Consider the following 72,089-nt stretch of genomic DNA (forward strand, 5'->3'; position numbering starts at 1 on the left):
AGCAAGATTTAAACAGCTAAAATCATTTAGTCTTTCAGTGGTCAGTTTTAAAGAAAATTGGGGTCTTTTATTGAAATCCAGTCACAATACTAGTATCCAGGATCACTGACAAGAACAGCACATTTTCTTTTCGAGGCCTGTTCAATAATTTGTTCAAATTTCAGTACTTCCACTTGCTGACAGTTCTAAGAAAATAGCTTATAAAAACATTGTGATATGTTAGATATCTTATAGATTGGTACCAGAGAGCCCAAAAAGGTTGGTGTTCCTCCTAAGCTTTTGTCATATAGAGTAATAGTTATGAGGTAAGACTGTGGAAAGTACAAAACAGTATATTGGAATGTAATGTATGAAAATACACTTGAATGAATAATACCTACATGTATTTAACACAAAAAATGTAAACAAACTAGTAGATTGAAAAATAAACATCAATCAAATTAATACGTGTATTTTTACATTGTCTTAGCTTTCATGAATGCTTGTAGAAGAAATATTGTAAAGGTTTAGTGCGCTACCTTTACTGCTCCACCAGTACAAGACTCAGTGCAAGAGTTTATACATATGTTTGTCTGCTTCGGTAATAAAGGGTTACAATAGAAAGCATGTAACATGTAATGAGCAGGCGCAGAACAGCTCTGCCCTTTTATGTGAACGTTCGTGCTTACATAGCGGGGAGCCTGCCTCTTGTTCCATTTGGTTGGACTCGGCTGGCTTGGCTCGACTCGGCTCAGCTCAGCCCTAGGCTCAGCTCTCAGTTGATCATATTCCACAACAATATTCCATAGTTTGAATGTAAATGTACTTATAGTGATGTATGAAAAGTGAGCAAGCATATTGCATATTACAGCCTGTTGTGTTGAAATGAAAATAATGAACAGGTGAGACAAGAACGAGCACAGATGAGGAAATGGTTTTTAGCTTGAATTATAATTATTGTTGACATTGTACATATGACACAACAAGAGTATTTAAATATGTAACAATGTCTAAAGTAAGTTATATAAGTCTAAAACATCAAGAGGTCATACTGAAAAATCTCAAGTTTCTAAAGTGCTAAAGACTTGTAGACTACTGAATAACTAACTGAACTAGTAATATCAGGTTTTTTAATAAAATATCCACATGGTAAAAGGAGATTATCTAGGATATACAAACAGAAACTAAGTTTAAAAACAAGTAATAAACACATAAAATGAAGTAAATCTAATAAAAGTTTTACTTATCAGTGTGTTTACTATTTTAGGCACCAAACAACATAAACTGTAACGAACAACCACAATACAGATATGATATAACTCCAGGGAATGTATCACCATGGCAGCAGGAATTAACTGGTTCTTTCTACTTGGATGGAGACGTATCATATGACTTCGGTGTTAGAGCAAGGAACAATGCTGGCAACTCAAATTGGGTTTTCATTCAAGGCAGATCTGATGCACTGAGTAAGTTTTTACTGAAATGGTCACTTGAATTGTAACCACAATAACTATCCACACCAATTATCTTAGTCTATGTTTAGTCATACTCTAGTAATGTTTATAAATGTTAAATTATTTACATTAGCTATTCACGCTGCACGGTTGAGTTAGCATTTAAAACTTTCTGCCAAACTTTCTGCATTTAAAGATCTCAATTAGTTCAAAGAAGGCAGACATTAGGTTTTTAGAGTTGAAAACGAGAGGTTATGATAATGTAAAATGAATCGCTCACCGGCAATAATGAATTTTATATTATAATATTTAAAATGGGTGTGTCAGAAACTAACAAAAGGTAGAAAGTAACAGAAAGTATTTTTTGATTGAATTCAAAAGTTAACCCTCATTTAATTTGCTTGGCTGCTCTTGTTGATTCACAATCAATTCTTTTATAAATTCTGACTATGTAGCAATTCGATCAACTCTCTGTAAATTTTAGGTCTCCCAATCAATTTTCCACAAACTCACTTAATACACAAATATGATGAGTGCTTACACACACTCAAAAATAATGTCCTTTTAACACTATTCCATATTTAAAAATACTGGTTGTTAATGGTTAGGTATGTATGGGGGTAAAACTTGCAATGAACATGTTAAGCTTAGCTGCTTTTAACAGTATAATCATTGCAATTGGACCAACTACTAAATGCCTGCCTGCTATAATACATAATGCAGTTGCATTTTTAGCTTATTTTAAAGGAGCGTAAATAGTTAGTTTTTGCTATAAAAAAACTAGACTTTGATGTATTCTAGTAGTTAACCATGTGCTATGAAACATAGGACCTAATTCATTACTAGGCTTATGACGATATATTTTTAGAAAATCAATACTTTTTATGTAAACAATGAGTGTTACCAGTGACTAGTTAGTCTGTAGGAGTCATAAGGAGTCTTTCTGCAGTGGCCTGCCAAAATAAAGCATAGTAGAAGGCCTAAAATATTCATAATTACCTGTTGTGTGGTTTTTAAAAAACCTAAGCGGTTGGTCATAGTTTTTTAGATTATTTAGCGTTTTTCAGACTATAATTTCTATTTTTAAACCTCTAGAATTCTTTAATTCTTAAAAATATGGTGAATTTGTAAACTGTTATTTTTTTACATGTGGATAGTTATTGTACATATGGTAAAACTTAATTTATATAGCTTTTTGAAATTTATATTAACGGCTTTGATAAAATATTCCTTGTCTCGAAGATCGATCATCGCATTGCTTAGTCACGGTAACATTTGCTAAGTATGTCTCTCTCTCTCTCTAATTTGTTTAAATTTCCAGGTCCACAGTTTGTCTCTGGTGATATATTTGTCATGGCAACCAACTCTAGCTGTGTAACAGTATCTTGGTCTAGCCCGACATACCCCGGAGGTAACATATCATCATATGAAGTGAGTAAGCGCATTTGGTTTATATTATATTTCTTTGACAGGTCTCTGCATTTTTGTTTTAACCTTACTTAGCATGTTAATGTGACCAGTTTATGTTAAGCTATTCTTTATATTTTATACATTTTGTTATCAACATGTTTATGTCATCAATTAAAGCTTGACAGTAATAAAAGTATAAATACACCACAAAATAATTTCCATCTACCTCTTCATCATTTTTCTTTTAAAATTTTCTGGAAATTTAAGCTGTATCCTAAAACAAAGTTTATGTTTGCAATTTCAACTGGTAGATATGGTAAATTTGTCAGCAACTTAAAAGCATTTGAATTTTTGAATTCTCAAAAATAAAACAGCAATAACAAATTTTTATTTACTTAACCTTACTGTCCAAAATATTTCTGACCAGTAGTTCTGTCCAACTGTTGTAAATTTAGTAAAGTTACCTTCATTTTGAAGCGTCATATTTTTATTGAGAAATTACACCGTAGCAACAACAATATTTTGTTGATAATAATTTAAATACACTTTTGCACTAATTTCAGTACAAATGTGGAACTAATGGGTTTGTTATGGCTGCTAATGAACAAATGAGCTATCCATTCTGTGGTTATCAACCATACACTGATGTTACCTGTACAGTACGTGCTACTAACAGTGCTGGAAATGGTGAAACGTCTGCATCAAACAAGACCCTTTGCGCTGGTAAATATAATTTATCTACATGTAACAGTTTATGAAGTAGAGATTTGTACACTACAAGAAATGCTTGTATACTTCACATGCATGTACCAATTAGAGAGTTTTATGCTCAACAGACTTTTTGTTAGGTGATGTAATTACCTAAATAAATAGAGGTCATTTGATGCAGTTATAGAATGAAGTTGAAAACTATTCATTATCTGTTGCGCAATGGCTGTTTACTGAATAAAAAACATTGCATAAGCCCTTTCAATAGTTTTGACATATGATTTTAACTAATGTAAGCATATGTAAGATTGTATGTACTGTAAAAACATCAATGAGTTCTTTTATCTGTAACACTAATGATCTTGCCTTCAGGTAAATGTGCAAAGTTACGTAAAACAGCCAATCAAGTTATCAAAGTGTTAAAAGCTGTAAATTTGACAAAAGTGGTTAATGTAAGAACATTTGATAACAGTTTGCACAAGTAAATAAAGGGAACATGTTAAAATTTCACATTGTATCAATTTGTTTAATTTTATTTTGCTGTATCATAACCAGGTGTTTCTGAATAGTTTTGAGGCAATAGGCAGGGTAAAAAGCACCCCAGTATGAAAATTGCAGCATTTCAGCATTTGGAATGCTTAAAAATTTGTTTGGGTGCGAAGAAATTTATTGACATTACTAAAAAGATAAAGCAATACATTCAATGCATTACAACTTAAGTATTCTTGAGTCTGTATGTAAAATTATTTCAATTTACAATCTTGTTTAAATTACGTTCAATCAAGATTGGTATACACTTTTCTATGCCGATTTTTAAATTGGTAATATTACTGATCAGCTATATCATGCTCGGTTTCTAAACAGATTGTTGATAGATAACCATATGTAGTTAGTGTTACACCTATGTATAGCAAGGCTTTGCTTGTATTCAGCATAGATTTGCACTATTTTTCTTACACACAACCTTTATATTTAGTTAAGATTTTTACATTGTCATCCTTATTATAGCCTGATAAAGAAATAATAAGATAATTGTTAAAGCCATGGTCATGTTCTTTTCACGGGTATAAAGTTTACCCTTGAAGAATATACAGCGGTTCACTGCAGACTTGTCCATACAATAATTTGTAACCCATACATTTTTGTAACAAAGAGAACGAGTCACTGTTGTGCACTTTTAGATAGTAAACTTTTCTAATGGGTACATTCACAAGGTTATCTAAGATAAAAACACAATCATATTTGTTTAAACTGAAACTTCCAATAAACTTTTTTGTTACTTAAAATTCCTTAAAGCAATAAAATAAATTTGGTGATCACAGAGAAAAATTGTTTGAGAGCACTTTTAAAAATTTGTAAGCACCTTTATTTTATGTTCTAACATTTGCTGATAGGAATTGATTAAAGCAATCTTAAAATTTTAGCGAGTTCACTCTTATATAATATTATCACAAGGTTTTTATTCCATAATATTTTTACAAGCATATATCCTTCACAATATTTGGACACCTACGTCTTTGCTTGTCTGATCATTTAGCACACCAACTCCAACCATTTATTTTGCTTTAGCAATCCCCGCATCAATTATTCCATAATTATTTCAGGTCCAGAAATTCCAAGGTTTAACGTTATTCCATTTCGAAACTCATCAGCTTCTCTCAACATTTCTTTTGAGGTAACAAATTACTGTTTCAAGTTTTCTGTTACGCATGAAATATTTTGAGTTGGTAAAAGTTTTTAGAAAATGATTTAAAGTTAAATAGATAGTTTTTAATGTTTTTCACCAAGAAACATGTTATTTTGCTGTTTACACACACCAATAGGTTTTCTGCAGTAAAACCTGTCACATTGCAACAAATTTGGTTTATTTCTTATTAAAGAAAGTTTGTTTGCAGAAGCTGATTGTTTTTTACTACAATATAATTTATTTTTGTGATTTGGACTTAAATTTTAGGAGTCAAATCCCTATTGTGATAGCATCACCTACTATGTCATCACTGTTAGCCGTGATGGATCACTAGCTTACAATGATACTACTGAGACTTATGGAATTATCGTCATTCATGATTTGCAAGGATTTACTAACTATTCGGTGGTAATAACAGCTGTCAACAATGCCAACCTAAAGAAAGAAAGCATCCAATATATTCTCACAAGTGAAACAGGTCAGCTTCTCTTCTCATGCATGCACTTATACAACTTCATTCATTTTGCAACTGAATAGGCAAGTTTTCAGAAACCATATTTAGCAAACAAGTAGAACAATATGTACATATTTAAAAAATGTTCCTAAACAATCTTGGAGGAGCTCTACACACTGTCAATTAAGCTAGATGTTTATTGTATGTAATAAAATAAAATGTTACTACTTTAGTTTATAAAGTAAGAACTGCTAACATTTGATTGGCTGATAAACAGTGTCAGTATTATTGGCTTGCAATAGTTCCACAGCTATGCTATTTTACACTCAATGTTTAAATATTTAGCATATATGCTTCTGCTGAGGGCAAAACATTGTTGTAAAGCATCATAGATAATTTTATTTATTAAACTACTTGAGATATGTGTTCATAGTTGAAAAGTATTTAATTTTTGAACTTAGCTTTTATTATAGATACATGTGCAATTATTTGAAAGTCTACGATATTTTGCAATACTTTAAACAATAGAATAGAGTTTATAATATGTTAGAGTTTTAAATCTAGTTCATATGGATTTTTGCACAGTTACTTATACATAGCCTTTTATTTGTATTTAGATCGGCCTGGAAAGCCAAATATCATTGCTATACATTCAACTTCAGATAGCGTCTCTATCAATGTTACGCAACCAGAAGTTCCAAATGGTATCATCAAAGGTTATGCTGTAAGTTTACCTATCGATTAATTAGTATTCTAGCTGCCTCAAAATTTTGACTGTATATACATCTAAAGCATGTCCATGGCTCAAAGCATCTTAATAGCGTCAATATAGTGTATATAACACAATAACATAAAAACCTGAAAATCTAATTATTACAGTCATACCTTTTCAGGCAATCAGGAACTATAATTTTTCTCAAACATTACAAATTTATTGTACGATTAACCTACATGTCTGTGTAATTTAATTTTGTTTCCCGTTTTCATGCTGAGAGTATTTGTCATCTGCCCTTACTCATGCCTATTTGTTCTTATAGTTGAGCTGCTACACCAGTCCAAAAAAATGGATTATGCTGTCAGATGGCAACGCATTTGGCAATTTTTCTGGGTTGCCATCTGCAACAAAAATTAATTGTTCAGTCAAGGCTGAAAACTCAGTTGGCCCAGGGAATGCTGCAACTGCCCACAGCTACACCCAGTTAAAATGTAAGTTCAATGGAACATTTTAAAATTTTATAATTCAGATAGAGTTTACAAATAGTGTGAAGAACCATTTAACTTGTTTAGATGGACTTTGGTTTGTTTTTGTCTGTATTGTTTCGATGAAAAGTATCATTTTACTAATTGAAGATTAAGTACAAATTTTCGATTTCACTCCTTAGTAGTTTTATTGTCCTAAGGATATGCCATTGCTGTCAAAACTAATTCAACTTCTGTTGTTCATTTTTGATGCTGCGTGCAATATGTTTTTATTCTCTGTAGGTTGATAGTTGTTCATTGAAACCTAGCTATTGGCTGCTGATAAACTTACTTTCAATTTATGTATTCTAATTCATTGCAGTGAAAAATACAAGAAACATGCAACCGACCTCCAAAAAAAGCTAAACTCCCGACTGTAACAATAACCATCGGACCCGTATTGCTGGAAAATGTTGATGTTAGGTAAGAAACATTTTCTTAACACGCTTTAATTGGTATCATTCCAGTACAGCTAAAAAAATTTGTAAAACAAATTATGTTTCCAAATTAGGTCAAAATTATTTTGATTTTAGCTAGCATTAAATAAACATTAATTTAGAAAACACCTTCATGTTTCGGAAAACACTTTCAGTTCAAGTGGTGTATTTCTTGGGTAGAATTCTGATGCTGAGCACCTCTTTACTGCAGAATTAAAAGTCATACACCTTTACTGATTCCCTAAGTATTGCACATGTAAAACCGATAACTTGAATGTTATAAAATTGAAGCGCATATTGTTTGCAGTGAATACTTAGTTATGCTGTCAGAACAATCTCGAGAAAAAAGATCTTCTACTGAAGCTACCTGTCCTCAAGTCTCAGCCAAAAATTGTTATGTTGCTAAAACAATTCCTGCAACTGAAATTGGAAGTGAATACAAGTTTATAGCAGGTGACGGATCCGAAGGAAATCCTTCCCTTAATTTTGGGGCAACTTATGACGTGTATTTGGCAGTACGAGTTTTGGTGGAGGTAAGTGCTTCAAGTTGAAATTTTTCTAGAAATAATTTAATCTATTTTATTCAGTATTCAGCATATAACTAAAAAACCTCAGCAAAATTATACTATATATAATCATATCATTTATCAAAAAAGCACTTACTTTGAAATTGTTTAAGTTTTAGGACATCATGCAAATTAATATTGCAGGAAGGATATGAACCACTCATTATGGTCTTTGAACCACAAACAGTTACTGGTATGTTGAATTACATCTGCTAAAACTCGTTTCAGCTTATCAACCAATTTGTGCTTTACTTAGGTTTGAGAAACAATTGACTCACAATTACTAATCAACAAACATTTTACTGGATACAGTTTTAGTAAAAATAAAAATTTCAACTGGTTTTTTTCATCAGCCATAGTATAAAAATATTTATTTGCAACTAACTTCTGAATTAATTGGCATGGAAAACTAATAGTGCAAAAATTGTTTAGCTTTTTGTTTGTCTAGCACAATAATACTCAAAAAACATGTTTAATGACAATATAAAATATTTATTTTTAGCGCCATCTGAACTAAATTCAACTGGAGCCATTGCTGGGGGCGTAGTCGGGACTCTAGCTCTCCTTGCTATTGGTGGAACCATCTTTTTAATATGGAGGTAAGAACACATTGTAATTAAAAAGGTCACTCCAAAAAAAAACTTTACTAAAAAGAAACTCAACAGCTTTAACTTGAATTGAAAACAAATGCAATGTTGCTTAGCAAACACATATAAACCTACCCAAAAGGGACAATTACGTAAAATGAAAACTATCAGAATTTGGTCTCGCTATAGCCTCTTCGTCAAATTAGTTCAGTCTATAACACTAAAAGCGCTTTATAAAATCTTTACTCATCCAAGTTTAAATCGTAAAATAATTGTTTTAGTAATTTTATATATTTAACCCTTTGAACCCTGATGACCGATATTCCGACATTACATAGGGTGTGTCAGAAACCCTAATATCCGTATTGCCGGCATTCATATGGCTCTGTTTGCTAAAGCTGTTTCTAAGTAACAGCATAAAACCAATCAAATTAATTATTGCGCGGGATGTTAGACCAAAAATTTCACTTCCATTTGTAACACTTCAAATATCTTGACTTACTTACTTCGTTATAATAACAGATTTTATTAAAACGACATCACGAAAAAAACGATACGACTCATTCGTTGGTAGGTCATAAATGATTGTAATGCATATGAAGAGCTTTATGATACTAACTATAATTTTCCAGTGTATTTTGAGTCAAGAAAGGATGATGAACATGTGCTAGATGAATATGGTACTACTGTAAATGTTTTTACAAGCCTTTTAACATCATACAAACTTTTAGCCAAAATAATAGTGAAATCATGTTTTTTATGAGATTCGCTGTGTGGTGTTTGACTATTTCATTAGGTTTTACCAAATATAATTGTATTATGAGGACATTTAAATATATTTAATAAAAGTTTAAAAACTTTGTATCATTGGACAAATTGCCCAGGGTTATCTACATGCATTGACAAGAACGGCCAGGGTTCAAAGGGTTAATGAACTCTTAGCTGCTAGCTCATTTCACCTTTGTTGCTATTTGTTGGCAAACCCAGAAAATTTAGCCATTATAAATTTTTCTCCTTATTGAGCATAAATGCAATGATGAGGAATTATTTCGGAGAAAGTATCTACAACAAGCTTATGACGTACAATCATGAATGTATATGAAATGTCAAAATATCAAGAATGTTCAGCAATCAACAAATATTATAAATTGTGTGTCGAAACACCTTATTATAGGCATAGAAGACATTCTGCAAACAATGGTAAGAAGGATGTGAAAGTTTCTACAGAACTTTATTGCCTGGATGAAGGGGAAGGTTCACCATCTGAAGACGTTTCTGCGCCTAGTGGAGTACCTAATCAACCAATAGCATCTGCATCAAATTCCTTACCGTGTGCAGCACTTATCCTTGAACCAAGACATGAACCAGGCAAACAAACAATTCTAGCTATTGCTTTTATGCTATTACTTTTTATTTTGCACTTGACTGATAACATAGTTTTACAGCTGACGGTGACCAAGCAAATGATGAGATGTTGTATGAAAACCCCACAAGAAGTGAAGATAGGACTAAGGCTATTGCTATTGATGAGCTGGAGTTTCACATCAAAACTAATATTGAACTTATTGAAGAACAGTATACAGTGGTTAGTTCACAAACTAAGACTATATTCGGGCATATTTCTTGCACATGAACTTATAGGGATTGTCCAAAGATATCTCGACAATAAGAAGTTTGAGAGTTGAGAAATGAAAAACAGGTACCAGTTTTAGCATCAGGTATTTGATTCCAGTTTTTATAAATTTTAACAAAGCTAGAATGTAGTGCTCAGTTTTTATTCTGATGATGCTCAGCAGCTCGGGCAAGGAATATTTGAATATGCAGCTCAGAATATTTTAGGAGCTGCATCAAGTGCCTGCTCCTACAATGAATGCGGCTTTAACCGCTGAGAACAAAGGAAAGTGTAGATACAAGGGACTGTATCCATGTAAGTATGATGATTTAGGATGTCACTGTAAGTGTGAGAATAGCGCACCTCCAATTTGTTACTATGCAACTTATTCCCAGTCGATAAAACATTTGCAAGTCAAAAAATCGAATAAAACTATTAATAGTTTCAAGTTATGTAATTTTTATTGTTTCAGCTGATAAATACAGAGTTTGCTTGGAGAGAACTGATCCAAACGAGTCGGACTTCATAAACGCATCTATTATGAAGGTTAGCTAAATATGAATGTTTATTAGAAATATGTTATGACGCTGTGCCCTGCGATCATCTTTCAAATTTTCTCCTATTGCAAATACTTTGTGTTCAGTGATTCAAGGTCTTTGCATGCCTATAAAAACAGATTTTATTTCACTCTTGGCTAGCACATGGAAAATAGCAAAAAGAAGTGTAATATCATCCACAAAACTGCAATAAAATATAATATTAAAACAATTTTTGGAAGTCACAAGATTTAATTTTTTCTATCATAGCAACAAGAAAAGTTTCTGCTTGTTGGAGACTTAGCAAGTTTAGCTTGCTTCATGCTACACTTATTGCAATGATATGTAAGAATAAGTGTACATATGCAAATGCTTATTTGTAATATTGAAAATATGACAAATCAATTGTTTGGTTTGTTTATTCAAGCTATTGATAATTATTGAAATGTTGTAGGGCTATAGCAGAGAGGCACAGTACATTGCTGCTCAAGGTATTTACCACCTTGGCTATATTTTATATTATACTAGCGGAATGTCTAGGTTGCACGGGTATTTAAAACAGCTTATAAACAGTGTCAGGTAATGCAATTGCCTGCCACTTGCCATTAGCCTGTCACACTGCCATTGGCTAATTTGAAAAAGCTAGTATTATCTGTATCGCTAAACTTAATAAGAGCCGTCAAAGCAAGCTTCAGTGGCGTTGCACTGTAACGTAACTAACGCAGAGTCACTATACATATTTTAACATAGGTAACTACTCATATTGCCCAAAGAATCCAATGCATCTCGCATAGCTTGATTAGTTAGCTTATTGCCTGGTGATAAAAAAGATCCAAGATCAAATCTTCTGTGCTATGAATTCTTCACTCCAAGATTTTATTAGCTATAGCTAGACAGACCAAATCACAGACAGGCACTGAGATTTATATATAAGGTTGATAATTAACTGCTATGATAATACATTCAACCACATCATAACGTTTCTCTTACAATAAAAATGCTTAACCACTAATTCAACATCAATTTACAAGTAGACAAGCGTAAGATAGTCCATGTTGGTACATGTGCTATTCCAACATTTTGGGTTTACAATTACCAACAAGCGTACTCTTGCAAGTAGATTTCCGGCAGCATTTTGAGTAGAGATGTTGAAATTTTCGCCAAAATAACCTTTTTGATACAATAAAAAGTCAGTAAACTTATGTAGAAATTTATTTTTCTCTATGTAAAAGTATTTATGAATTGGAGCTAGACTGCATATCTTGTCAGTATTTTTGAAAGAAATGCATGATAGTCTATATACAGTTTTATAATTACTTTATAATGTACTGTTGTTTACAGAAAGACTTAATAACATATTCTAGTACTCAATAAGTCGTTTACAGCAACAACTACCATCGTTCTACACGTAGCTTTGAACGGTGTGTTTACTAAAGCTAGCATAACACCTAAATTTAGGTATCAGTGTTATCTATTTCAAGCTTTTGTAAGAATAGACAGACTTGTTTCTTGAAGTGCAGCTACATATATCTGAGCATCTGCATTACTACATTATCTGCATTACCATATATATATATATATATATATATATATATATATATATATATATATATATATATATATATATATTGCTTGTCCAAGCAATCTGCCACAGAGCTTAGTAACTACATCTGGCAGCTAAAAGGCCTGAACACACCGTATACAATTAAATGGAAAATCGTTCAACACGCAAGGCCATACGACCCAGCCACCAAGCGTTGTAACCTGTGCATATCAGAAAAGTACATCATCCTCACAAAACCAGAAATGAGCTCACTCAACAAGCGTAACGAGCTAGCTTCCGCATGCCGACATTCTACTAAATACACACTACGAAATGCAATTACATAGCTATCAGTCGTTATAGTAATTACACCTCTCTTACATATATAACTCAGTTGGACCAAAACAATTTTATCTGATGATTGTCTGTGTAACAGACATGAAACTAATAGTAATGAAGTTGTTTTTTATCTAAGGTTTTACATGAATAAATTTTATATTTAAGCTCTGACCACTCATTGAGCACTATCTGGCAGCTTATATATATATATATATATATATATATATATATATATATATATATATATATATATATATATATATATATATATATTAGAGCTGCACAATGATCGCATTAATTAAACGATTAACTTGACCAATACAAATAAACGATTAACTGAGTTGGGCCAATTAATCTTCAATTAAAATGCAACCGAGGTGATGATCTTGATGTGGTTCCTTTCCTTTGTACTGTTTAGTACCATACGCTATTAATACTAACGTAGCAGGTTACTACCATGTAATTTACTAACAAATAAATATTATGACAAGCAAAACTTTCTTACCAATAAATTAAACCACAATTATTTTGCACTCAACTATGAAAACACATTGAGTGGTTGATGGCTAACATTGAGTGGCTAACATTAAACTTGTTTATACAATACAGGCCAAGACAATGCACAAGCGCCGTGCCGATCTAGCTGTAAGCAGCCATGTTGTTAGTTGTTTGGACATGTTTTTAGGTAATATAGCAACAAAAGTGATTTCAGGATTATTTAAAACGTATCTTACAGTTTATTTTTGTTTATTTTTAAAAACTTTCTCAAGTAAATTATACATCTATTTTCATTTTTCAAAAAAATCACAATCATATTTCAGCTTCAGAATATTAGTAATATAAGATTGACACTTTATTGGAATATGAAAGCAGGAAAATGTCTTCCATCCTAGGTAGCACATTTGTGTAAGTTGTTGAAAGCGTAAACAAGAAAGCGAAGTGCAGTATATGCCAGAAAGAATTTGCTTACCACCACAGCACATCATCATTAAGATATATTTTAACTAATTCTCATCCTACCGCGCAGAAATCATCACCAGCTAGACAACAACTAGTACTACTGACTACTGGCACTACTGTCCCCTGTGAGCAGCTGTTCTCTATAGCTGGCAATATTGTATGTAGGAAGAGGCCATCTCTTTATTCAGATAATGTGAATAAGCTGTGCTGCCTCAACTCTTGGCTGACTTAATTATAGACTTTCATAAACAGTTTTCATACTCATAATAATTATTACATGGTAACTTATCTACATTGTACATAACATGTACTACTGCTAACAATTGCCGAAAATATAATTAATCTATATGTAGCTGTATGATTTGTTTTTGAATATGCAGGTTCTTGCTAGATTAATTCTAAGATTAATCGAAGATTAACTGATTCAGACCAGTTATTAATCGCGATAAATTTTTATAATCGTTGTGCAGCTCTAATATATATATATATATATATAAATTGTTTCCTCACCCCAGTTAACCCGTATGGCTGGTAGTTTCTGCTCTAACTCGAGTCTCCTACCAGAGACCTGGGAGTTTGAGCACTCGCATCAAGATCTTAGCTGTTCCCAATAGCGCACTTTTCTGCAACTCACCTGAGTTGATGGCTGTTGGTATTTGGGCAAGCCACATTTTATGCGCTGGTGTTAGTGCGCCCAGTGTCCCAATGACCACTGGGGTTACAGTTGTTCTTACATCCCAGCATTTTTCAATCTCTTTTACAACAAGGAGATATTTCTCTACCTTTTCTTTTTTTTTGCTGGCTATATTGTAGTCATTGGGTACTGCTATATCTATTATAGTGGCTCTCTTGTTCTTCTTGTCCACCACCACTATATCTGGTTGGTTTGCCAGAACATGCTTGTCAGTCTGGATGTAGAAGTCCCAGAGGATCTTAGCCTGGTCATTTTCATTGACCTTACCAGGAGTTTCCCACTAGTGTTGCGGCTTATTAAGGCCATACTCGTCACATAGACTTCTATACACAACACCTGCGAAATTATTATGCCGCTCAGTGTATTCGTTTCCTGCTAGCTGCTTGCATCCACTGATGATGTGTTGGATGGTCTCAGGTGCAGCTTTGCACAGTCTGCATATAAGTTTTTCTGTGTGCCTGTGTGTATGTATCTGTATCTGTTTATGTCCAGCTATAGCTATTAATATCTTGGAATAAAGAATCTGTATTGCAGAGAGTTTGATATCCGACCCTCTCGTTGGCCAGTTCAAAGCCTTACAAAATAAGCCACATAGGCTTAATGATTTTTTAGGCGACATATGCCGTTATATGGGTGCAAATACACTATCGCTCTTCGTTACAACGCAACGAAATGACGCAATGTCATGGAGGGCGGTAGCGTAATTTTATGCATGCTCAATCGTGAGAGCAAGTTGTTAGCTCTTACCAGTAAGTTTACTCAAATTATCCATTAGTGATATACCAGGCTAACAGTAAGTTGCAGGCAACTACAGTACCCCTCATTGTTTATAGACTGATTTGTAACACTCAGGCAACGCCAGGCATCCAACTGGTTCATCTATATAATCAAACTTTTTACTATTGGTAGCCTTTTTATAACTACATAGAAAAGTGTATGTTTTATTGTAGTATGTTCTTATTAGTTTTGAAAAGCCTCCATTCTATTATAAACATTGTTTCTATTTAAAATAATTATAAACTCTTAGCAGGGTTAGTTTTCAAGGCTCAAAGAACTTTCAAAGCTATTATTAATCTGACACTAAATAGGATGAGGACATTACTAACAAAAGATTAACAATGGCTGAAGGTTTATTTTAGCATTAAATAGAAACCAAAGTTGAAAAGGTAGTGAAACTACTGTATACTAAATGTAAATTGTTATCTTTATCATTTTTCTCCCATTTTTAGGACCGTTTACCGATACTGTCGTTAATGATTTCTGGCTAATGATATGGCAGCAGCAACCAAGTGCTATTGTCATGGTTACTCGAGCAATAGAACAAACAAAGGTACAAAAATTTGTACTTTATTTTAAATTGCTGAATGTATGATGCAGGTATATGAAATAAAAAAGGGACTACTTTGAATGGGTGTTGCAGAGAGTAAAGCCGTTGTTTTTTCATGTTTAACCAGAATGAAAAAGTCGGTCAATACTTCAGAAGCTGATATAATGAAACTTTTGTTAAATGTTGGAAGGCCAAATTAGGTTGCTCCAAAGAAACTTCATATACCAACAGCAACTAAATTTCATTTGTCAGCTTGATTGAACTAAATTCAAATTTGTTCTTGAACAATTATGTGAAATGCTTTCGTTGCTAATAAAAACATAAAGAGAGTAGCCACTAGTTTATGGACTCACACATTTGGTGCAGTACACACAGAAAAACCACTTACACTAGACTGCTAGAATTAACAAAAAATGTTATTTCTAGTCGCAAGAGCCTTTCTATGCGGTGCTCATTTGTATGCTTTCAAGTCATACATCCACTATAAAGTGTTAATAATTGTAGATGAAATGCAAGCAGTATTGGCCACTGTGTAAAGGTCATGTCAAAGTCTTTGGAGAGTTTCAAGTGGAACTAAAAGCGAGTGAGACCTACTCAGACTTCTCTATGAACCAACTAAAAGTTACCTTGGTTAGTAGGTTTTATTCAGTAGCTCTTAAGATTTTAGTTATGTTGGTGTAAAATAATTATTTTTCCTTTGAGTAATATCATTAGCAAAAACTAGAATAAAAAATGAAACACATTTGTGAATTTAAAGGGAATATCACACTGTATGACATACTTTTTATTAATATAACTTCAATATTTATAAAAAAGATTACCATAGTTATTGCCACAGCTCAAACAATATTTATTCTTACTTCTTCAGAATGGCAAATCAAGAATCATCCCGCATTTCAACTACCTAGCTTGGCCAGACCATGGAGTTCCTGATATTGAAGTTTTTGTGTCCTTCCACCGGCTAGTGACAACTACTATCAATCATACAAGTAACAGGCCTCTCCTTGTTCACTGCAGGTCTGACACAAACATTGCTCTGATATCCCCTATCAACTCTTGCGCATGCATGTGTTAGGTTCTCTGGCTGAGTTATGAATGAGAATTTACAATCATTGTCATTATAACTAAAAATATGATGAAGCCTTCTTTGTCACATCTATATACATATACAGTATATATTTCTCAAAGTTGGTCGTAGGTGTGTCATTCTAGCTATAGCTATTAAAATCTTTTAATTAAATTCCGTCTTGTGATGAACTTGAACTCACAACAGATGCATCTGCATGCAAGATTTATAGCAAGTGCTCCACCACTGAGCTACATAAGGCATCTTGATCATTTTCTGTGTACCATACGCACACGCTAAATATTTTAGCAATACGCCGACACATTACGATGCCCCTGTTAAGAAATATTTTTCGTAAGGTTCAATTAATATATCTGGGGTCAAGCCAATTCTTCTCACGCTGACAATCATGTTATTTATGTAGGAAGAGCCTCGACATTCTCTCTCCGTTCGGTCAGACAAAGACCGTGCAATATCTCATTTTTACATTTGTACTAGTATTGAAAGGTACCAGCATATCGTCGTATTCAGTTTTGATGGATAGCTTCTGGTGGGACAGTAACCTTTTTTATACACACACACTTCTATGCAAAAGCTTTTATTATTTATTCAACAGATTTAAAATTGTATTTTGTTTTCTCAATTTGTATTATTTGTATCATTACCAGATCATCTTTTTACAGTAATCGTAGCAAAACATACTTAATTTAGCTATTACTTGCTAATTATTTTGCATTTACATTTAAAACTTTTATAGTTGTTCAATTTATTTGACTTGCACAAAACATTTTCCTCATGATGTGAAATTGGAAAGTTACAGTTGTTTGAAAAAGTTTGAAAATGCTAACAGTTGATTTAATTTTTCTCTTAATTTAGTTAAACTGCAGAACTCTCTTTTTTCATGATATGAACTTGAAAGTTAGTATGGTAACTGTTTTTAAATGTTAAATAGAAAAATATTTTTTTGTGCAAAGACTGTTATTACCCGGGCAACCCGGGCCACGCCAAACTATTATATTGTCGATAATAGTAAGTTTATTATTTATAATAATAATGAATATTTTTTATAAATAACAATCTTTATTTATAAATGAACAAGCATTATTTATTAATAAATAAACAATTAAATTTGTTTATGAATAGTTAATTAATAATGGTTTGTAAATAAATATTTTTTGTAGATTTGCAAACAAAAATAGTGATTCTTAAGTAAGTTCTCATGAAAAGTTTTTTATCATAGGGTAGACTAAATCAAAGTGATAATACTATATGTCAAAAATTTTTTGATTCTAAAGTGTTAAATAATTTTTGCAAATAATTTATTTGATTAGTTTTTATTTAATTTTTTGTTTTAAGATCTACAGTGGCAGCGTGGGGTGTAAAATATGTGGTTTTAATTTTAAGGGAGTACAAAATAAGTTTCAAGCAAGTGTTATTCGTTATTAACAAGTTATCATACCTGAAAAATAAAAAAATTGGTTTCTCCTGAGTATACAAACGAAGAAACAAATTTTGTTTTAAGCTACACAAGTATACATTAATTAATTTTTGGTTCTTTTTCTGCATGAAAACATCATGACAAGTACGTTTGATAAATTCTAAAATACATTTTTTATGTAACTTTAATTTGACTGCGCTCCTGATTTGGTTGGTAGTTTTAAGCTGCAGACTAGTAATTGCTAAACTGCAACTTGCAAGCTAGATATGTCCCAAAAATCATTTCATCCAACCCAGTAACAATCGTTAAGTTTTTTAATAAAATTCGCTTTCCTGATCACTTTTAGCAAATAAACACAGTTCTTCATTTGTTGCGCACGGCTGACCTATGAGTAAGGGAAAAGGTAAACATAGTTTTTTTTTTCATATTTTCTGACTTCTTGCAAGTATTAACAATAAAATAATGTGAACATCACTAGTCATTCAATTAGTTGACATAAATGCAGTAAAGAAGTTGTGTTATTTGCTTTAGGACAAGGGTAATTCAAATATGAAAAAACTTATTCCAAAACATTCCATCTACTTTATTTCAATGATATTGCAACTATTTGACCAAATGCCAGACTTGAGCAGCAGACTTTCTCACCTAAAATTTAAACTTGTGATATTAACATTACAGCGCAGGAGTAGGAAGATCTGGTACTTACATTGCCCTGGACTATCTGGTTGATCAAGCTAAAGCCGAAGGGGTTGTTAACATGTTTGAGTGTGTAAAAATGATGAGAGAAAGAAGACCATGCATGATACAGACTGTGGTAAGCGGACAACACTAAGTTATAGCTGTTTACCTCTAGACAATATAAATTTTTCGAAATGTCGAATGGGATCGCTAATTTTCCCAAAAATAGGGTGCATTTGACATGTGAACAACATGTTACACTTATATTTTCTGTAAAAAAAATTGGTATCTTCAATCTTTGATACAATGTGTTTCAAATTAGAAGTTTTGAGTTTTAGGCTACAAAGTTTTAAAAGCAAACTGTGGTTTTTAGTACCGACAAAATTTATCTTTCTTTTAACTCTTCTGTTTTTACGGATAAAATTAAGTTGTCAAAGTAGTTTTTTGAAGTTAACACGTGGGAGTAGAGTTTTTTTGAGATTCAAAGCTTACTTCTAACACAGTCGAGTGTCTCTGGTAGATCTCAAAGCATGCATGTTTGAGGGTTACTAACTAACAGCAGGAAACCGAAAACTTGTCTCCACAAAAGATTATTAATCCTTTTGTTCTTCTAACTAAGCAGAGATAAAAACCAAACTTTATTGAAAAGTTTGAAATACTTGTTCCAGGAACAGTATGTTCTGTTACACCAAGCTCTTTATGAGTCACTGGCAACTGAGACATTCATTTGTCAGCCTTATGAACTGGAAGCAAAGGTTCAGGCACACCTGCAGCAGAAAGATGATAGCAAAGACATTATATCTTTAGAGTTTGAGGTATGTTAACTTCTAGTTTTGAAGCAATAATTCGCACAAACCAGCCTTGCACTTTTACAGTGATCATGCATGTATATTGCTCTTGCACTTTTAGCATGCAATGAAAAGAACAGCTTCCCTTTGCTTGAGCTATAAAACTGCAAAGCTTCCAATAAATCAAGATAAAAGCAGATTCTCTGAGATACTTCCACGTAAGTTTTCTATTCTACAATAGTACCAACCACATCATCATCAACATTCCAAAAGGTAAATATTGAAGTAATCTTGTAGTGATAACAGATCAATAAACTTTCTTTCTAGTTTTGTAACTCTTTGGCATCTCATTTTGACCTAGTACCTTTCTTTTGCCTATGGATCACATTAGACTTGATAAAACCTAAGCTAGCAGAGAGTGTAGATTAAACATTTTTGGTATGTTGAAAACGTAAAAGTGAGGCGTATAACTTTACATTAAATTTATTTATGCTATTAATTAAACTTATGTTTCAAGAACCCTCTTACTTCAGTTTATACCTATCATTGCACTCTGCTTCATTTCTGTAATAGTTGAGAAAGTAGGTAGCTTAGTTTGAAATTTTGTTGTAAATTGCCAATCAAATAAATAATGATACTTCCAGCAAATGTTTAGAATTGATGTGGTAAAATTACACAGATCTGAAAACTTTTCTTGATTTATTTTTTTATGCTATGAGTCCAAACTAAGTATAGTAACACTCAGCTAAACAAAAGGAATGCTAGTTACTCCTGATATTTTTTTGTTTCAAGGCAATAGTGCAGACTAGAATGTAGATTGTATATTTTATAGCTGACTCATCCATGCCATATCTGAAGAACTACTCCAAAGGAAATTTTGTAAACGCAGTTCTTGTTGATGTAAGTAGAAGTATTGCTAACTTATTAACTACTGGTGCCACTTTAGTTGATAGTTACTGAGTTATATAATTCTAATGGTTGGGTAGTGCATTGACATCTTGATTTTCACTGTACGCGTTTCCTATACAGGAATATTGCTAGGCCGCCCACACTTGTCTAAAAATACTTAAACACACAAGTTTTTTCAGGGGTTGTCAAGCTATACATACATGTGTATCATTAGTGATTTTTTGTATAAAACGAGGTTGTCTATCATTAAACGTCATATTTATTAACAATTTTTCTCAAACTTATTTTGCATGAAGCTTTAGTTTAATCCTAGCAGTTGCTAAATCTCAGATGAATCTTTAGCGTGACGCATACCAAACAGTAAACACAGTCTACATAACATGCTAGCTAGATTACCTGTATGTCTAGCTAGCATATTATACATGCCTATTATGCATCTAACTCATGCGCATATTTACACTTATATACCTATACCATATGCTTGTATAGCTATGTTACGTTCGAGCTTTATTTAACTGTCTGGCTTACAGAGCTATAATAGTCAGATTACCGGAAACTTAAAAAACAGTTGAAAATATCACACGATGAAGTTTCTAGTGATTAACAATTATATACTCTTTAGTTTAGCATAAATCCAATCATACCAACTGACCATCTATAATCATCTTTGCTAAACAACAAATAATTGGACAGACACTAGTCATCATCTAACCTATCCTTATTTATATTGGTTTTGCTAAAAATTGATTAACCCTTTCCCTTCCGATGGCGCATTTATGCAAAATCTATAGCTGACCGCCGTATGCGCAATTGTTTTTTAAATACTCAGCAATTGAGTGGTAACTTAGTTTCATTATTTGATGACAACATAAGCAACGATCTTTAGTACTTTTATTGTATTGACAGTATTTTCCAAAGATTTTTCTATAAAATTAGCCTCAATTCATGAAGCAATTTCAAATCTTATTTTGGGAATTTTTAACTCAAAAACGCTTTTTTTCTGACGTTTAAACTATGTTGTGTTATTAGGGCTTTCCCAAGTACCTCTTGAGTTAGAGAATTAATAATTACTTATGTTGGTAAAATTATAGCCAATTGAGCTTCAGATTTTAGTACTTATGCAAATAATGAAAGTGACAGTGCTGATCTTAATGGTGGTGAAAGCAATAGGTTTGTAACAGAAAGAACATTGCAGAGGATCGTTTAGGCTTTGTAGCGATCGTAGCTTCACATAGCTTTAGCAATGCATAACACTGTTTGTTAACAGCACAGCACTTTTTGTATAACATTGTTTGTTAAAATGTTAGAAAAATAAAATAAATAGCAAAATATTCTAGATAGAGTTTGAAGTAAAAAAACTTTTGTACATTTCATGAATCAAAATCGGTATTTTTCAGTAAATTGGCTGGCAGTAGGCTGATGCTAAATTTGTACATAGATGGCCATGAAAAAGTAAAACAATACCCTTTGTGACATGCAAATATAAAACTCACATTACTATAGCGCTACATATGCAAATAGCAGAATGAACTGCAAGTTTGGTTATTCAGGCTTTAGAAAAGTTTCTCAAAATTTTAACCCTATTTTAATTGCATCTACGTATCTAATTTATTTTTTTTATATCTGAAGACACTTTTAATTTTTTAGGGTTTCAAAGAGAAGAAACAATGGATAGCCACTCAGCTGCCACTATCTAACACCACTCCTGATTTTTGGCAGCTAATACTAGAGCTGGAGGTCTCGGTTATTGTTCAGCTAGAGACAAGCCCGGTAAGAGATTACTAACCTGAATGAAATTCTGCTAAAATTAATTTATCATTGACTTATAGCAATGAGTATATTAAAGAAAATAATGCAAAAAATATTTTATATAAAATTTAATCTAAAAATTGAAGTCATAACTTAGCCCATTTTTATTTCATTTTCTATTTTAAGTTTATGGGTAAGAATAATAAAAATACAATAGTAATATAGCAAAAATATATGATAGTCAAGTTAGTCAATTTTTTTTCAGTATTCATTTCATGAGAATAGATAATGACAATGGTTTTCAAAAAAAGTTTTACGTTCTCATTTCTTTGGTTGAAATGGTATTTTTCTTGGTTTATTTTTAAAACCATCATTGTCATAGAAAGTCTTTCTATACTCATAGATAAATTATCTCTATAATCTCACCAGACCATAATAAATGATATGATGCGACAAGAAAAGGATGCATTTTTAGTAAGCCTAAAATAATTGTGGTTTTGTGGCTTAACAGCTATTTAATAAATTAACAAGCTAGTATGTATCAAAGTGTATAACTTATTTTATTACTATCTTTTTGTGTAACAAAAGTTTCTGTAGAATTAGCAGTTGTTCCTCAAGCAATTCCTATTGAAATATGGGCCTGTTGAAACTCAACAAAGCTTCTCTCTGGTAAACAATAATGAACATAAAATGGTAACTATGCTTATACTAGCATCAATGAGTAAAAGCAACAGTAAAAACTAATTATTAGTTGCTGATGATGCTGAAAAGGTAAAAAGTCAAGTATTTTGCCTAGTTACCAATGATATTGCATTTTCAAATAGTTTATTATGGTATTAGTGGTGAGCCTAACTTTACTACTTAGGGGAAATAAAATAATGACAAACCAGAAAATTCGAAGAATTTAAATTGTGGTAAAAAGTTTCATCTAACAATTAATTTGAAAAATGTTAAAATTTATAGCGTTAGAAAGTTTTCTATTTACTTTTAATAAAATCATGATTTAAAGAGTCTGGTATGAAGAAAGTAAAAACAATTAATGTACTTACAAATGTAAAAATCAAATATGAGTCCAAATAGCTAGAAATTATTCTGTTTATTTTTACTTTTACTTTTTAGAGGTTGCACTAAATACCCAAACAGTTTTGTGTTTAATCAAGATCCCATTCGTAATGTCACTCTGGTCACATTGTCTGCTTGCAAAATTTTAATGTTGTGCACTTGAAATGCTGACAAAGTTAGTGTTTGTGTGTAACCAGTGGAATATAAAACATCATAATTAGCCATTTTTATTGATTAGTAGATGTCAGCCCCAAAGTTTCGCTTATCCATTGAAATAAAAAGCACATCAATCTGAAAAATCTATTTCATTGGTAATCTAAAACACAATCATCTAATTGTCTCACTTACACATAAAAGTTTAGGCAATTATTATAGGTGAGTATTGGTTTACATCTTTAACTTGTTCTAACTGCTATAATTTTTTTGCTTTTTTGTAGCATGCATATGGGATTAACATAACGAATAACACGGAATGACAGACATAATGAAACAAAAGTTTTGTTTTGTGGGATATTATGGATAATATAAGAATGAGGCAAGATATGAGTAATATGGGGTTTTGATTAGACGGATTTATTTACACGTACTAGCTGCATTACCCGTTTATGGGAACAGATTCACATACTGCAAGAGGAGTATTGAGAATTGTCTTTCATACTGTGAAACAACTCCAAATACGCTGCCTACTGAAATTGTTGCCTTGATCACACTATGCATACACATATGCTGTCATACATGTCAAAAATTTTGGGGAGAACAATGGAAATCTGCAATGTGTTTTACAGCTAGATGTGTGTAAAAGCTAGTACATATTTTAGATTCATGCGTCTAGATTCATGCGTTTAGATTCATGCATCGTTCATGCCTGTCTATATTTGCAGTTGACAATCGCCCCCTTTTGCTGCCTAGTCCCCGACTCGGCCGACCAGTCTTTACCCGTCAAGCAGTTTACAATCGCCCGCTTGCACATGTCTTACATTCAATTGCCTTGCACTCGCCTTGCACTCGCCTCACAATTAATCTTCTTGCACTCGCCTTGCAATCAATTCCCTCACAATCAATCGCCTCACACTCAATCGCCTCGCACTCGCCTTGCGCTGGCCTCACAATCAATCGCTTCGCACTTGTTTTGCACTCACCTCACAATCAATCGCCTCGCACTCGCTTTGCAATCAATCAGCTTGCAATCAATTGCCTCGCACTTGCATCGTAATCAATTGCCTCGCAATCAATCGCCTCGCACTCGCCTCGCAATCAATCGCCTCAGAATCAATCGCCTCACACTCAATCGCCTCGTACTTGCCTTGTGCTGGCAATCAATCACTTCGCACTCGCTTTGCACTTACCTCACAATCAATCGCCCCGCACTCGCCTCGCACTCGCCTCGCAATCAATACCCTCACAATCAATCGCCTAGCACTCGCCTACTTGTTCATTCAGAGCCCCGCGCCTGAAGACTTTCACCGCACTTGGGACAAAAAAGGTCTCACACGCAAACCCAAACAGCTAGCTGCATTACCTGTCTACAGGAACAGATTCATGTACAGAGAGAGATTTATTGAGAGCTTTCTTTCATATACTGTAAACAACTCCAAATACGCAGTCTACTGAAATTGTTGGCCTGATCAGACTATGCATACACATATGCAGTCATACATGATAATAATGTTGGGGAGAACAATCAAAATCTGCAATGTGTTTTACAGCTAGTCTACAATTCATCAGTCTCAAATTGGAGTTGTCATTTTTTGTTCAGAGAACTGATAATGAAATTGACATTGCTAGGCAAACTGAAGTTCTTCAAACTGGCAGTATTGAAAAATGTCGCATCTTTTAAAAGATTCAAATTCAGATTCAAAAGATTCAGATTAAATGTCTTGCTATCACTAGCATTTATTGAATGGAGACTTCTACATGCTTAAAACACTAATCATGGCTTACCAGTTCTTCGTCTATAGCCTGTGTTTTGACATGGTATATACAAACAGTAATGTGGTTGCGTTGATAAAGTTTATATGTATAACAGCACAGACAGTATGATGTCAAGGCAGATATAGCATTAGCATCTTACAACAATAAAACATAACGCCACCATGATAGCCTTTTCATGAGATACAGCAAGGTAAATGACTGCAAGAAAATATATATAGGCCTACTGAAAAATATGTTAGAAAATGCTGCATATGGATAATAATTAGGTATAGCAGAACATGAAGAACATAGCATGACCTAACAATAACTTAATGCTAATTTAGTGCAAGCATGACATAACAATAACACAATGTGAATTCAATGCAACGCTTGGGGATAGACAACATTTTTTGTTTTTCTGTCGGGTGTATGAACAAACAGTTTTTGGCTTGTGCCTACTTTTTAGTAGGCAGCGTACAGCTGGTCATGACTAAAGCAGGGTGACAGTAAGTTGATACCAGCTGCTCTCTTTCTTCTCATCGTTGCCTATCCCAGCACTCAAAGTAACTGTGCAAATTTTGTAGTAGTAAGTTACAGTACCTGTATCTGGAAAATCTGTATCTGCGGAAGGAAATGAACATTTTTACTATCACCAACAGTGACAAATGCAACGTCTTGAGGTAGTGAAATTGTGGCGATTCATAGACAATACAACTTGAATTATAAGTACTTACCTTTTTAAAGATTAAATCTAGTTGGCAAAACACATTAGCAATACTTGTGCAAGTTCTGTAGTAGCTGTAGTATTCAAGGCTGGAAAAAAACAAAAGTAACTCAGCCGCGGAAGGAAATGAGCATGTTTACGATCACCAACCGTGGCAAATGCAACATTTGGAAGTAGTGGAAATGTGGCGATGCATAGACAATGCAACATTAAATAATAAGAACTTACCTTTTTAAGTAGAAATTTAGTAGACGATTTTCGAAGCGAAAATAATTGTCTTGGTGGCCGAAAAAGACAAACATTCATGTGGCCTTCCGTTGGCTTCGTACGACCGAATCGAAAAAAGGAAAGACCACTCTATAAGTTGGACTAACACAAACACGCATGCACACGCACGCACACACAAATATACAGACATATTTTTGCCGTTTATATAGTAGGTGTGTTTCAACAGTACCAGCATTCACTAAACACAAGAGAAACTTTGCGTAAACCTGAATGTACATTAAAAGTTAATGAATCTGCTGAGGGGACGAAAATGAAATAAAGTACTTCAGCTTGCAATTTTGGTGAGAAACTTTTAAAACTCTTTTGTTCAGATTTTCATTTTTTTATTAAAGGAATGTTTGAACTCCACCCATTATACTCACATTAAATATTAAGCCATGCCTGCCTATTGTTATTTCAGAATGCATTTTACCCAATGAAAGATGCGACAGCAATACAGGTCGAGCCATTCCTGATTAAAAGGTTGACTTCTGCTGACAGAGAAGGAGTCAAGCTAATCGATGTCTCTTTTGAAAAAGAGAAGCTTGAAGTATGTACTCATCAAGCATAACCAACACTTTTTACATTTCATGTTTTTGCTCTAAGACATACTACTGTACTTATATATTTTTGTAAAGGTTCAAACATTATGATCTGCAGGAACTTGCGTATTTTTTGGTAGAATACTGTAAGAGTATGACTTGTAAGCTTGTTTTTATTTTTTATAAAAATCGAGTGTGTTTTTTAGCTTTCCATGCTTATAGGACAATCATTTTGCACTTAGCCTTTTTTGGGGTAGCACTTACAGCATTAAAAGATTTACAGTAACATTTGCTTTTATTAAGGTGTATAAGTATTTATTACAACCAAGAAGTTTAAGATTAGTTAACAGTTGATAAATGCAGACATATCCATGTGTCAATATAAGAAGTTGCCACAACTGTTAATAAATGATTTATAGGCTGCAGTAACTCCCTTCTTGTCATATAGCAAAACTATATTGTCAAAGAGATTGCCGTGTAGAATGAAACTTCAATAAAAAGACAAAAAATTTAGTTTCAAAAGAACATAACATTTTAGTACTTTACCAATTTGTAGAAAATAGATCAGAAGACCTCACTGCATCGATAAATTCTAAAACTAAAGAAATAAATATTAGTAGTAGACATTAATTTGAAACTTATATCAATCTTGTAGTTTTATTTTCACTTTTTTATTGTGTACAATGTGAAATATATTGTAAATAACAAAACTAGTGCAAGCCTTTTTCATTAGAAACTAAAGTGTGTTTTAACAATCACATCTGTGGTCTATTAAATACTTTTGATGATGAGAAATTATGACATACAGTAAGATAATATGTTTTTGGTCAAAATTATTTGTAAGTAACTTCGTACTCAAAACTATAAAAAGTACATACTTCTAAAAGTACTCGTTTTTATATTAGTTCAACTTTTGCCATATTTAAGAAATATTTAATCATTTTATGGTTGAGCACACACAGTTCTAAAAGTCCTGCACAGACAGCGCTACTTTGCAGCACCAAATGTATGCGTGTATTAAACAGTGATGCGAAGTGGTCCATGTATTTTTTTCACTTTCAATTTGTAGATCACAAAAATGAATAATGACACAAATTAAATAAAATGGTACACTTGAATGTTGAAAAATGCTCCTTCAAGCTGATATATTTTGCTTGCAGTTTACATTTTAAGATCTCATAATCTGAGCTGCATGTAGTTTGAGCTATAGAAAATCTTATTTGTTTTGCTAAAGTTGAAGTTGTTTTTGGATTTGTTCTGTTTAAAAAAATGTTTGATAGAGTTTCTGCCAAAAAAATGGCTTTTTATATACTATAGAAAATGAGTTATGAGCTTCTATTCTTCTGGTGCCAAATAAAGACAGTGTCCTGAAACTATCAAATAGTATGTAACTGTTTTGGCACAATTCCTTAAATTAGTATTACTGATAACTTATAAAATTCTAGAAATAAGCAAAAAACAACAGACATATACAAGCAGTGTTTATAACATTTACAGAAAACAAAATAAAAACATTTGAATAAGATTATTTACTATCATTAGCTAATCTAATTATTTAAGTAATCTAATTAGGTAATCTAGTGTTATAACAAAGTCTAATTTTTTTTAAAACAAGTTCTAAATTTTACTTAGAATTTATGTTGACGATTGTGAATAGTTGTTACAGAAATGAAGGCAAGCTGTTATAAAAGAGCTTTACTGAAAAGGACATAGTTTTATAATAGTAGTAAAGACAATATCCTGACTAAATAAACTGAGAATCTGTTGTTATGAGAGGTAAAGTGATTTTACCAAAATATTTTTTAAAAACAGTACCGTCAGGACTTGTTTTGGGTGTGTGAATGAACACAGTGATATTACAAGAATGCATATTGAAAGGGTTAACAATGCAAAGCTCGACATATTAAACTACAGCCATTTAAAATGAATGTGAAACAACTGTTGAATTGTTTATTATCAGTTTCAATTCCAAGAATTCATCTATCGACTATTATTGCAAAATATATTTAGTTTAGTTATCATGATTTAAATTGTTTCTTTATTCTCATAGTTCTGACACTTTTGGTATTTTTTCAATCAATACGAAGTTGCTTTATAAGCAAAAGTAACCGAATTTAAATCTTTTCTGGAAAACTAATTTAAATAACCTAATAGCATTGAATTTTAGAAAAATAATAGTTTTTCAAACAACATACATATTGTCATGCGGTAACACGATTAATACTTTCAAACTATTAGATGTTTATGTTCAGTGACCTAATTAATATCACGTGTTTCAGGATGCCATGCATGTTCAAGTGATTGTTCTGAAGAACTGGTCATCTGAGACACTACCAACGAATGATATGATTCTTTCTCTACAGAGAGAAGTTGAAACTGCTCAACAGAAAATGCCTAATGGAAAGATATGTGTGACTTGCTTGTAAGAGAGTAACTAGCCCTTTTTAAGTTTTTGAAGTACCCAAATCAATTGTCGCACAGCGTTGTAAAACAATTCACTGATTAATACCTGTCTCATATTTTTAGGATTTAGGTTAAACAATATTTAACAAAATAGTGTCGACCAGATTTGTATTATGCAAAGTGGTGATAATAAGGAAATCAATCTCAGCTGGCTATATTTCAATAGTGCAAAAATTTTGTGGCAGAAATCCCTGATAAAATCTTTAAACTTGTTTTGTAAAAAATAAACTACTGCTCGACATTTATTTTACTCAGATAGATGGCACAACTCACATTTAACATATTTTGAAATGCACTTGTACAACTTTGTTAGTCATTGCTTTATTTTTGCTTTACCATCTGAGAAAAACAGTAAATCATGTTCAATCTCTACTACACCAGCCAACCACTTATCATGCTAGTAAAAAATTAAAAGCTAAATTACAGTCTTAAAATAGTAAATAAAAAGCCTAGTATGTAGAAATTATATTTTGATGGAATCTAAGCAGTGCAGTTTTTAGTTCTAAAACAGTATGTTGTACGCAAGTGTGATAAGTCTGTCTAATGATATTCAATTACTTAGGGATGGAAGTACAAAATGTGGGATATTCATCTGTGCCTACAACGCCATAGAAAAGCTTAAGACAGAGCAGATGGTTGATGTCTACTACTCTACTATTATGGCAAAACTGAGGAGACCACAGTTCATCCCTACTATGGTGAGTTTGATAAACATCCCTGTTTTTCACTTTATTTTGCCAATTACCTGTAGTAGTCCTAAATAATGACTGCAGTTTGTGATTCTTAGCATTACCTCTACTGTGTAGAAAATACTGGTATTTGGTAAAATTGTGATAATTTGTGATAGGTACATTTGCTGAACAACAAATTCACTTTTAATAAATATATTGTACATGTATGTACCCCAACTATGCATCTACATGTAGCTGTTTTTTCTTAACTGGTATCTTGAAGGAAATAGCAAAAAGTTGATTTACAGGGTTGTGAGGGTACATCTATTCCAAGCAATATAATTATACAATTTAGTTTCTCATCTGTAATTTTGATGTTGGAAAAGCGAAATAAAGTTATTGTGACAAAAACAACTCTTTAGCCTGCAAGCTCTACATTGTCACAAGAAGCATCTTTTTAGCAAACAAACCGATGATATATGGTTTCAATGCCTACAGTTAATCAATCTGTTGAACTTTTCCATCTATAGTCGCCATGGTACGAACTTTTGTTATGCAAACCAGCAGATGATACAATACAACTTTGAAGCTGATTTTGCAAATGTATAAAAATTATGTGCCAAATTTATACGCTTTACATTAATTTTTGATCTTTTTAGTAAAATTACATCAATCAACTTGTGTGTCTTCTCTTGTGTAGTGCACTAAAAAAAATCTAAACTAAACGTAAATTAAATATTTAATTGATCAAAAACTTTTTGTAAGAGTCATTTTTTGTAAAACCTATCAGCCTACCGTTACTCATCTTATAAACAATAACTTTTAGAGTAAAAAATTTAGATAAAATATTTAAATAAACTGCAGTTTTCTTATAATTACAATGTATATAGGGTTGCAGCGGTTTCTTGTCCATACATGGCAAAGATAGTGATTTTCTCAAACATTTTCAAAATGTGAGGATGTTGATAAGTTTTGCTAATCAAGCAAAAATACACCAAAATTTTATTCAAACCACCACACAAAATGTAACGCGCTACCCTCAATGTAACAATATGATGTAGTGTTAGTTAACCTTTAAAGCATATCTTGTTTTTACGAGCATACAATTGTATTGATAAGTTAAAAATGTTTCAAGCCTCATTTTTTTATTTTAGCTTAGCTCTAAACATTGCATGCCTGATATGATTATTCCTTAATTGTGCACCACATATTGGTATGTTTATTTGTAGGAGCAGTACATCTTCCTGTACCAAGTTTTAAAGGACTACATGAATGCTTTTGGGGAGTATGCAAACTTCACATAATCCTTCAAAGTTATCTCGGCTGCACCTCGTTGGACTTAATCTACAACTAACTTTTCTACTAATACTAGCTTGTGTACTTTTAGTTTATACCACTGATTAATGAAAGGAACATTTGTGTGTTTGTTTTAACTAACTGCTCAATATTTTTTGTATTATACTTTTCGTAAAATAACACTTTATTTTCTTGATACTTGACCTCATTATCAAAATAAAATTAACAGTAGCTGTTATTTTTACTAGTGTGGTACATATCAATAAATATAATAAATACCACTTTGTTAGCTGCTGCGGTATGAATGCATTTACGAGCAAACAAAACCTTTAACAGTCAAACAATATTATGCAGAGCTTATCCTGTCCTAATTTTGCAAAACTTAGTGGTAAAACTCTTTATTGCATAAATTAAAGGTTACCTCTAGCTTATTGAACCAAAAGAAACAATGAAAAGTTCCAATTTCCTGTTTGCTACAGTGGAAAGGTGGTTTTTATTTAAAGTGTTTACTTTTTACTTGAATTTTCTCAAGGATGTGGCTTTTTTTTCTCAAAATCCTTGCAAAATTTTTAATTACCAGTGGCAGATGGTATAGCTTTTACATTTGCTAAAAAATCACAAACTCTATTAGATTATGAAATGTTGCCATCTTCCAGTTTTTTTTTCTGAGAGTGCTCTAAGTGACAGATGCAATTACCTAGATGGTATGCACTTTCAATAAGGAGTGCAGTTTGTTCTGTAAACTTTTATTGCTGAGTAAGCACATTTTTTATTATCCTAGTAGTTATGTGCATACAGAGAAAAACTATTATGTAGCTCCTAAAGATTACAAGTGCTGTTTACCTCTCCACTAGAATCACTCACTAGTTCTAGTAGTATAGGAATATACTATGCATAATTGTAAAATGTATAATAGATCGTGCAATACGGTAAAACAATGCAAACAAATGGTTCTCGATGCCTTACTTTTCTTAATTTTTGCCAATCTTACATGTACATGCAGTAAGCCCATATACATAAGTTGGAACCTCCAACTAATCTGCATTAGTTACCTGAATCGTTTAGTCTTGGCAGGACAAGAATGGTTCCTTATTTACCTGGCTGTCCTCACTTTGGCATAGGCTTTTATTGTGGTGCCGGCACCGTGGTCTACCAGTACCACCACTATAGGTACGGGTACCGGCACCATCACTGCCATACCGGTACCTGGTACCATCACAGTGGTACCAATACTACTGTAATGCCATGTGTTGCTCAGTGAAGTTTAGGCACTGTGTAACTATGCTTTATTAGGCCAGGCTGGTTCTAGCTAGTCACCAAATGAGACTCTCCAAGTAGACTTCTATTTGTTTTTAGCTGGCAGTAGCTCAGTGGGGTAACCTGACATAGAAAGGCCACATCAGTACCAGCCGGCACCACCTTGGCTCTCACTACCTAACTTCACTCTTCAAATATTCAGCAAGGCAAATGCAAACTCAACTGCCTTCCATCCTTGAAATCCATGAGCTGCTGAAACTTCATTGAACAGTGGTGAGCCAACATGAATGGCCTCTTAATGTAGAATCATATCATTGATAATGTTGCTTACTACAAATACTTCTTTAGTCTTTCCATCACGCACCCGTACCATCAGCGTTTAGACCGCAGCTATCGCCGCCATTATGTGACTCTTTAAAGCTTTGGGAAGCCGGCCAAACCACTTTTCGTTTTTGAATTTGTGGCATACCTGTGTCACTTAGCATTTGGGTAGATTGACTATCTAGCCTTTCTGGAAGGGAATAGCTCATTGAGTGGGACTGATTTAGTACCTGTGTCATAATAGGTTTCTTAGCATTTCCGGCTCCTTGGTGGCAATAAAGTTTAGTCTAAGTGCTCATAAGCCTGCCACCATCAAACCTTCAAGGCTAGTGTCAGGTTTACCTGACCGGTTGACGACTGGGTTTCACTAAAAGCAATCTTGAAAGATTTAAGGCAGACGCTAGGTATGCTGCTAGTCTATATTTCATTGTTTCCCATTGATCCGGTCAGTTCCTGTCTGCCATCATGCTTGAAGAAGACTAGGCTGTTCTCAGCTGGTCCTCAAGAAACCATACAAGTTAAACTGGAAATGTGCCTTGCTGAACTCTGGCTCCCCAAAAGCATTGCAGTAGTTGTTGGAAGCTACCGAAAGCTCCTTTCTGTTCTACTGCTCACTCTTTAGATCTTCATAGCATGAGTCAACTCTGACTCTAATGATCGAGTTGTCAGACTAACACTCCTGATGAGTGATGAGTTGCAATGGCTTTTGTGCTGCCAGAAGTTGGCATACTTTTGCGCTCTTTGGTTGTTTTTTCTGATTTAGTCATTTTTTGCTGGGGCAGTCCTACTGAATGTGTCCCTTGACCCTCAGCTTCAATGCAGGAGTGATTTTGGCCAAGAGCTGAGGTACATGTACTTGTCTTACAGCTGCTGAACCTGCTTTGTTCACTGTTGCCTCAGTTATGTAGATGGCTATTATACTAGTTCTGCACAACCTCTACCTGTTCAGCCGGCTTCCTACCATGCTATCGACAGGTGGCTGCTTGTTGTTTTTGTATTTTAATCTAGAGTAAATATGTACCAACTTTGAAACATCAGTCAATGCAGAGGTAGGTGCCACCAGTAAATGTTTTTGTTAATAGGTTTTGTTCAGCGGGCTGCAGAACTTCTTTTTAGTCATGTTGACCCGGCAGGGGTCTGGCTGATTGCAATAAGTTACTCTAACCGTCTTTTCCACTCTGACGTTGCGCTCCTAGAGGGTGGTCTGAGCTTTTTTCCTGCAGGGTGCTCAGTTTTGGTTGAGTCTGTTTAGAAAACAGCATGATCAAAGCTCTGTATGTGTCAAAGATAGTTTTGAATTATTCGGCCCAGCTGCATATATCTGCATCATTCTTTAAGGTAACCCTTGTGTGCAGCTGTGCAGCGACTGTCATTTACTGGCCTGCTCTGGCTACACCCAAGAAGAGACTTAAGAAATATTCCACATCCTCAATACCTGTGTGTTGAGGCTCTTTTTACTAATAGGCCAAGACCGTGGTACTCGGCACTATTCTCAGCCTTTTTAAGATGTTGGCAGAACGGCCTTTGTCTCTTTTTAGGCTCTTGGTGTGTCAGGTGACTATCTCAACTAACAACAACATTCCTGGGATGTTCCGTAATCTTACCATGTAATAACATTTCCAGAAAACACTTTTATAATGTTTACAAGCGTTTTCTGATGATTATTCTAGTATTATGTTCGAACGGTGTCGCAGGAATATCACGCAGAATGTTGTGCAAAATTATTATCATAATGTTCAGTAGAATGTTACAGAAATAAACTTTGCTAACGTTATAATAACTTTGTTAGAGAACATTAATATTGAATTTTCCAGTAATGTACCAGGAATGTTACTCCGGAATGTTCGAGGGTAAACATTCATATAACATCGGCTTGCAATGTAACTGGAACACTATGGTGTCACATCATTTTTACTTTCAAATGAATGTCCCAGCAATGTTACAAGAATGTCACTCTGAAATGTGTGAGTGTGAATATCCATATAACATTGGCTTGCAAGGTCACTGGAATGTTATGGTGTGACATAATCTTTACCTTTAAATGAAAGTCTCAGCAATGTTACAAGAAAGTTACTTTGGAATGTTGGAGTGTAAACATGTGTATAAAATTGGCTTGCTATGTTGCTAGAACATTATGATGAAACATATATACATAGTTGTACAGCTGGATTTTTAACTTTTCTCGATAGTTTAATAAATATGCTGACAACAAACCTTAAAGAAATCATCTTAATTTTAGTTTTAGTTTTAGTATTTTGCCATCCCCTTATGCAAACATTTTCTGACCCAAACCAATTGATAGCATTTTGATAAAATTTACAAAGAAGGACGGGATATGATTGCATCAATATTCTTGGTTGCAGCAATCATTTTACTTGTCTCATTTTTGCACTGGAATTAGTAATGGCTTTATGGATATTCATTATTCTGAGAAATTGGGCACAATGGTACAGGGAGTTAGAGACATTAGCTATACACCTGCTGCATGTGATTAAACAATGATTTGCAAACATGAACACTAAGGTCCGTGAGTATATCCTTACCCTGCTGGTTTCCACCACTAGTGTTTGCTTTTCGCTCACAAAATTTCAGCTGGGAAAGATGCAATGATATTTAGAAAAGAGTATATTTTTAAAAAACTATGAGCTTACATCTCAAAGCAAAAACTCTGTTAAGATATTTGCTTTGAGCAGGCTGCACAATATTTATATTCCAGTCACATTGCAAGTCAATGTTGTATGAACGTTAATGCACAAACATTCCAGAGTAACATTCCTGGATCATTGCTGGAACATTCAATAACAATGTTCTCTAAAATTGTTATGATAACGTTGGCAAAGCTTATTTCTGTAACGTTCTAGATAAAATGTTACAAGAACGCATGATTTAATTCCTCAAAGTTTTGGCCTTTTGATGATGAAAAATTATTTAAAATGAAGCAAATTAAAAGTTTTATAGATTTTCCAATACAATTAAACAAAACCAGCAAAATAATTTAGAAAGATTATGTTAATTTTGAATGATTCATGTAAAGAAAAAAAGGTCATTACAATTTTCAATTTTTGCCCTGCATAAGAAATATCTCAAAAATGACCAAATTCCATTAGAACTCGCTATGCATCAGAGTGTGTCTATTATGACACACGAGTGTGATAAATACTTCGCAACTACATGTAATTACATGGCCATAATTTGATTTTGTTTTATATATTTTGTGTTACTATATCATATGATATACCAATATTTAAATATTATGCGACAAGATGACATATGGGTTTGAAAATCAAACCTAGTTGGTTGCACAAACAGAATATGTAACCGTATGTGCATTTACATTTAAACTTTTAATGTTTGTTATAGCTTAACTAAGATTTGTTGTAAAGTATGATCAATGGCAAATGAATTTTAGAACTTTTTCTGGTAAATCATCAGTTAAATGTTTAGGTTGTCAGGCGGTTATTATTTCTAAAACCTCATTTCTGATTTTTTCCTTTGGCCAGTTTATTTATGCATGTATGACACAATAACCTTTATTAAGTCAATACGTAATGCAAGAAAAATTTACTGTGTGCTCATGTGCCATTACCCATTTCTTTTCATAACAAAACCTAAAATTTGTTAATTATTAGCAGCACACACTTTCCATAGGCGTTTGCTTGTCTTCATATACTACCCCTTAAGCATGAAAATTACTAGTTGCTGTAATTGTAAAAAAAACTCACAAATAACAGCCAATAAAATAAAATTGATCGTGATGTGGCAGACTTTTTTATACCAAACATGTTGATGCACTACATCATCATTAACCTTGAAAATTTCTCTCAAAGTTAAAATCTTGCAGCTGGCAAAGAAATAACAAAAATGCCAGTAAGCTATTTAATGCTCAACAAATTGCCGTTACTTTTTTAACTATTCTAAAACTAAAGAAATTTTTTTCAACAGACTCAGGTTGATTTTGTTCACTATGGATTTTACAGCTTTGGACAGGATTTCTTTAATGATATGGCCTATATCAGACTGAAAAAAGAGAATCCCAATATATTTGATCTGACATGGTAGAATTCTACCCATCAATTAATAAAAAAAATGCTTGACAAAGCCATAAAACTTACTTCCATGTCCAGAAAAAATCTGTAATAATCAAATAAAAATACAAAAACTTGCTAAAAAGGTATTCCTGGTTTCACAATGATAAACCTTTGACCAAAAATTTGTCCAGTAACCATTTTGACATCACTATGGGTAGTTTTGACCAAGGGGTGACCTGCAAGCTGATGGGGTGCATGATTTTTTTACAGCTCAAAAAGCTAGATGGCAATTATATCGGTCGCCATATAGATTATGATTTTGCTTCCTTCAAGGAGCCACTCAGAAAAATAGAGCTGATCAAAAAGAACGATATATATAGATTAGCAACACAGAATCAAGTTTTTTGTAGTTATGAGTCAAACCATGTCAGATTATTATATTTCATCATTTTTTCCAAAATATTTTTAAAGGAGAATTTCTGATAGCAAACCTTAAGACGCATCTTTTGCTCCCCCTTTATGGTAAATTAATACTCGGTGTTACTTCTAATTGAACTTAAAAGAACAAATATACAATTAGTTATGTCCTAAGATACACTTTAACTTGCATAAAACTTTATAAAATGTATATAAAATACAAAAGGAAATTCTTTACAAATTAAATAATGCAATCATTTTATATTTTAATTTGATATAAAATTACTAATCCCAACTCTTCCCTAATACAAGCAATTATTTAAAAACCAGCTAATAAACTTTTGGAAACATATTAAATGATTGTAAACACAAATACATTCTACCGTTATATACAGGCCACTACCTACCCTGCACAGGTATATGTCAGCAATCCTCAGGTGAAACTTAGGCTGTGCGATTGTATCGTACACTTGCTGTACAAGCCCAAAGAGTTGTTGAATATATTGTCTCACATTAATTTCACAACCTCCGATCTTCTTTTGGAGGTCGATGTCAGCTATTACCACCACTTTCGGATAGATATTCGTCGGCAGCACCGGTCTGTTTTCAGCTGTGCTCTAGAATACCATATCAGGGAAACTCAAAACACTTTTTCCTAATCATGTGGTTGTTTTGATGAGACCTTGTTAATACTTTCTTTTTTTATCTGTTGATTGCCATGCGCAAAAGTTATGAATAAAGTCGTGTTGAGGATTTTACAAAAGGTAGTTTTAAATAGGATACAAAATAGTTTATAAAAATGATTTTAGGTTTAGTATTTTAAAGATGAAAGTTGTTCTAAATGGTTCGACACAATTTTGCAAAGGAAGTCCTTTAGTTGATCAAGCTTTTACAGTGCTTTGTGTCAATTAACTCAAAAGGATTTTTTACTAATAATCATTCTTTATTATAAATTTCACTAGTGTAATAATTCCCTGGAACCTTTGTATTGCAGCATTATATGCCATATTGTTTGTGGCATGAGGGTTTATCATAATCTAGATCTAAGATATGTCACTAATGACTTATTTGTGCTGCAAAAAATAGCATTTCGACTAATTGCAAATCCGCATCATATTCCAGCATACCTTATTCCAACAAACGATTTTTCCAAATATTTTAAGGTTAATCTTTCCAAATCTTTGCATCTTCTTACTCTGCCGACGCTAAATGTTATTTTATGTCAATTGAAGGTTTTAAGATATTTAATAGGTTCGTGTCCTCATTTTATAAGGACAATTACAGGTTTTAAACTCATTTCAACTTATATTATGTGAGTTATTTACTATCAACTAATTTGAAAATAATATTTATAGTACCTTTAACAACTCTCTATCTAATATTTGCTTTTTTAATAGAGAAATATATTTTCAATGCTATATGTCAAACCGTTTATTTGGTTCTTCTAACTTTTGCCCTTTTTAGGATTTTTTTAAAAACATTTCAGTTTAAAATAAAACAACTTCCAATAAACAGATAAAAAATGTTTAAATTTTGTCTTGTAATGTTGCTAGATTCTAAATACCGCATTGATTAAAATTTCATTGTTATTTTCTGCTTAAAATTAAGAATTTTAGTTTTTGATGCATTTTAAAGTACAAATTTACTAATAGTTTTAGATTTTAGTAATAGATTTACTATTCAATTTTGTGTAAAAAAGACTCCATATGCCATAGTTTGTAGATGGTAGAGTACAAAGTATATACCACTTTTGTTGCGGCTAAACAGTTTGCTAGTTGTCACCTACAAATGTTTTTGTTAAAGAGCAAATGCTTTTGTCGAAAGAAAAGCAATCTTTTAAAATGCTTGTTTTTGCCAAAGAGCAAATATTTTTGTCAAAAAAAATTATTTTTACAAATAGCAAATGTCTTTTTGAAAGACCCAATATTATAATATTAATAACGTAATATTAATACCATAATATTAATATAATAGTAATGCTACCTGTACCTCAAAGGTACTATAATACTAATATTAAAGTACTATATAAATGATGTTATTAATTATAGTAATATTAATAATATTAATACTACCTGTACTCAAAACTAAATGTAATATTAATATTATATTAATAGTATTTTCTCCACACTTTTTCATTTTATGCTCGTGTATAGAAGCAATTATAAATTAAAGTCTATACTTGAAGTTTCGATTTCTAGAGAAAATCCTTCAGTTTTAAAATTTTTCCAATGTACTGTATCTATTGCTTACCTCTTTCTCTGTTTCAGACTGATTAACAAACTCGCAGTCGCACACTGACAAAGTTGTACTCAACAGCAACAATCGTGAGAGTTGGAGACTCCTCATTTTGAAATGCATTGACTCTGTTCTACTGGAATAAGTTGATAGCGTAGCGTTTGCTGTTACAATAAGTATAGCAATTCTCCAGACTTGCCAACTCCCAGTTTTACTTGCAAAGCATGCAGCACACACTATTGGTCAACTATGAGATATCAAGTGTGTCAATAATTTCAAATGTCATTTTTTCTGTGCAAATAGCAAAAACACAATTTACTTGAACAAAGGTTTTGCTATAACCAGCATACTCAATAATTTAGTCACATGAGTTGATCATTTTTAAGAGCTTATTTAAAAACTTTGCAGATTTGGCTAAATTAAAATACCTTTTTTCTGCTTAGCTAAAAAGATTGTTAAAGCCTAGAAATCGTAATAAATACAATGTAAAAAAATTAGACAGTGCATAGCTTTAAAAAAGCTCTAGAATCTTTTTATTTTTAACAAGATAGTATTTAATTAAAATGCTTTTATTTTCTGTTTATTTGCTTGTATGTTTAAGAAGAAGTTACCCACCCCTTCACTAGTTTAACGCAAGGACAGATAAATCTTTAAAGAGAATCTTAGTACTTAGCAGTACTCAGAGATTACGCCTACAAGACAATAATATGCCTACGAGAAGTTATGCCTACAAGTGATTTTTGACTACAGGAGATTACCCCTACGAGTGATTTGGCTTGCAGGATGTTACGCCTACAAGCTTAGAGATTATGCCTACTATCTAGGATATCACGCCTATTTTAATTCTGTGATGTATAAAATAAGGAGCGACATGATGAATGTATATTTTGCTTGTGTGTGTGGGTGCATTGTATCTATAGATATAAACTAGCCAAATGCCTGGCGTTGCACGGGTTTCAAAAACAGCTTATAACAGTTGCAGGTAATGTAGTTGCTTGCCATTTGCTATTAGCCTGGCACATTGCCAATAGCCAAGTTGAGTAAGCTAGTATTGATAAACTTACTAATAAGAGCTGTGAGAGCAAGCATAAAGTGACCTTGTATTGTAACGCAGAGTGGTATGAATATTTTCATCCACATAGCAACGCATATCGCCCAGTGAATCCATCGATCTGGCGTAGCTCAATGGATTAGCTTATTGTCTGGGATTCGAACTTTCTGCGATATGGATTCGTCATTCTAAGGTTTTAATAGCTTTAGCTGGACAGGTAAACATCCAAACAGATAAAAACTCTGATTGTATATACAGTAAATGCTCCTATAGCGTATACCTTCTATAACATACGTTCCAAATAACTTAAAGAATTTATGTGAAGTTTTTGCTTCCTACTACGTAAAAAATTCCATAAAACGAAAACTATCAAATCGGGCAAGTTATCAAATTTGAATTGAATGTTTATCTATCTCGCCACACTTGCAAGAAAAAAACTATAGTGAAACTATAACTAAAAAGAAAATAAATATAGCGTTATCTCTATTATATATACAACTTTTGCAACATTCTAGTTCGTCATGATAAATCCTCAGATGTACCGACAAAACAGATAATAGGGTAGCTGCTCAATTATTCATAAATCATCATCGATTGATGCAGGTGTTACCACGTCGGTCTACCAATCTGAATGTCAAGAGTTAGAGTATCGTCGAAATTTCCCTTTTAACCTAACTCTGACCCCTCTGAATACAGATAGCCATAGAATAGGTAGTACATGTACCACTTTTTAGTAAAAATATTTTGCTGTTTTGCTTTATTGCAGATGCATAAAATATTTGTTATTTGTCTTACTTTGTAGAATAGACTGCTGTTTAAAAAATAAGCAAATCGTTGTAAACGAAGTTCAAAGATATGCGCTCCCCATGAACTTAATTATTGTAAAAGTTATCACAATTATGGTTTATAAAACCAGTAAGATTGATCAGAAAAAGGAGCAAAGTTGTTGATGCAAACCATTAATGCTACAGTTACGGTAAAGTCCACAATTTAAAAGATTCAAGTCAAGTTTTTCCTTTGTACATGGTCAAAGAGGTGAGTTTGAAAAGATCTTGAAACTGGTTAGGCAATTTACATGTATTTCACTGTTCTTATAACATAAATTCCCTGCAATTCAAACGTTCCAGGAACAGATTATTTATGCGTTAGGAGCGTCGACTGTGTAAATCTCAAAGTTTGTTATCATCTGCCATTATCCCTCTATTCAGTTATTTGTCTGAGCAGTTATTGAAATCTTGGAATGAAAATCTCACTTTTTGCCGGATTTGAACTCACGAAGAATGTGACCATAATTTTCCAAAATTGTGTCTAACCACAAAGCTGCAGAGTTCTTACAAGTACATCACTGCCACCATCTACTGCATACTCTTCTCCTGATTGCACACGTTAATTGACGTATTAATGGATACATGGCACTCACAGGTTACGATGTCTGTGTTATAAATATTTTTAACTCAGCTCCATGAAACACTATGCTTTTTTATTATTTGCTTTGTTAGGGCGAATTTGTTTATCGCCACACAATATCATCAAGAATTTCTTTGGAAATTACAATTGGGCCATCGTTTTACTGATTATTGACAAAATTGCTGATGTGCTACTCACCGAAATCCCTCCCACAACGCATGAAAGAGATGTTCAGCATTAAGCTGCATAAGTTATAGTGAAAACTAATACGAAATAATGCACATGTAGTTGATAAAATTTTAGCCGAAGACCGATTTAAAGTTTAGTTTAATAAAATACATACTAAACCTCTGCTTTAAGCATGTGTTTTGTAATCTAAATTTATTTATGGGAAATTAAACTTTTATGTTATACGTCTGTTTCGAAAGTAAGAATTCCCTACGGTGCATACTGCATGTAGTACATTGGTATGTTACATTTTCTTGCAGATCATAACCACTAAATACGCTAAAGTTACTTTATAGTGACTCATTTATATACACACTTACATGTACTCATTGTTATTATTGGCCATTATTAATTTAAAAAATTCATGATTTTTATTTAGTTTTTCAGTTTGTATTAATTTTATCATTATCAAATCGTCTGTTTTGCTAGGATTACTATAGCATTCGTTTGTTTATGATCGTTCGTTGCAAGTTGTTGATTGAAAACGTTAGATTGTTAGTTACAGCTCTTTATAATGTAAGGTCTATTCAACATACAGGAGTATAGTATTATAAACAGAAAATAAACAACATTAAAAGCACTGCTAGTGATTGCGCATAACACAAGTAACCTAACAGACATGTTATCAACAGCATTGTAGTTGACATCCTTGCTATTTATTTCACAATTACATTTGTTCTCTTAATTTATTTCAACTGCATAAACGGATTGTTTATAACTAAATTACGTTTTTCTTGAATCTGATTATCACACATTCATTTATAGGAATTTTTTAGCTTTTGCCTTGCGTTCCACAATCATTAAATACAAACAAAATATGTTTTTTTCTTCATTTACGGCCTTTACGTTATTGCCTTTCATTAAAATTGAATCTTCAATTACACTTGTTTGAAACATCATTGCTTGTATGAATGTTGCTCATTTGTAATTTAATACTTATTCTAATACAGATATAGCTTATTAACATGCACAATTTCCTCTTCTCAAGAGACAAGTATTGAGTTTGTTACACATGTGTTTCAAGTAAGTGCATTACACCGCTCACTTTGTGTATTAGCTTACACATCTTTCTCCTGAATTCAACAACTTTCTGATTTGTGGTTGATTTCACATTTTAGAGCAAACATACACATAGTTACATTACTAGTTTATTATACTAACGTTTGTCACTCACTTTAAATACCTTGCAGTTATCATTGACAACAAACTCAACATTAACCTCCACATAGAAAAAAACCATAACTAAATTTTTATCTAACATATGCTGATGAGGTCCCTAAGAAGTGGGTCATCCAAAAAAAAAACCTTTTCTTTTATCTGCCGCCCAGTCCTTGAGTATGCCTCAACTGTCTGACCCCCATTTTTATCAAAGTACAATTAACTCTCCCTCTCAGTAAATAGGAAAGCTTTTAGGTGGGCGTTTAACCTTGGCGAAAATAACATGATTTCTGACCTCATGTTGGATTGGTCATGGGCCACTCTTGCAGAGCATCAAACTGACAAAAACCTAAAACATACAATCATTACTGAAGAAATTGCAATCCCTGTAGATTTGTACTCTAATGTCCACTTACACTATACACGCCACAGCAATACCAAAGGTACCATTAACACAAACATAAAAAACATTCATTTTTTGTGAGGTTCCTTAACAATTAATTCATATTTTCCCTCCTTTTTCATTAATCTCTTCCCAACACTTGTTATTCCTAACGTGTTGTTAATTTCAAAAGCTCAGTATATAATATAAACTAAGAGTTATCTTCTCATGTTTTAAATAGAGATATCGCTCTAATGCCTCATTTGGGGGCGAGTGCGATTGATTAAATTGGCTTGACTAGAGTATCATGTAAGATTATAAGTATCAGTTATTTTTCCCTTTCTTATATTCAATAAATAAATATTACATTTATGAAGATTTTTTTTATAAATTCAGAGGCTTATAATACAAGTTTTAAAGCTTGTTTTGCTATTATTATTTTAGTGTCGCATTTTTTAAACATAGTTTGAATATAGTGTTATTAAGTTTAAACATTGTTAATTTTCCTATCACTGTTATTATCACTTACTTAGCTGGTTACCAACCTTCCTTTATTATTAATATCAATTTATCGTTTAACAATTTTTTTAGACGTTCTTATAAGATTTTAATTACAAAATAATTTTTTGTTCAGTTATAGCTTTTATTTTAAATTAATCTATTAAATACATGTATTCTAAAAAGTTACCCATAATCTAATGTCTCCAAAAAAAACTGCAACCATTCACTTCTTGAATGGTATGGTAATGACATATGTCTACAAATATTCAAATCTGTAAATAAACAACTTCATGTAAAAGTTTAAATATTAAATTTATATGTTAAATCAAATTAATTTTCTGTGCAAAAACATTTTTATTACCTGAGCAACGTATCTTTAGAACATATACTATTATCCCTTCCACACAAGAACTACATCAAAACTTTACCGCAATCCTATTATATCTTATTGTAGCTGACTAGTACAGAATTCGTTGCATCCATATTAAGGAGTTGTCAAATCATTATTAAAACAACTCTCATGTGATCAAGCTACATTAGGCCTATGGCTAATGAAAGCTTTGTAAGAGGGTGGCAGCAAATGGGAAGCCAAGGGAAAAAGAACTTTATTCTTGACCACGGCTTTGCCACAGTAAGACCTGGTTCTCAGGCTATGAGCTGTACTGTTTGACAACTGAATTGTTTTTAAGAAGACTGGTTTTGCTAAACTATAGGCTAGTGTTTTTATGTATTTTCTAAATATAGAACCAAATAAATTTAATTATGATGAATTGCTTACCCTTAAAACTTGAATTTAATATGTAAAGAGATTTTAGCAGCTAAAATTTATAGAATTGTTTCATCAATAACTAAAACCTGGAAAATTAAAATATTTAAAAAAACTTTAAACTACTGCTCATACTTTAATTATATTAATTTTATTGCAGTATGCTACTTGAGTATGCTAATAAATATATTATACAATTATTTCCCAAGATGTTAAGAAAAACGTTGATAGACTGGAGTACACAGGAAAGAAAGCGTCATAGCAAATAATCTTAATAATGAAATCTCATAAGTTGGCTGTTTTAACACCGGTTTTTGATATAAATGTATAATATAGAAAAATTACGTTAAATTTACACTCATTACAATTCATATGCTAAATACACATTCTTGTAGTATTTTCACTTGCTGACATGTCCTATTTCATCAATCAAATCAACAGATATATTACAAGTTTAAGATTTATTCTGCAAAAAAATACAAAAACCCAGTACAGATGAATTTGTTCAATTTTTCCATACATCGCTTATTAGTACCATAATGTCAGTGGTGTGTCTTGAAATGGTAACATCTGTACATTTAATAACATATCGTCATATAACATTTTTCTGACTGTTATCATCCTTACCCCATCGGCAGATGTTCTACAAAGTGGAGTAGTAGGACATGAAAAAGCATTATGTTCTAGAGAATATTGGAAAGTGTCATTATGTAATTTATTTTGTCTTGCTTGATACATCAGGAACTCATCACTGAAAGTGTGAGAAGTAAATTTACAAAACGTAGGAAGAGAAAGATGACAGCTACTATAAAATATGTTGCAAGTAATATCACTCACCATAAATTAACAAGTTAGCTGTATATACGCTATTATATACCGTACGTATATATATGCAATATGTAATAGCAAAATACATATTGCTATTCTGCCCTCTGATGTTAAAACGACCTAACTGACATTGAACCAGTTTTTCTCATGGTTGCTGAAATTATCAACTCAAATGATGAATGTTAGAGGCACATATTATTCATAATGGTCTATGCTAACCTGGTTTTGATTTTCATTGTCACAGGTTTATTAATCCCTTAAATAATCTAATCCAAGTCTTTGTTGCTGCACATTATGTAACACAATGGGTAAGGAATCTGCAGTAGGAAGGTGCTAATGATTGTTAGGAACCTTTGTTTGCAGAAGAAAGCTGTTTATTATGACATGTTCTGCTGTTAAAACCACCTACATGTAACTAAAGCTTGACATTCCAGTTCAACTAGAAAACTTGTTAGCACTGAAATATATTTATTCAAACAATACCAACACAAGGAAAAATTATTTGCACAATACAAAAAAGTTACAAAAAAGATGAAAATAAGTTGACTAGTAAATAAAGACATTTAAAAACATCATAAAAATCTTTCTTTGCTCTATGATCAATTTTAAGCTCTCAAGTGAAGCGATAGTTACTCAAAATTCTCAATTAAATCATTAACCTCAGCAGCAGGGAGATCCTTCCAAAATCCTTTTCTCAAGTCAGGCATAAAAGTTAATAGGTTCAACAAAAAGAAGGTTAAGAAATGCAGTATTAGCAATCAAATGGCACTGCAGTGCAATAGGATAACTGCAATGGTAGTGTAATGTACTGGGTGTGGGTGTTACTATAAACAACAAACAGCAATAATGAAAAGAAAAGATTATATGTTTATATCTCTCGCCCTCCAATAGGAGAAATGCAATATTGGCCACTATTAGAAGTAAAATGCACTGATATTATTAGAATAACCAATATTATTAATATAGTAATAATAGAAAACCAATGCACAGTTTTGTTTACATTTCAAAACGTCAGAGCTAACAATATCAAGAAGTTGTGATATTTATATAGATTTTTAGAAAATCTATTTAAAAAAGTGTTTGGTCATGAAAAACAGCAATAATGAAAGGAAAAGATTATATGTTTATATCTCTCCCCTGCAATAGGAGAAATGCAATATTAGAAGTAAAATGCACTGATTTTATTAGAATAACCAATATTATTAATATAGTAATACAGTAATAATAGAAAACCAATGCACAATTTTGTTTACATTTCAAGATGTCATAGCTAACAATATTAAGAAGTTTGATATTTATATAGATTTTTAGAAAATCTATTTAACAAAACTATTTAGAAAAAATAATAACAGTAACATATTGTCCATCATCAATGTTGTTAGTGTGACTATAACACTTCAATAGTCATCCAAACTTATAATTAAATATTGTAATAATCTCATAAGAATCGTTAGAAAAAAAATATCATCGTCATTTTCTTTACTTTCACTGCTTTAGGCATCAGTTAGAATACCAAAGTACTCAAAGGTTTCCAAAATGTCAGTTACTTTAAAACCGGCAAAAAAGAAACGATTTCAGTACTTCTACGTTAATTACAAAAACCTTTGACAATTCGCCAATGCTATAGACTGTTGAAATATGCTCGTTATTTTTTTGTGAAATGCGCACGACTTAATGGTTCCATTCTCTGTCGCTCGGCGGTTCGTTTGCCAGTCTTAATTTTGATAAAAGCAAGGCTTGGCAAGTTTTAATAACGATTTTCGGCTAAATTAATCTGTCTATTTGTGTATAATCCGATCAGATGGGTAAGGTTTAGGAATATGTTGACAATTTTCAAAGATTTGGTAACATATTTAAATTTGTTTTTATGTGTTTTGTATCATTATTATACTTAAACGACTCTACACAAAAATGGTTAAATTTGTTGAAGAGATTTTGGTTCAAGGGTTTGCCACGTTGTTGATGAATAATTTTCATGAGTTGTGCGCACATGCATTTATCATAAAACTCTCAAACATTCACTACGCTCATTTGGTTGTGGGAATATATATACATTTATCTTTATTATACTATTACTAGTACTATGTACAAATTAGCAATAAATAAAATGATAATCATACCATAAGTGGCCAGAAAAATAAAGTAATCAAGCTAAAAAAAGATTACTTATTTGTTTATTATTTATTTGCAAATAATTAGATTATTTTGGTTCATTCATTCACCTACACTCGTTTTACTACTAAGTTACTATAAGCAAACAGATTAATGTCAAACTTTTCAACATATTAATACTAGTTCACCGCAAGCTAAAAGCTATTAATAAATTACAAACTATCAATAAACAAGAATTTGTGGTACACAAAAGGGAACTCTCACTTTAAAGTGATGAAGATCTTATTAGACTCAAGGCAATTACCTGAGCCTTGGAATACGGAGCACACATCTAAGCATTTTGGTTGTTCTGAGGAGCCACCAGTGGTAATAGAGTCTGTGATAGTAGCAGTGGTAGTAGTAAAGAAAATACAGGAAATAATAAATTGATGATGTGTTCTTTTTATTTTAAATTCACACGAATTTGATTTTTATTGATAGATGACAGCTATCAGTAGTACATTTTACTATCAACGTACAATGAAACATTACTATTGCATTATTTCTTACTATTTTTCTTCCCTTGTGTCTTCATTGATCAATCAATAGGCACAATCTCTATAACTGTAGACGTAGTATCTCCAGGAATTATAGGTATAACCTCCCACCATTTGTAGACGAAACCTCTCGTTGCCAAACTTTCTTATATGCGAAACCTCTTGTAACCGAATCCTCCTGTAGGCTAAATCTCTGTAACCCATAGCCACAGCTCTGTAACTATAGCAAGCTTGTACAGAATATACATAGGCTACATATATATGTAGGCTTATCTTTGATTCAGACAGAGATTAGTTTCTTAGCTAAATAGGCCTTTGTGCTGCTCTTTTCATAAACACTGATAAACCTAGAATGAGTGAGAACAAATGAGTAACAATACCAGTTTGTAAAGAGTATTATTATATTGTATGCGTATTATATTATATTGTATGTGAGTCTTTACATTACCCCAGGCCTTTGTTGAATAGCGCCATAAAAAGTTTTATCAAAGTTTCTACTAAACATTGTGTTGAAATCCGATTAACGAAACAGCGGTGTTCTCTTTTAACTATTTTGAGCTTTTACTAGAAGTGATCTATTTGCTACTCAGTAGAGCAATAATATCTCTGTCTCTAATCTATAATTATTGCAGTTAAGCTATACTACACTACCAAGTAAGAAGACTAGGTAAGCTATATACCAGTAGTTAGTTTTATCTTTTTTCAATTACTGCAGTATGATTTTTACAACCTTAAAAATGAACTTTCACCAAGTTTTAGAAAAAAATTTCAGGAAGAAATGCAATCTTTTTATCAATTGTGATTGTCTTTTATGTTTGATGTGATCTAACTGCCAGAATATTTCAAGATTAAAATTGACAAAACTTGATCGCAGTTAAAACGCTCAATCAAGTACGATTGTGACCTCTACAGTTGCAAAGAGACCAACAAACTAGAGACGCATAACACTGCTACCCGAAGGCAATAGCCGATTATCAACTATTGCGATGATAAAAAATAATGATGTCATGTTGCACATAGATATCTTCTGAGTGTGGTAGCTCCGATCGAGTTTTGTTGAGTTTAATCTTGAAACATTCTGGCTGTCAGATCAATTCAAACATAAAAACTACTATAATTTTGGTGTAAAATCATCTTTAACCCAAGTCCGAACTGTTGATCACATTTTGTACTTTTTACAGACTGAAGCTGTTGCAAAGTTGATGCTATTGAAAATGTAAAAAATAAAATTCGATGAAGATATGACCAACTAGCTGACAGTAGTTAATCTGTGAGATTCTCTGGCAGCAAAATATCATGTTACACAAGCAAGGTAAGCCTATTACACTAGATCTTGTTTCGTAGTAAAGGGGTACACTTGTAAGCACAGGCCATCGTTATCAGTTTTTTTGTTTATGACAAGCTTTTCTCTGCAAATGTTGTGCAGTACCACTGCATCAATGACTGATAATAACCACCTTAATATGGCCTCAAATGATGACAGCGTTTAAGCCATGATATCATCAGCTGGTTCTAAGAAGTTTGGTTGTTATGTATATTGCCTGTGAACACATGATGTTAAAAAGGTTCAACCGTGGAACCTTAGTCTAATCTTCAGCAAAATTGCAATGAGCCCGCCTATGATTACTAGTCAAATAAGATTTGCTACTAGCAATTATGTTGTCCAAAAATAGTTGGTTATATCAGCAAATCAAATAGGCAAGCACATTGTGCAAAACCTGGCAGTATCTAGCTTATTCTACAACAAAAAGGCAATGACCTTGCCTACTTTTGTTTCCCAAATAGACTGTGTTACCAGCAATTTTGTTGTCAGAAAATAGGTTCCTTTACTGACAATTTAAAATGGCTAGTATATTACCTATAGAAAGTTAGTCTGTCAGCCTATGTATAGCTAGTTTTTTATTTGTTCTGTAATATACATGCAATTCTGTTAAACTACGTATATACGCAAAAAAAATTAAAAAATAACCTAGCAGTATCTTTTAATGATACACTACCTATTATAAATGGTGTCAGAGCAGACAACTCCTATGGCTAATGTTACTGGGTTCACTGTCTGTTATAATAGGTGGTAAGACTATTTCTATAGCTAAGATTACAGGAGGAAAATAGGCCATGCATCAGCATATTTCACTTATATAATAGGCTGCTGCCTGACACCTTTTGTGATAATTAGGTTGTATAACAGACTATTGTTCTAAGGTATGCTGTGGACTGTTAAGGTACGGCGACACGTAGCGCTTTTTTTGTTCATTCTGACCGAAATCACGAAATGAACAAAAGCACAGAATTAATTGGCCGAAACTCACAGATTTGTCTGAGCTGTGCATGCACACAAAAATCATTGACGAAAAACTTTTAATTGGCTAAACAAATTATTAGCGAGCGCGATTCTAACAGCTCTTACAATTTATATAGTCCAAGACACATATTACGACACACAATAAAAGTACTAGCGCAATTCTACATAGTACATACAATGCAACTGCGTAGATTGCGCTATTGTTAATTCTTTATCATTTGGACACCATGGCGACAAATCGTTTCTTTCTTAATAATGACAATTTATTTTTGGCAGCGAAAGTTCCGCTATAGAAAGAGTTGCCAACTTTAGCGCAATCAAGTCAGTTGCATCGTATTTGCTATGGCAAATCGCGTTTGTATTTTTTTGCCTGTCGCGTGATGTGTCTTGGACTATATAAATTGCAAAAGCCGCTAGAATCGTGCTTACTAATAACTTTTTTAGTTAATTAAAAGCGTTTCGTTGACATTTTCAGTTTGCATGCACAACTGAAATAATTCTGTGAATTTCAGCCGAATGATTCTGTGTTTTTCGTTCATTTCATGGTTTCGGTCAGAATGAACAAAAAAATCATTACGTGTGGCCGCATTTCGTGAGTTCAAATCCTGTATGAGCAATCCTTTTTTAAAACCTCCAACTATGACTTTCGACCGGCGGACAGGTGGGCGGAGAAATAGTCGGACAGATGGATGGACGCAGTACTTATTAAAGTAAAGAAGTTTGGTGTGATAATCGTCATCATAAATTATTGCTTATCTACCCGCTCACATCGTTCACCTGCCCACATCAGTAAATCTCTTATCTGAAGCTCAATAAAAAGCAGGAAGTGTGAGAATTATCTCTGATACAGTAACAGTCGTTGTGTTTATGATAAACTTTATAAACAATTTAGAGCTTCTGAGCCACACCAGACTCATCTGTCAGCCAGCTCATTTTTATAACGGAGTTCGAAATCGCTGGAGATGGCAGGAATGCTGGTACTAAAGCTTCGTTATATCATTACTAAAGAAGAACAGGATTTTGGATTCTCTAGGCCTAGGGGATACGCGATTAAGGTACAAGTAGGTGTTCAAATTCCAATCGCATACCTTCACAGTTTTAGATGTGGCAGTGGGAGTTATTGAGTTGTGTAGAGTGAATGAGTATATGCCCTGGCCAAGGTGAGTATGGTTTGCTGGCAGTGGATATGTACACGCTTGGTGACGCATCAATAAAGGATGTTGCCCACAATGTGTGTATAAAAATATTTTGATGTTTTGAGGCTATGACCAGCAGAGGCTTGTCTTTTAACAAATGCATTATAAAATGCATACAAGGCCTCACAGGCGTATCTTATTGTATATGCATTCTGCATATTCAGTGTAATTTGTGTGGTACAAATTTTTCATTGGATTTGCTCGAAGTATCATATCATTATGTTTTGAAGCAATATCTCGTAGCTTGTGTAGGATGTGTGCTTAGCCCATTTGGAAGGTTGAAAGCTGCATGTCGTTGTGAACTAATGATCTTTTTTGGAAAATAAACCCCAACCTGCTGTGTGCAAGTCAAGCATTCCAGACCAATAGGTCACTAGCATGTGATGTATCACTAAGAGGGGCATATAGAAGATAACTCCAAGTTTATGGATGAGCGCTAACAAAATGCTCATTGCTTATCCAATTAGATTACGGGTATTTTTTAATGTATGCTTCACACAACCTTCAAGAGTATACGTTGGGGATATGAAAGCAGTCGAAAAGGAACTAAATTGAAATATGTTAAATTTATCGTTGCTCAGGATTAAACTATTAATGAATATAGCTGGAAGTAGAGATAAATAAAAATGAACCAGCATTTTATCTGATGGAACTCTTAACACCCTGTAATCATTGCATGTATGTAGTTAACAACACTACCTCTTGTGATCTATTTTAGGTAGAGCTTCACGATAAAGCTATTTAATTGCTTGATGGCAATTTTTAAGGTAGACGATTTCAAAATTGCCACTATTCAAAGAAATATTGCCTATCGTATAAACGACATAATAATTTAATAGCCGTTTATCTCACACACGCCGATTTTTAGAGTGAGTGATACTGAAACTAAAATGCGCTGGCCTTCTTGTTTTATAATAAACTCATTTGATGGCCTTCCATGCCCACAGGTATTCATGAAATATATGTTTCTAATTATCACACGCACAAAACAGTTTTTGTAAGTTAAAACACAAAAAAGATTTTAACAAAAATTTGCAAGTAATGTTCACACAATAATAATAATAATATCGCGATATATCACCAATCATCTATTGGCAATATCAAATCGTCTTGTGGTTTTCAGAAAACGTGAAGCTCTACTTTTAACTGAATACTTTGTCTAGCCACTGGAATTTATTTTTACAGACTGCAGTCACGGTATCATTATCATATTCAAGCAATATATCAGTGCTATCATTCTTCACGTAATCTTGTAATCTGATAAACTTGGCGCCCGCAGATCGTAAGCTGAGCCCAAAAGAATGTGCCACAAGCGATAAACACAAAAAATGTATAAAGGTCAATAATACTTAATTGGCAGAGAATAGATTCTCGTCAAAAGAACCATCCACAGAACCAATGTTCCTGAGTAAATTGAATTTTACATTTTACAATCTACGAAACATTTGGTTTGCCTTCCTAAAAACTCAAATCAACTTTTCAACTGTCTGCTTTTAACAAATAACAATAACATAATGCCATATTGTGACAATAGGATAGTGAGATAGCAGTATTATTATTATTAAGCTTCTATACAGGGCTGACTGAGATTCACTGGGCTGACAGGCAGATCATGACTCCAAAGTCCGCTATTAATAGTAGAGCGATGGTAGTGTGAAGCCTTGTTTGCATATAAAGCATTAGGAGAGCATGACCTATAGACTATCCGTTGGTCGCTAATGCCCTTTCCACGGCGCAAAGGTGGTGCATTGCGTGGGTATTTTGCTTCCAAAAAGGGACATTGAATCAAACAAAAATGAGAGTGGCATGGCTGTTTCATTGCTGGAATTGCAGTGCCTTATGAGGTTGTGTCACTACAATATCGCTTTATAGAAACTGAGTAAATGTCTCTTTAAAAGTGTCAGTATGCCTAAATGTGACTTATATTAAGGTACTAGGTGAATGCTCAGCATTGCAAATGTAATAGTAAAAGGTTTAGCACACAAATTTATGTTTAATCAACATATACAACATTTATCATTATACGTTATACGTCTGTCTCGAAAGTAAGAACTCTCCACGATACCCCTGCACATAGTACGTTGTAATGTTAGATTGTATTGCAGATCATAACCACTACATACACTAAAGTTACTGTAGGTAGCTATAATTACTAAGGTTAAAGGTTACAATGCCAACACTAATACAAATTAAAATCATATAATTGTATATCAAATAATGTTTCATTATAATCGTAGCAAAACAAACTTTACTTTAGCCATTGCACGCTAATTATTTCACAATTACATTCAAACATCTCTACAATTATTTTACCTTGAATATTATAAAGTTTGAAAGTTCGAATGGTTATACGTTAAGTAAAAATAAATTTTCTGTGCATAGATTTTTTGTATCACCCGGGCCTTAAGCTGGCATATGTATAGGTGTAAATGTATATATGTGTACCTATACCTTTACCTAAGTACATGTACATTTGTATGAATCTATATATATATATTTTTCAAAGTCTGTGGATCTGTCATTCTAGCTATAGCACCCGCTGATTATTTTATCGATGTGGCCATGCGTTACAATGCCCTTGTTAAGAGATATTTTTTGTAAGGTTCTATTACTATATCGGGTTCAAGGCCAATTCTTTTCGCACGAACGTTTATATTGTCTTGCGTAGGAATAGCCTCGACATTATCTTTCCGTTTGATTAGACAAAGACAGTCCGATGTTTCATTTTTACATTTGTATCAGTATCGAGTGGTATACCAGTATTGTCGTATTCAAGGTTTCGATAGATAGGTTCTGCTGGAACAGTAATCTTTTTATACACACACTTCTATGCAATAAATTGATATTAATAATTCAACATATTCAGGATTTTTATTTTGTTTTCTCAGTTCGTATTTTTGTGTCATCACCAAATAATCTTCTATTGTAATCGTAGCAAAACCGCCTTAATTTAGCTATTACTTGCTAATTATTTCCCATTTACATCTAAACCTTTTTATAGGCGGTTTATTATTTTCTTAATTTATTTGAGCTGCACAAAACATTTTCCTCATGATATGAAGTTTTAAAGTTAAAATGGCAAATTTTGTTATATGTTAAATACAAATAAATTTTCTGACCAAATATATTTTTATTACCCGAGCAATGCTGGGTAGCACAGCTAGTATACACATATACAGATATATATACATATATATGTATATAGGTAAAAGTACCTGTATGTAAATATATATGTATGTAAATATGTATGTAAATATGTATATAAATATGTTTGTAAATATGTATGTAAATATGTATGTAAACATGTATGTAAATATGTAAATATATATGTAAGTAAATATGTATGTAAATATATAAATATATATGTATGTAAATATGTATGTAAATATGTATGTATGTAAATATGTATGTATGTAAATATGTATGTATGTAAGCATATATGTATGTAAATATGTATGTACGTACATATGTACGTATGTATGTATGTATGTACGTATGTATGTACGTATGTATGTATGTACGTATGTATGTACGTATGTACATACATATGTACATACGTATGTAAGTATGTACATACATACATATGTACATATGTATGTACATATGTACGTACATACATATGTACGTACGTATGTACGTACGTATGTATGTACGTACGTATGTATGTACGTACGTATGTACATACATACGTATGTACGTATGTATGTACATACGTATGTATGTATGTATGTACGTATGTATGTAAGTACGTACGTACATACGTATGTATGTATGTACGTATGTATGTACGTATGTATGTACATATGTACGTACGTATGTACGTACGTATGTACGTACATACGTATGTATGTACGTATGTACGTATGTACGTATGTACATATGTACGTACGTATGTACGTACGTATGTACGTACGTATGTACGTACGTATGTATGTATGTCTGTATGTATATGAATACTATTGTCTATATATGTATACTACTGAATGCCCGGGCAATAAAAAAGTCTTTGGACAAAAAAATTATTTTTATTTAACGTATAACAACAGTTATTATTCTAACTTTCAAATTTCATATACCGAAAATCGTGTTTTGAGCAGTTGAAATAAATTAAGATAGAAAAGAAAACAACTGTAAAAGTGCTTAATGTAAATGTGAAATAATTAGCAAGTAATGGCTAAATAAAGTATGTTTTGCTGCTATTACAATGAAAATTGATTTGGTATACAATTATATAATTTTATTTCATTTCAGTGTTAGCATCATAAGGCAAAAATGTCCTATAGATTAGGATAGAATGGTATAGAAACCCATAGTAATTATCTAATGCAAACACCCCCTGGTAAAAATCTTCAAAATTTCATATACGCACTGTAGATATTAACAGTTAGTAACAAAATAATATGTTAATAACCATAGTAGCTATAGTTATCTGCAGTAATTTTAGTGTATTTAGTGGTTATGATCTGCAATAAAATATAGCTCTACAATGTGCTACTTGCAGTACGTACCATGGAGAGCTCTTACCTATGAGGCAGACGTATATTATACGCGTTGAATTTAATTTAAATGAATTTAGCTCACTAAACAAATACTTAAAGTTAGGTTTTAGTATGTAGTTTCAACTCTTTTACTGAACTTCAACTTTGACATCAGCTAAAATTTCATCATTTATCTGTCTTCGGTTTCATTTTTAATATAACTTATAACGAATATCACTGAACTAAAATAGAGAGCAAGCAAGCATTGTATCTCATTCAAGTGTGGTGAGAGGGATTTTGGCTAATAGCATTTCGTCATAATCATCGTCTATGTTATGTTTCGACGTAATCATCAAGCCGATTGCCAAATTTCATTTTGGATAGAATTTTTTGTTGATATCGTAGGACAAAAAGAAGTCAAAAAATTTTTATTTTTGCATGCCGGGCAGGCTACAGGTCTATTTAAAACTACTACTTAAAGATCTTTACTAAAAATTGGGCAGCTTGCCAGAGTGATCTCTTTTTAAAAATTTAGAGTTTCCAAAGGAACTTTTATGACGCAGTTCTTTTTTGGAATATGGAATATTTGAGTAACTTTGTGTCACAATAAACTGTGTCAGAACTATTGAATTCACCGTGTACATCAACCAAATACATTACTATAGGTTCATTGAGGCAGATTAATTGAATTATTAATATCAATACATAGCGACTCATTCAAGTACATTAAAGATATTTGTCTTCAGATATTTCGAAAGCTAACTAGCAGAAGAGTTTCCATTGCACATGGAAATTAGGCTTAGCTTACCGTAAAACCTCTATTTGCATGCCATGGCACTGTATTTTCTAACCCTTTTTCTATAGTGGCGCTTTATGAGAGGTGACATTCAAAAAGAGGGTAGTACTGTATTTTTTGACTAGCTCATCAGAATTTTTTGAAGTAAAATTTAATTCTTTTACAGGCGGAACGATGCTAATGCCACCTTGATTTTGCACTTTCCTTTGAATGGGACTGAGGGTTTGAGAGGGGACATTAATGTCGTCGGCCTCAGAATTTATGCTAAATCATTTGTCATACACTGTGTATAGAGAAGTATCAGACCAAGTTAAACAAAAAACTACTTTGAGTACAAAATATTATCTGGATACTGTTATTAGTTATTTTGATGGTGTCGTTTCAATGTTGTAAAGAAAAACCATAAAGCTTTGGAGTTAAAATACAAACTTCAATACGCCATAACAATGTAATGTTGCTATTACATTGTATGGTGTTCCTGAAGAGTATTCTCTAGATCAACAAAACACTAAAGTTTTCAGGTCAGATTGTAAACCAAATTATGGATGAATCTGAAAACAATAGATAAGATTTAGACATCAATGATTTTGAACCATAGTGTTGTTCTGATGATTGTGACAATCGATCTAAAACAATAACTAAAACCATGGCAACTATTTCGGCAACAACAAAGAAAATAATTGCTAGTGTTGTAACCGAGTCATCATTAGTACCATTTTGTGAACACTTTTCTACTGATCACTTTCTATTATGGGTTTGTACAAAATTTCAAAATGGTGGTCAAACAGAGGTGGCGTTCAATTAAAGGGCGGCACTGTATGCTTCAACTTCACCCCTAAAGTGGTGGTCTATTAGAGGTGGCATTCAAATACAAGTGGTGTTTAAATAGAGGTTTTACTGTTTGTATGCTAATCTTGAAATTGAAACTCTTATTTCAAAAAGATAGTAAATTTTTCTCTCTGATCTACATTTAAATGAATTTCATTGTTCATAGCTGGTGACTTATTACCATGAACTTAAAATTCTTTGTTTCTCTCAAAGTTCTTCATGCCTTTTAGCAAAAATAAAACCAAACATTTATTTTTATCTCTTCGGATTTTTATCTAATGTTAAAGCTTTTTTAAATAGCCTCCATTAACAGTTGATAGCTGTTCTCAAATGATGATTCTCTTCAGAGAGTTTAAATGGAAACAGGTGATGTATGTCATATCGCTTAACCCTTCCTCTTTTGAAAAATTCCTTGCTGTGTTTACTATCACGTTGCAACAAACATGGGAATCAAACATTGAAAACATAAACTGTTTTAATTTATGCTAGCTCTCGAGATATTAAACAAGATACCAAATTTTCTTTACATGCCTTAAATGCCTTTACTGTAATTTTGGCAGCTTACCATTTTAGTTTCTTTTTTAAACACTTCATAATGCGTAAGGATACTTGTATGATGCAATGATTTTTAGGAATATGGAATATTTTTGTTACCTTGTGTCACACTAAACTAGGTCAAAACTATTGAATTTACTGTGTATATGAACCAAATAGACCACTCAATGTTCATTGAGGAAGATTAATTGATTATCCAAAGCTAATAAGTTGCATCTTAGTGTGCTACTGGTGAGCCTCTTTGGTAGCGTAAACATTAAATACGTATACCTGTATATATCATTGCGAAAGATGCTGCTTGATACTCTCCTCAACTGTATTAGCTTGTTTTGCATTGATCAGCACATACCTTCATCTAAAAGGTTATTTGTAAACATTATAAAGTCTATAAATATAATGAGAAACATTAATTGAACAGTGAACAGCTTTAGCATATGAAGAATTACTATTAGTATGTGTATATGCAAATTCTACACTTTGTTTTCTTCCATTCTGACTACTATCAAATACTTTTTAAAAAGAAATAGCTTCCATTAACAGTTGATAGCTCTCTCAAATGATGATTCTCTTCAAATAGTTCAAATGCTGGCATGTTTTTATATATCATAAATCACTTACAATCATTCCTTTTTTAAAAAGGCTTTTTGTGACAAGAATAGCTTGCTGTGCTTACTACATACCAAGTTGCAACAAACATTGGAATTGAAAATTGAAAACAGGCGCTGTTTTAATTTATGCTAGCTGTCAAAAAGCTAAACAAGATGCCAAATTTGCTTACAGACCTGAAAGGTCTTCACTAAAATTTTGGCAGCTTGCCATAACAGTTTTTTAAGCACTTTATAATGTGTAAGGGAACTTGTATGACGCAGTTACTTTTAGGAATATGGAATATTCTAGTTACTTTTTATCTCACTAAACTATGAAAGAACTATTGAACTCACTGTGTATATGAACCAAGTAGATCCCTTTAGGTTCATTGAAAAAGATTAATGGATTACACAAAGCCAATAAGTTGCAACTCAGTCAATGGTTCTAAGGGTGTTTACCTTCAGATATTTAAAAAGCCAACTGGCAGTAGATTTACCATTGTGCTTTGGGAACAGGTGACTGAGGCGTTACGTGGGCCCAGCATTTGTGACCTGTGTGGCATTACCACTAGCACCCAAAGGAACCGGCAACACGTTGTTGTTCAGCACTTGTCTTTTTAGAGAACAATACTGGATGTAGGCCTATATTAAGTGCATTATCCCATGACCAAACGAGCAGAGCAAATGTTATGTCCCTGCCATTGACAGCATGCTTCTCGTGGTGATCAGGTCATGTCACATCGAAGGGCATGAGGCTACGCCAAGTGGAGAAGCATTGTGTACTTGGCTGACAAGACCAAAGAGTGTTTCTTTCTGTAGCAAACTTTTGCTGTGTCCCTTTCTGGCCAAGTGGCTATCCTCTCTTATAGGATAGCCGATCGAGCTCTCTATGAAGTTGGGCGCCTCCACTGTGACTGTGGCTGACTGCCCTCTAAAGAGTTGGCAGCCAAGTTAGCTACTGTATACAATTGCATACTCAAGGGAGACCGCCCAAAGTAGAGAGCAGACTCACTAGAGTCCAAGCCGACTCAGAGATCGCAGGTTGCTTCTGTGTGAGTGAGTCAACTTAGATTTTCTGAACTTTGAGCTGAGAGCCTGTCCCCAACAAGAGGACGCCGGTCTTGCCTTGTCCGAAAGACCCCAAGAAAGATGGTCTTGCATCATCCTTGTTGGAGGACAATGCAAGACCAACTTGAGCAGTCCCTGCTAGCTTGAGGGACAGAGTAGAAGAGCCTCCAACACAAGTTGAGTCTAGATTCGAGAGGCTGACTCGTCTCCTCAGAGTACCAACAGCCGACGAGCCCTCTACCATTGACAGTAGGAGAGAGCCTGATAGTTACTGGAAGATAGCCGCTACTCGCAGGCCCTGACCTTTTGTACTGCCAGCCTGGTATGAACCTAGAGGCTGAGAGGAAATAACCTAGCTTTTGCAGAGTACGAGTCAATTACTATTAGTACGTGAAGGCGTGACAGTACCGGCTCTGGTCTCCGCTACTCTCATCTCCCAGCACTGATGGACAGCTTCTATGGCTTTCACAAGAGAGTGTATCAATGGCTAAGCCAAGTCTCATCACAGCAGAAGATTCAGTCGTAGGTGAGCCACATCAGCCAACCAAGCTGGCTAAACAGGAGACTGATGAGCAGAGACAGCAGTTTCTTTGCATGTTGTTCATTGGGATGCGCACACATTGATAACATGTATTTTCATATTTTGCGCAAATATGTGTTCATATTGTTGTTTACACTCAGTATATTTATTCTTGTGGAGCAGTAAAGGGAATCGGCAGTTTCCTTTACATAAGTTTAATTAAGTTTTTACTATAGATACATATATTTATAGAATTTTAGAGAAGTCTTGGCACATATTTTTGTCTACTATCCTGGCAGTTCTGTCCGCGATTAAATATTGGCAAGTGTGATAGGTATGACCACAATTATTCCATAGTTTGGCAAGGTAACTGTGTGGCATAGTGGTAGGCGTGCCCATTTGCCAAACTGGTGTGTCAGAGTTGGCAATACCAGTGCGAAGTGGTTTTTCGTTCCTAGTAGTTCAAGTAGTGTTCCTAGTAGTAGTATTTCCTGTGAGTATTTCAATCGCTATAACTAAACTTAGGACAAACAAACACTCTGATTTATATAAGTAGATAGATAGATAGATAGATAGATAGATAGATAGATAGATAGATAGATAAATAGATAGATAGATGGATAGATAGATAGATATGGATAGATAGATAGATTGATAAATAAATCGATAGATAGATGGATAGATAGATGGATAGATAGATAGATATGGATAGATTGATATATAAATCGATAGATAGATGGATAGATAGACGGATAGATAGATAGGTATGGATAGATAGATAGATATATAAATCGATAGATAGATGGATAGATAGATATATGGATAGATAGATAGACGGATAGATAGATTAATATATGTGAAAATCTGAAAATTCAGTTTCATTGGTTGTTCCTGGTTATTTCTGTCTGTTTGAGAGGCTAGTAAGACAGCAACTAAGAAGAGGAGCTAAACTCAATCCTTTGTCAGAGTGTTTTAATAAAAATATATCTAAAATTGCTGCACTCATTCAAGTAACTATTCTAAACTGTTTAATCATATACTGACTCCGTATTCTTGTGCGAGAACGCCAGAGCTAGTAGCGTTACAGATACTAAAATGATGTACTCTAAAAACTTAGCCATTAGTTACTATTAAGTATAAAACACTTGAAACAGACAGCAACTTGCAGGCTTGCTCTTCTCATTAAAAGATCCTTGTCGAAAACTTTCTTCCATTTACATGGTGGCCAGTCACTCAGACAATTAGAGTGCTTGCTTGCTCTTCTTGAGCCTTGAGCTGCCAAGAATCTCAAAGATATTTGCCTTTGTTGGTTCTAAAACCTTTAATTCAGAGGCTCTATACTCCATAAGTTATTATTCAAAGCATAGGTTGTTTAAAATGTTTTTGGTGAAAATAGTATATTATTATGGTAAATTAGAATATTCACCACTATTTGTCCCTATTTGTCACATAGGCTCTATTCTCCATACTTCATTATACACACAGTGAGTTCAATAGTTCTGACATAGTTTATTGTGAAACCAAGTAACTAAAATATTCCATATTCCAAAAAATAACTGCATCATATAAGTTCCCTTACATGTAAGTTTCAACTCCAGGATTAGTTAAGATTGAGTTCAGATTAATTCTATGTACAATTGAAAATGCCATGCCAGTTGGCTTTCTCAATGTATTTAGTACACTTGAGTGAGTCACTACTTATTGATGATTGATAGTCAATTAACCATTTTCATTGAATCTATAAAAAGCTACTTGGTTCATATACACAGTGAATTCAATAGTTCTGACGTAGTCTATTTATGTAGTATAATATATTATTACATAAGGTAAGTAAAATATTCCATTTTCCAAAAAGTAACTTGCGTCATAAAAATTCCTCTACAGATTCCAAAGTTTAAAAAGAGAACATTCTGGCAAGCTGCCCAATTTTTAGTAAAAATCTTTAAGTAGTTTTAAACAGACCTGTAGCCTGTCCAACTCTTATAATTGTATGGCTTACCATCTGAGAGTTCTCTCTGCAACTTGTATGAGATTTACTGCCATACATTGAAATTAAGCAAAAACTAAAAATCATACATGGACATTAAGCATAACTCAAAATGCTTATCTTGAAGTTTGAAGTTTTATGTCAGAAATTGCACTCAGTGCTACATTTTAATCAATTTAATTGTTTATAACTGGTGACTTTTTACAATGCATTTAAAGTCCTTTGTTTCTCTCAAGTTCTTCATGCATTCAAATTGATCAATTTAGTATGTTTTTTACATAAATCTCCATATCATGAATACACTATTCACATATAGAATTGAGTGCGCTACATGTGAAACTTGTATTTAATTAATAGGTCATATATAAAGGATTTCTAGTGGTTATAATAGTGTTTATCATCATAATAAGCTAACTGTAAAAACTGTGATTGGCATATTTCGATAGTGTTGCAAAAGCTGATGGCAAAAGTGATTTGAGCTTTTCTAATAGGCTAAACCAACTGCGTATGATTTAAACCCATTCGGAAGATAGATCATAAGTGGTTGCTCAAATTTATAGAAGGAAAAGGCAATTAGAGAAGGCCTAGAGTAAGAGAGTGCTGAGGAAGGAAGTGGATTTAGACAGTAACAAATGAAAAAGGAGATCACAAAGTAAAGTGAGCAAAAGGTGTCAGTTTGGGGCAGAAATGAAGATATGACCTCACCAACTGACTGCTACAATAAATATAATGATATGAAGGAGTGATAACAATAATCATAAACGCCTTGAAGTTGTGAGCCATTACTTGTTTGATTTTATGTTACAGCAAGTCACCTGCCCTACTAACCCTTATTACCAACTATTCTACAAGTATTTATGCACCAGCTTTGAGGTAAACATGATAATTGTTTAACTGAATTTAGATTTTAGAGCACCTATTAAACTTCATTTAATGTTTTATAGTTTAATTAATAAAACTTCATTTTATGCCTTTGATAAAAATAGTACTTGTGTATGAGAGTATGGATGGTCGCTACATACTTTCTTGTTTTGCATAAGAGTGATGTAGTTCTGTTAGACAGTCTGTAATCCTTAACAACAAGGATAGCAGTTTTTCACTTCAAGTGTCCTTCAATTAAGTTATCTGTGAGATTCTCTGGCAACAAATCATCATGTTACACGAGCAAGGTAAGCCTATTACACTAGAGTCTAGTGTAATAGGCTTACCTTGCTCGTGTAACATGATGTTCACGAAACAAGGTCTAGTGACTAGATCTTGTTTCGTAGTAAAGGGGTAAACTTGTGAGCACAGGCCATCGTTATCAGTTTTTTTGAGCATATTGAGCAGTACCACTGCATCAATGGCTGATAATAGCCACCTTAATTTGGCCTCAAATGATGACTGTGTTCAAGCTATGATGTCGTCAGCTGGTTCTATTAAGGAGTTTGGTTGTTATGTATACTGCCTATGAACACTTGATGCTAAAAGGTTCAACCGTGAAACCTTAGTCTATCCTTCAGCAAAATTGCAATGAGCCCGCCTATTATTACTAGTCAAATAGGATGTGCTACTAGGAATTGTGTTGTCAACAAATAGTTGGTTATATCAGCAAATCAAATAGGCAAGAACATTGTGCAAAACCTGGCAGTATCTAGCTTATTCTACAACAAAAAGGCAATGAGCTTGCCTACTTCTGTTTTCCAAATAGAGTGTGTTACCAGCAATTTTGTTGTCAGCAAATAGGTTGTTATATTGACAATTTAAAATGGCGAGCGTATTACCTATAGAGGGTTAGTCTGTCAGCTTATGTATAGCTAGTTTTTATGTGTTCTGTAATATACATGCAACTTTGTTAAACTATGTTTATAATCAAAAATAAATTAAAAAATAACCTGGCAGTATATCTTTAGGATACACTACTTATTATAAATGGTGTCAGAGCAGACAAATCCTATGGCTAATGTTACTGGGTTCACTGTCTGTTATAATAGGTGGTAAGACTATTTCTATAGCTAAGATTACAGGAGGGAAATAGGTCATGCATCAGCATATTTCACTTATTTAATAGGCTTTTGACTGACACCTTTTGTAATAATTAGGTTGTATAACAGACTATTGTTTTAAGGTATGCTGTGGACTGTTAAGGTACGGCCACACGAAGCGCTTTTTTGTTCATTCTGACCGAAATCACGAAATGAACAAAAGCACAGAATTATTTGGCCAAAACTCGCAGAATTGTCTGAGCTGTGCATGCACACAACAGTCAATGACGAAACGCTTTTTATTGGTTAAACAAATTATTAGCAAAAACGGTTCTAGCAGCTTTTACAATTTATATAGTCGAAGACACGATTACGACACACAATAAAAGTACCAGCGCAATTCTGCATAATACATACGATGCAACTGCCTAGATCAGACACTATGGCTACAAATTGTTTCATTTTTAGTAATAACAGTTTCTATTCAGCAGCAAAAGTTCCATTGTAGAAAGAGTTGCCAACTTTAGCACAATCAAGTCGGTTGCATCGGATTTACTATGGCAAATCGCGTTGGTATTTTCTTGCGTGTCGCGTTATGTGTCTTGGACTATATAAATTACAAAAGCCACTAGAATTTTGCTCGCTAATAATTTGTTTAGCCAATTAAAAGCATTTCATCGACAATTTCGGTTTGCATGCACAGCTCAGATAACTCTGTGAATTTCAGCTGAATGATTCTGTGCTTTTCGTTCATTTCGTGATTTCGGTCAGAATGAACAAAAAAATCATTACGTGTGGCCGTACCTTTATACTGCCAATCATAGAAGACTTTTACAACCACAAAATAGGCTGGCTTGCAACCCTCATTTATAGATAGCCTATTTTTAGACACAGCAAGAAGCTTAGGCTGTAGTTCATGGTTCACAGAAGGTACACTTCTTGTTTAAGCAATATACTGGCAACCTTGCAAAATTTTCCAATAGTACTAGTATTCTGGCCATCTCATGTGCCGGGAAAATTGGCAGGTGTACTAATAAAGCACAGAGAATAAATGTGCACACAACTATTCTGATGTGCTAGAAAGTGGATGATTAGAACCAGGTGCAATAAGCTAGCGGAATATGTCAAGTGCCAAAGCTGAATCTTATGAGTTCAAACCCAGTAGGATGCAATATTTTTTCCCAACATGTACCTACGACTTTGAACAGACACAGCTTCCCTTATAGTGAAGACTAGCAGTCCTTCTAGCGGTCCAGTGTGCTGTGAGAGATTGGCAGGTGTACAGATAAAGCACAAAAAATAACCACCTTCACAATTATTCTATAATGCAAGGAGGCTGATTGGTGCGAGTGTTGAAGTATCGTTTGCCATGCTGTCATGAGTTCAAATCCTGTATGAGCAAACCTTTTTATAACCTCCAACTATGATTTCCGACAGACGAACAGGTGGGCAGACAAATAGTCGGACAGATAGATGGACGCAGCACTTATCAAAGTAAAGAAGTTTGGTGTGATAATCGTCACCATAAATAATTGCTTATCTACCCGCTCACATCGTTCACCTGCCCACATCAGTAAATCTCTTATCTGAAGCTCAATAAAAAGCAGGAAGTGTGAGAATTATCTCTGATACAGTAACAGTCGTTGTGTTTATGATAAACTTTATAAGCAATTTAAAGCTTCTGAGCCACACCAGACTCATCTGTCAGCCAGCTCATTTTTATAACGGAGTTCGAAATCGCTGGAGATGGCAGGAATGCTGGTACTAAAGCTTCGTTATATCATTACTAAAGAAGAACAGGATTTTGGATTCTCTAGGCCTAGGGGATACGCGATTAAGGTACAGGTAAGTTGTTCAAATTCCAATCGCATACCTTCACAGTTTTAGAAGTGGCAGTGGGAATTATTGAGTTGTGTGGAGTGAATGAGTATATGCCCTGGCCAAGGTGAGTAGGTTTGCTGGCAGTGAATATGTACACGCTTGGCGACACATCACTAAAGGATGTTGCCCACAATGTGTGTATAAAAATATTTTGACGTTTTGAGGCTATGACCAGCAGAGGTTTTTGCTATGACAAATGCATTATAAAATGCATACAAGGCCTCACAGGGGTATCTTATTGTATATGCATTCTGCATCTTCAGTGTAATTTGTGTGGTACTAAGTTTTCATTGGATTTGCTCGAAGTAACATATCACAATGTTTTGAAGCGATCTCTCGACAGTCGAATATGATTCACTGCTCGAGTGTGCTTAGCTTACGGTAAACAGAAGCTTTGTGTGTCCCTAAAAGCGATGTTGTACAAACAATGGCTTTGTGATCCTCACCGGAAATGTCTGAATCCAGAGGCAGGAAACCTCAAATGGAGACATGCCCAGTTGGAAGGTTGAAAGCTGCATGTCGTTGTGAACTAATGATCTTTTTTGAAAAATAAACTCCAACCTGCTGTGTGCAAGTCAAGCATTCCAGACCAATAGGTCACTAGCATGTGATGTATCACTAAGAGGGGCATACAGGAGATATCTCCAAGTTTATGGATGAGCGCTAACAAAATGCTCATGGCTTATCCAATTAGATTACGGGTATTTTTATTGTATGCTTCACACAACCTTCAAGAGTATGCGTTGGGGATATGAAAGCAGTCGAAGAGGAATTAAATTGAAATATGTTCAATTTATCGTTGCTCAGGTTTAAACTATTAATGAATATAGATGGAAGTAGAAATAAATAAAAATGAACCAGCATTTTATCTGATGGAACTCTTAACACCGTGTGATAATTGCATGTATGTAGTTAACAACACTACCTCTTGTGATCTATTTTAGGTAGAGCTTCACGATAAAGCGATTTAATTGCTTGATGGCAATTTTTAAGGTAGACGATTTCAAAATCGCCACTATTTAAAGAAATATTGCCTATCGTATAAACGACATAATAATTTAATAGCCATTTATCTCACACACGCCGTTTTTCAGAGTGAGTGATACTGATACTAAAGTGCACTGGCCTTCTTGTTTTATAATAAACTCATTGGATGGTCTTCCATGCCCACAGGTATTCATGAAATATATGTTTCTAATTATCACAAACACAAAACAGTTTTTGTAAGTTAAAATACAGAAAAGATTTTAACAAAAATTTGCAAGTAATGTTCACACAATAATAATAATAATAATATCGCGATATATCACCAATTATCTATTGGCAATATCAAATCGTCTTGTGGTTTTTAGAAAACGTGAAGCTCTATTTTTAACTGAATACTTTGTCTAGCCACCGAATTATTTCTTTATAGACTGCAGTCATGGTATCATTGTCCTATCCAAACAATACATCAATGTTATCATCCTTCACGTAATCTTGTAATCTGATAAAATTGGCGCCAACTCAATGTAAGCTGAGCCTAAAGGAATGTGCCACAAGCGATAAACACAAAAAATGTACAGAGGTCAATAATACTAAATTGGCAGAGAATAGCTTCTCGTCAAAAGAAGCATCCACAGAACTAATGTTCCTGGGTAAATAGAATTTTACATGAATGTGTACGGCTGCTCATTTGTTGCAACAGTTTTTAAAAGCTACTAAACATTTAGTTTGCCTTCATAAAAACTCAAATCAACTTTTCAACTGTCTGCTTTTAACAAATAACAATAACATAATGCCATATTGTGACAATAGGATAGTGAGATAGCAGTATTATTATTATTAAGCTTCTATACAGGGCTGACTGAGATTCACTGGGCTGACAGGCAGATCATGACTCCAAAGTCCGCTATTAATAGTAGAGCGATGGTAGTGTGAAGCCTTGTTTGCATATAAAGCATTAGGAGAGCATGACCTATAGACTATCCATTGGTCGCTAATGCCCTTTCCACGGCGCAAAGGTGGTGCATTGCGTGGGTATTTTGCTTCCAAAAAGGGACATTGAATCAAACAAAAATGAGAGTGGCATGGCTGTTTCATTGCTGGAATTGCAGTGCCTTATGAGGTTGTGTCACTACAATATCGCTTTATGGAAACTGAGCAAATGGCTCTTTAAAGTGTCAGTATGCCTAAATGTGGGTTATATTAAGGTACTAGGTGAATGCCCAGCATTGCACATGTAATAGAAAAAGGTTTAGCACACATAAATTTATGTTTAATCAACATATACAACATTTTTTATCATTCCAATTTTAAATGAAGACGTCTGTTTATTTTTGTCTGTGCTATAATTTTAATTGAGTTTATGCTATAGATACATATATTTATAGCATTTTAGAGAAGTCTGGGCACATATTTTTTCTACCATACTGACAGACCTGTACGTCATTAAAGATCGGCAGATGTAATAAGTATGTCCACAATTATTCCATAGTTTGGTTAGGTGACTGCGTGGGGTAGTGATTAGCCTATGACAAAGTTAAAGTGTAGTAATATAGGCCCTACATACTAAAACTTAGCTTCAAGAAGTAAGTGTTTAGTAGGCTAAAATCATATAAGTTAAATTCAACATTTATGTCATATGTCTGTCTCAAAAGTAAGAACTCTCCACGATACCCCCTGCACATAGTAAGTTGTAATGTTAGATTGTATTGCAGATCATAACCACTACATACACTAAAGTTACTGAAGGTAGCTATAATTACTAAGGTTAAAGGTTACAATGCCAACACTAATACAAATTAAAATCATATAATTGTATATCAAATAATGTTTCATTATAATCGTAGCAAAACAAACTTTACTTTAGCCATTGCACGCTAATTATTTCACAATTACATTTAAACACCTCTACAATTATTTTACCTTGCATATTATAAAGTTTGAAAGTTAGAACGGTTATATGTTAAGTAAAAATAAATTTTCTGTGCATAAATTTTTTGTATCACCCGGGCCTTAAGCTGGCATATGTATAGGTGTATATGTATATATGTGTACCTATACCTTTACCTAAGTACATGTACATGTGTATCAATCTATATATATATATATATATATTTCTCAAATTCTGTGGATCTGTCATTCCAGCTATAGCTATAGTGCACGCCGATTATTTTATCGATGTGGCCATGCGTTACAATGCCCTTGTTAAGAGATATTTATTGTAAGGTTCTATTACTATATCGGGGTCAAAGCTAATTCTTTTCGCGCGTACATTTATATTGTCTCGAGTAGAAATAGCCTTGACATTATCTCTTCGTTTGGTCAGACAAAGACAGTCCGATGTCTCATTTTTACATTTGTATCAGTATCTAGTGGTACCAGTATCGTCGTATTTAAGGTTTTGATAGTTAGGTTCTGCTATAACGGTAATCTTTTTTATACACACACCTGTATGTAACGAATTTTTATTAATAATTCAGCATATTCAGGAGTTTTATTTTGTTTTTGCAATTCATATTTTTGTGTCATTACCAAATAATATTTTATTGTAATCATAACAAAACCGCCTTAATTTAGCTATTACTTGCTAATTATTTCACATTTACATCTAAACCTTTTTATAGTCGGTTTATTCTTTTCCTAATTTATTTGAGCTGCACAAAACATTTTCCTCATGATATGAAGTTTTAAAGTTAAAATGGCAAATTTTGTTATATGCTAAATACAAATCAATTTTCTGACCAAATATATTTTTATTACCCGGGCAATGCTGGGTAGCACAGCTAGTATAAACATATACATAAATATACATATATATACATATATATATATATATATATATATATATATATATATATATATATATATACAGTCAAACATGGATAACTCGAACTTCACGGGACTGAGCGAAAGTGTTCGAATTATCAGAGCGTTCAAGTTATCAGAGCACTGTCACAAGTCCATATATTTACTTATTTATTAGTAGATACATGTACATATGCAAACTATAATATAAATCAAAAGCACAAATGGCTTGTTTCAAATTAAATGCTTCTAATGTAAAGTTTAAAACGTTTTTATCAAAAAGTATAGAGATTTTTCTATCACTTGAGATTGGTTTGTTGTTTGAGGTGATGTTATTGCCAGGACTTTTTTTTAGATTGACATTGGCAAAACTTGATCGTTGTTGAAATGCTCAAAAGAAAAGACATCTTTTTCTTTTGAGCGTTTTACCCACGATCAATTTTGCCGATTTTTCTTGAAGCTTATGCAACTTCAAGAAAAAGTTACCAAAGAAAAATCCCTTACTTTACCTGGGATTCGTTAAGAGCAACACTCCGAGGCAGTTCAATTAAAAGTTTTACGAGGTTTAACGGTACATTGCATATCACTCACGCTTTTTGAATGGATACTTATTGAATGTACACACGTATTCTGTGTTTAGGTCAAACGATGAATAGTTTTTTTAGCTAAGACAACGTATACGTTTAATAAAAACAATTTTAAGACGTTTTAAACATTCAACATTCCGACGTTGATTCAACACGGAATCAACGTCGGAAAACTATTCGTCACGGGCTAGCCTGGTCACGCAGTCAAGGATTTTTGCCACGCACATACAAAACAACATGCTGTTTTTGTTTTGTATGTGCGTGGCGAAGATCCTTGCGCGCGTGACCCGGCAAGCCCGTGCTATTAATCGTATAGCAGTATAAATCAAATTTGACCAAACCTTTAGAAAAGTCGTTGACAAAGTTATTTTGCCGATGGTGGTAATAACAACGCTTATGAATTACGAAAAGATGAGATTTACCTCTATGGCTTTGAATAAAGTGATTTTTTAAAGCGATAACAACCGTTTCGGTAGCCGTTGGGCAAAAAAACAGTTCGAATTAACAGTGTTGAGTTCGAGTTATCTATAGCAATTTATCATTACGTGGGAACGGACCAAAGAAACCGTTCGAATTAACCATGTGTTTGAGCTATCCGTGGACGAGTTATCCATGTTTGACTGTATATATATATATATATATATATATATAGGTAAAGGTACATGTATGTAAATATGTATGTATCTGCATACCATTGTTTATATATGTATACTACCGAATGCCCAGGCAATAAAAAGTCTTTGGACAGAAAAATTATTTTTATTTAACGTATAACAACAGTTACCATTCTAACTTTCAAATTTCATATTGTGGAAAAAGTGTTTTGAGCAGTTGAAATAAATTCAGATAGAAAATAAAACAACTGTAAAGTGCTTAAATGTAAATGTGAAATAATTAGCTAGTAATGGCTAAATATTCTCTGTTTTGCTATGATTACAATGAAAAACGATTTGGTATACAATTATACGATTTTAATTTGTATCAGTGCTAGCGTCATAAGGCAGAAATGTCCTATAGTTTGGTATAGAAACCCATAGTAATTATCCAATGCAAACACCCCCTTGTCAAAATTTTTAGAATTTTATATACGTACTGTAGATATTGAAAGTCAGTAACAAAATAACATGATAATAACCATAGTAATTATAGTTATCTACAGTAACTTTAGTGTATTTAGTGGTTATGATATGCAATAAAATATAGCACTACAATGTGCTACGTGCAGTAC

General features: G+C 33.2%; 2 protein-coding genes across 2 annotated transcripts; both read left to right on the forward strand.

Moving 5' to 3' along the window:
* Positions 1–985: 985 nt before the first annotated feature.
* On the forward strand, positions 986–16,607 carry LOC137400535 (receptor-type tyrosine-protein phosphatase eta-like). Its single transcript, XM_068086861.1, has 18 exons — positions 986–994; positions 1,247–1,445; positions 5,156–5,226; positions 5,506–5,716; positions 6,310–6,416; positions 6,730–6,898; positions 6,980–6,989; positions 7,676–7,901; positions 8,079–8,127; positions 8,437–8,533; positions 9,696–9,851; positions 9,959–10,106; positions 10,361–10,448; positions 10,606–10,679; positions 11,124–11,160; positions 15,435–15,535; positions 16,037–16,162; positions 16,401–16,607. The coding sequence occupies exons 1-18, from the start codon at positions 986–988 to the stop codon at positions 16,605–16,607; spliced, it is 2,085 nt and encodes a 694-aa protein (XP_067942962.1).
* A 2,207-nt stretch (positions 16,608–18,814) lies between these two features.
* Positions 18,815–31,104, forward strand: LOC137400536 (receptor-type tyrosine-protein phosphatase epsilon-like). Its single transcript, XM_068086862.1, has 9 exons — positions 18,815–18,850; positions 19,383–19,529; positions 19,624–19,720; positions 20,335–20,402; positions 22,059–22,181; positions 26,546–26,674; positions 28,946–29,088; positions 29,692–29,827; positions 31,030–31,104. Exons 1-9 carry the CDS (start codon positions 18,815–18,817, stop codon positions 31,102–31,104), a joined length of 954 nt encoding a protein of 317 aa, XP_067942963.1.
* Positions 31,105–72,089: the final 40,985 nt, after the last annotated feature.

This window comes from Watersipora subatra, chromosome 7, assembly GCF_963576615.1.
Source record: "Watersipora subatra chromosome 7, tzWatSuba1.1, whole genome shotgun sequence".
Taxonomy (NCBI): Eukaryota; Metazoa; Bryozoa; class Gymnolaemata; order Cheilostomatida; family Watersiporidae; genus Watersipora; species Watersipora subatra.

Bases quoted from the DNA above. Each gene is read 5' to 3' on its own strand.
- LOC137400536 (XM_068086862.1), top strand. From the start codon at position 18,815: ATGAGAGAAAGAAGACCATGCATGATACAGACTGTG. The intron at 19,721-20,334 runs GTAAGTTTTCTA...TATATTTTATAG, and splicing joins ATTCTCTGAGATACTTCCAC to CTGACTCATCCATGCCATAT. The intron at 20,403-22,058 runs GTAAGTAGAAGT...TTAATTTTTTAG, and splicing joins TAAACGCAGTTCTTGTTGAT to GGTTTCAAAGAGAAGAAACA.
- LOC137400535 (XM_068086861.1), top strand. The intron at 8,128-8,436 runs GTATGTTGAATT...ATTTATTTTTAG, and splicing joins TGAACCACAAACAGTTACTG to CGCCATCTGAACTAAATTCA. The intron at 9,852-9,958 runs GTGTGCAGCACT...CTGATAACATAG, and splicing joins TCTGCATCAAATTCCTTACC to TTTTACAGCTGACGGTGACC.